The following is a 72,089-nucleotide window of genomic DNA, read 5'->3' on the forward strand; positions in this document are numbered from 1 at the left end:
CTTCAACACCTCATCAGGGGTAGCTAGCTCTATATAAATGCAAACCTTTCCCTCTTCTATCCTTCCACTCTCCTTCTCAATCCAAATAAAAGACTAGCATGTCCACCACTCAAATTAATTTAAAATTTCCCAAGACTAATTCATCACTAATCCTGTTTGGGTTCTGGAGTAGCGTGCTCCCCCTCCAAAAAGCGCTTTTAACACCTCATCAGGGGTAGCTAGCTCTATATAAATGCAAACCTTTCCCTCTTCTATCCCTGCACTATCCTTCTCAATCCAAATAACAGACGAACATATCCACCGCTCAAATTGAGTTCATATTTCACTATGCTAATTCAGCACTAATCCTGTTTGGGTTCCGGAGTAGCGTGCTACCCGCCAAAAACCACTTTAACACCTCATCAGGGGTAGCTAGCTCTATATAAATGCAAACCTTTCCCTCTTCTATCCCTGCACTATCCTTCCCAATCCAAATAACAGACTAACATATCCACTGCTTAAATTAATTTCATATTTCACTATGCTAATTCACCACTAATCCTTTTGGGCTCCGGAGTAAGTGCTACTCGTCAAAAAAGCACTTCTACCCCTTGTCAGGGGTAGTAAGCGCTATATAAATGCAATTACAATGCAATACAATTGCCCCTGCTGCAAACCTTCATCTGTACCTTCAGCAATGTTAGGTTTTTAAGGGGAGTTTTGCTGTTAACAACAGTATAGTAGAGTGACTAAGCACGACCTTACTTTCTTTTTTATTTTATTATTCCTTCTTACTTTCCGAGGGTTCTGGGCACTTTCTCTGGCCTCACCGATTATCAGAGAGAACTTTTATTTGCAAAACCAGTAACCATCATTTCCAAAATGGCCTTAACCCATCGATGAAACTGAACAAAATTGGAGCAGGCAAAACTACACTGCAAATTAGGATGACCCTTTCTTAGCAGCAGGTACAGACATTGTGTTTATAAAGTGTAAATTACATTATAATTTCACACAGGCTGGATCATAACTTTTTTGTCCTTATTTTACATGCGGGGTTTACGAAGAAGGGAGTTCCTGGAAGCCTTTCTATGTAACTGAAAGAGATTTGGTGCCCTCAAGTGGGCATTTTTAGGAAGTGCTCATGTTGTCATGGTGTCTCGGTTGCTGAATGTGCGTGCTGTCGCTTCCGGATCCCTGTGCCAATCTCTGCTTCAGTCCTCGAAATGTGTGATTCTGGGCAAATCACACTGTATCACTAGTCAGACGAGCTTCGAAAGAGATAAAACTAGTACCAGTCAGTACTTTCACCGACACCGGCTCCATAGGTGCCGAGGGATAACATTTCGGGGGAGACCCTATCCCAGGAATTTTATCACTCTAGAAAAGATGAAAGGCTAAGTGGACATGTTAGTATTAAAATCTACTATTTACAGGTTGCATAAGGCCATCAACTGTATGCGCATGTTTTCCCCATTGATTTTTATTGAAATGGGGCAATTTCAGGAAGAAGAAAGCTAAATTGTCAGTCACCACTGTGTAATTATAGGTAAGGACCATGTTTACATAGGAGATGCCTTTTTTGTGTTGCTAATAAGTTTGTCACCGTTTGACAAATCTTCATGAAGCTTTCCAAAAACTGCTACTTTTTGTCTAGTTTGTGCATGGAAAGTTTCGGGTGATCTGGCAAGCACTGGCCTAGAAAAAGGGGGTTGGGGGGCGTCCTCAAAACGTATTTCCCCACTTAATTTTTCCATAGGAATTTCAGACACAGCTATAGCCCAAACGCCTGAATGGATTTACACCAAATTTGGCAGAAAGCTAGATCTTGGTCCAGAAGGAGTGCCTTTTGTGATTTGGTGTATATTCGTTCAGAAGTTTCTGTGCAATTAGGGCTCAAAAACGTTGTATATATCATGCCGCTGAGACTCCGCGGACCTGGCACATCTCATGCTTAGATCTAAGTGGCTGCCACCACATCAACAAGGATGTGGTGGTAGCCATTTTAGGACTTGCGATTCAGTCCAGAGTCCTAGAAACAGAGCAAAAAAAACATAAGGGGACAGGGTAGGATTATCCTGACTCCCTAGGACAAATTAAACATTTATGCTGATAATTCACAGAGGATCAGCAAATCCGTAGCAATAAAAACAAAAAGCACAGGCTTTCACGCTATTAATGAAATAAAACTCTGAGGTGGCCCTGGGGGTGGTGCAAACATCACAGATGAGGAGGGGGGTATGTCCCCCCTCCCTTAACCTAGGGTAGACCCAAGGATCCCACCCCCCATCGCTGTTATTTAAAATAAGGGAAGGGGATGAGGGGCCCCCTCCCAGTGCCTTAATAGGCCCTTGGACCCATTAAGAATAATGGGGTGACCCAGTATCCCTGAGAACCTGGGAAAACTAGTGGTATGCAACAACAATTGGTTCTGTCGGTGAAGTAATATTTCTTTTACAAAACATTATTTAATCCCAAAAGTTCTTCTAGATTTGGCAAATAAATTGTGAATCAGTAGGAACACAATAATGCCACCAAAGAGGAGATTTGAAGACACGGTATATGGGGACCTCGTACCCTGGACATGTACTGAACAGAACTGAAAAAGGGAGAGGGCCACGTCTGTAAAAGTCCTTGGGACCCCATCCTTGGAGGCCAGCTCAATTACTATGTTCCAGGGAGCCCACTCACATTACTGCAGGCAGGGTAACATATGTGTGCTTCCACCAGGCGGGAGCATTTTTAAAACTCCCGTCGGGAAAGAGCAAACATACCTTCCCTTGGTACAGGAGTGAGCAGGAGAGGCATATCTGCTCTCACTTGGTGGGAGCTTTAAAAATGCTCCCACTAGGCAGGAGCAGACTTCTGGTTCCCTGCCCACGATCCTGCAGACAGGAAAACACACTTTACTCGCGCCCGTCAGGAACAAAAAATAAATAAATAGCTGCTCCCTCCGGGCGGGAGTATTACCGGCTCCCACAGCATGCCGGGGGCTGGATTGGGCCATTGGGCCTCTGAGGCTATCCCGCAGTCTCTACCTTATTGTTTGGTGGCTGCTCTGGGTGGGCCCTATGGCACCTACCCAAAAAGTGCAAAAGCTCAACCGGGAAGAGGTACTCGGGGCCTGTTGAGGTTCAGGAAGGTCGACAGCATGGCCCACTCCCCTTTTTTAAGGCATTTGGCCCCAAATGATGGGGTCTCCAGGGCCTAATAGTGGCTTAGGAAAGGTCCCCTCCCTTTTTAAAAATAAAGGGCTCAGGATGGTTTCCCGAGTCCTGAAGTGGCTTTGGGAGGTGAGCTGTGCAATGGGCTCGTTGCAGGAGCTGCGTCCATCCCTTATGCTACACATGGCCACAGGCTGTGCGCAGCATAGAGTTGGCTGCCCTTTGGAGTTGGATGCAGGGCCTGGCTGCAACACTGCGCAGTGAGGGGTTGGCTTTAAGTATGGTAATAAAATATTACTTGATGTTAAAATAAAAACTAGATATTCCCTGAAAAAAACTAAACTTAAAGTATTGTTATAGTTAGGTGAAAGTTTCAATGACAACGTAATGATTTAAACGTACAAAACCACTGAAATTCACCAGTTATAATAACTATAACTCGTGCCTTAAGCTAAGTATAACTCGCGAAAAGATGCAAACAAAAACAGGACGATTGAGAGAAACCAAGTGAGGGAATTAGAGTCCAGTTGGGGGAATAGGATGGCCCTGGTTCTGGTATACTTCACTCATTTTCATGCTGACATTGGGCCTTTGGGTCAGCGTTCATTTAGACCTTTCTATAAAAAAGCAGTACTGCTGTCTAATGTACTTAGTCAAATGCCATTTCAAATTGCACAGATCCAACACTCTTAAGAAAACTTGACTAAAACATTGTGTCTTTGCCTCTCTTTGTTGAGCATGTGACCCTTTCTTAGCTGCCAAAGCTGCATTTAGGTTATGGCAGAGCTGCATGGGGGTTACAGCCAGTCTGTCCCCAGCGAAGAACCACAGGGTACATCCACTTACTGTACTTATTGTTTGATGGGTGTTGGAAGAAACTGAATTATTCTTTGGGGTGGTGACGGCCCACCTCAAGGAGTAATCACAGACCTTGTCCAGGTGAACCCTGAAAGTCACTTAATTATCTTGAGTTCAACCTCCTGGTAGCCATGGCGCAGAGCAGACAGGCGTAACTTAGAGGCAATGCATAAAGAAATTATGTAATATCAAAGCAGTAATAAAGCCAAAATGCCAAACAAAAAAAATGTCAACTCAAATTAGAAAAATAGAGTAAAATGTAATAAGTAAAATGACAAAAATGTGAAAAATTGAAAAGGGGACCAGAGATATGAATTTTTAAAGTAGAAATAGCAGCACAAAGCGCCAATGATGGCCAATGGTCGTGGCAGACCGGGAGCTAGGTGCAATTTGAGACTGACTGCAATGCAGCGCAGGACAGAATCCGGTTCATCCTGGTCAAAGATTTTATCTTCTGACTTAGTTCCAACCCACCGCAGGAGTACACTTCTAAAGGCCCCACAGAACTTCAGAGAATGCAATTAGAGACTCACAGGGTGTCAGGCAGAAGCAAACAGAAGGTCCAGTCCAAGTGCAGCCGCCACAGGTCAGCTTGGCACTTCAGGAAAAGGCATTTTGCAGCTCGTCTCCCTGTAGCTAGACAGAAGTTCAGCCAACTGGCCCGTGGAGTCTACTTCTTTGCCCTGTGTATAACAGGGAGCAGGTCTGGTCCTTCAGGGGTCCTCTTGGGTCACAGGCACCAGGTTCAGTCCTCTTTTGATCTTCTGTAGGTCCAGAAAGTGTTCTGAAGTGGATACAAGGAGGTGCCACATAAATGCCTTGTCTGAGCCACGTGTAATCCGACTACGTAAGCTCAACCACGCTTGCCTTAACCACACATATGCCATTACCATGCATATACGTGGTTAAGGAAGTTCACGGTCTAGCTGCTGGATTAAGGAAACAGGAAGATGCTGCGGCGCGGTAAGTGCGGCTGGGGGTTATTTTTAGGGCTGGGAGGGGGTCAGGGTCTTTTTAGGGGTGGGAGGGGGTCGGGATAGGTTATAGGGCAGTGAAGTGGGTTGTGGTAGTTTAAGGGACATCAAAGGGAGTGCAGGGTATTGTAACTTATGGGACAGGGGTTTTAGACCTTAGGGCAGTGGGAGGGTACATTGTGTGCCCAATACTGTGGGCTTACAGGTAAGTTAAATGTGCCAATTAGGAGTATCCCAATGTTACCATGTTGATAGGAGGAGTACGAGCACTTTGCTTCTGCTTAGTAGGGGTAAAGTTCAGAGAGTTCTATAGCCAGCAGGAATAGGATTCAGCAAAACAATTCACAGAAACATGTAAAAAGAAAAATAGCTCCCTGACGTCAGCAGTGAGTAGGTACAACTCATGCTGTGGCAAGACCTCAACACAAGTTATCATCAGAATACTTCCTTTATGTTAGCAGTTTGTGAAAGACTTTATCGTTCTGTTGAAAAAGCAAGAGAGTTTCAGTTGTTTCCCTGACCCTGAATTCTCATTACCCGATCTATTGGAATCTAAGGACCACTCATAATTAAGATCTTAAGAGTTTAGCGCTTCCAGCAGAAAGAAATGTGCCGAATTCTGTCTAAGGGCGACTCCTCTACTATCGTGCAGGAGCATCGCCCCACTGTTATTTGAGCAGGAAAAATAGCACGATAATAACATATTTATTATCATTTTATTTTTTGCGGTTCGGGGCTGGGTTAGGGTGGGGTGGGGCTGGAGGCACTGGGAGAGAAGTGTCTTGCACACTCCAAGTGGGCATCACTGCTTGGCCGGCCGTCTTGGCCTGGCCAAACAGTCATGCGCACTTTGCATGTTCCAGGCCACCCGTCCCCATCTGAGCCCCGATCCACGGCACTCAGACCAATAACAATGCTGCTCTGCAGTGTTGTGTTTGGCTTAGGGGCGCAATCACAACTCTGCATTGCAGCATTGTGATTGGCTATGGGGAGCCTGGGCGCTTCCTGGTTCCGGGACTCACCAGAGAAGAGGAGGAGATATGCAGCCGGCAGAAATGGTAAGTTGTATTTTCATTTTTAATATTGTCCCCGCCACCACCCCACCTCCACCCTGCCCCTCCACCCCCACTCCGCCCCTCCACCCTCATTCCTTGTCAGCCGCTACTGATTCTGTCTCACATGGCCGTGGCTTAATTAGACTGCAAATACTGTGGTGCAATTTAACATTGACATTTGGACCGATCAAGTGGTGCAAAATGCCCTTTTTTTGCAGTGCTCAGTCAGTGCTGGCTTGTGAAAGTGCCACAATCCCCTACTAATAGTAGAAAGCGCTATGCAAATGTCAGTAGGAAAGAATAATGAATTATTCATTTAACTTTTCTCTGCCTTATTTTATTGGAAGAAAGAAGGGGCTACTAAGGATACCGTTTAACCAGTGGGGGATTCGTACTAGGCCTGGGCGAAGCACTACGCTACGCTCGCGTAGTTTGCGAAGTTCGCGCTACTTCGCGCTACGCGAACTGCACGTAGCACAGTGCGAACACGCGTAGCGTAGTGTTGCGTAGTGCTGCGGTCATTTTTTGCTTGCTCGCGGTCCTCAACGTCAAGTTGGCGACCGCGAGCAAGCAAAATGACATCCTGGCGAGACTTTTTCCTTGTTCGCGATCGCGAGCATGGAAAATAAACCTCCCGGCGACATTCCCAACGCGAGAAGGTCAGGTTTCTCATTGCGAGGGGTCGCGTATGCTCGCGACCGCTCGCGATGAGAAACTACCAGTTCGCGTTGAGAAAGCTGCAGCTCGAGGAAAAATCTACTCGAGCAGCAGAAAACTACAGCTCGCACTGTGCAAGATGCCATTTTCAATGATTGCACAGTGCCGGTTGCTTGTCCGCACTGTGCAATCATTGAAAACAACATCTTGCACAGTGTGAACATGTTACTTCGCAGTTCGCGAAGTGCTACGCGTAGCTCGCGTAGTGCGAACTTCACTTTGCGTAGCTTCGCGAAGTGCTACTTCGCGAACTACGCCCACCCTTAATTCGTACATGCAGGCAAGCCATGATTGAATGCTTCAAACCATCAGAACCATCCCTGAATTGGATATTTACAACATTCTTGAAGATTGTGGTAAGAACATTGGACTCATAAACATCTTGGCTTGAATTCACAGCTATGACTGAACTGCTCTTATTTTCAAACACAGATTAGAATTACAAATCTATTCTTTTAAGGAACAATCGTGTAGTGTTGCTGGTTTAACCTCTTCAGCGCTGCGCGGATTTCCGCGCAGTGCTGAAGGTTCTGAGCGCGGGCGGGGCCATGACGGAACGGTTCCGTCATAAGCACAGCCCAACCGACGTGCATGACGGAACCGTTCCGTCATAAGCGTCGAAGGGGTTAAGTAACCTAAATGTAGGAGGTGCTACTTAATAAATATTCCTGGTAAATGTTCAGTTGCACATTTGTTTGACAACATTTAATGTCTATCTTATCCAATAAGATGAACCCTTTGCCATCATATATATATATGACAATTACTTCTCTTGGGGTCTTGATAGTTGCATATATTTTACAATCTTTAAAAGTTTTTTTTTGACTCTGGAATCTTTTTACTCAATTATAGTTTTGACTGTATAATATGATTGTTGTTTTTATGACCTTATATTGTAAGATTTTAATTCATCAACAATAAACTTATCACTACTACTAAAGAAAATGAATGTTACTTTATTTTGTATGTCGGGGGGGGGGATGTCTCTGTAAAAGTGATCTGCTGCCAGTTCAGTCTAGATAGTGTAAAATTGCACCAGTTTAACCTATGCAGTCAGGAAATGTCATGCAACATTGCACCAGTTCAACCTATGCAATCAGGAAATGTCATGCAACATTGCACCCGTTCAACCTATGCAATCAGGAAATGTCATGCAACATTCACTCGTTCAACCTATGCAGTCAGGAAATGTCATGCAACATTGCACCAGTTCAACCTATGCAATCAGGAAATGTCATGCGACATTGCACCCGTTCAACCTATGCAATCAGGAAATGTCATGCGACACTGCACCCGTTCAACCTATGCAATCAGGAAATGTCATGCAAAATTCACCCGTTCAACCTATGCAATCAGGAAATGTCATGCAAAATTCACCCGTTCAACCTATGGAATCAGGAAATGTCATGCCATCTATGTAAACTGACCTGGCGCCAAGCGTTCTTAAAATAATGCACACAAGTGAAATGTTTTGGTTTCCAAGTGAACACTATCACCACAAAACTTGGCTCAGATTTTCATTTAATGAATATAAAGTAATATGTATTTTTCTTCCCCTTCACCTTGAATATGCAAGTAATCACTCCTAGAGGCTCATTCAAAGCTAAAACGTTTGAATGGGGTTGAGATGTCAGAGCTTCTTTCGATCTGTTCGTTTCCTCTGCTGCCGTTGTTGAAGAAGAACTTTTTTCTGAAATTCTCTACCTCCCCAGGGCCAGACTGGCCGTTGCGGGCACCGGACGTTTTCCCGGTGGGTCGGAAGGGTGGGGGATGCTTTTGGCCCGGTGGGGGGCACTTTGGGTAGAGAGGGCCGGTTTTGCAGCAGTGCTACAATATCAGCCCCCTGTACCAAACGCAGCTGCAGTGTTTTCCACATGCATCCCCCACCCCCGAGGCCGGTCTGATTCAATTGCCAGAGCCGGTTTGCACTCCTAGTCCGGCCCAGAACTCCCCTCTTCCTTTAGGGGATCACTGTCCTGAGAGGATGTGAGGACTGAAGCTGCCCTAATAGCTAAATCTGAAGAGAGCTCTCAGGTAACTTTAAGATGGACCTGAGGGAAGGAGTGAGCCCACCTCCCAGGCGGCCTCTCCTCTTTTCCTGGATCAAAGCATGAGCAGCTTAAAACCCCCCTTTAGTTTCGAGGCCCCTCCCCTATTCCCTTTTCCTCTTGATTTCTGAGGCAAAGGGGCTGATTCCGATCCAGGTCGGAAAGCACTCCGACCCAGTCGGATCCGGAGTGTTTTCCGACCGAGCCAGACCCCTACAGTCCGACTGAGTGAGTACGATGCGCACGTATGCTGTCGGACTCAGTTCGGTCGGATTCCCATAGAAGTCAATGGGAGCCAGTTGTACGATGCATACATGCGCTCCCATTGACTGAATGGGTACGTCTCAAACAAGTGCGCCCCCTACAACGGGTACGCGTCGGTGCCATCTGCACCGTACATGCCTGTGTTGGGGAGACCCATAGGTCTCCCCCTGTGTCCGAGTCGTAGGGCTGCGGGTGTCAGGGGGTCCGACGCTGATCCCCGAAGTCCGACTCCGGGAGCTTTTGCGAGCCGGACACTCTGGCTCGCACAGGCTGTCCGACGCGTGCATCGCACTGGCTCGGTTGTAGATCGCATCCCTTGCACGCCACGGTTAGCTTCTGACCAAGACGTACGGAGCGGTTCGGACCCGGAAACGACTCGGTCAGTGAATCTCATGTAGCTCGCATCGTACTTGCTTGCTCGTACAGCTGTACGAGTCAGCCGGAAAACACGCGTACGGCTCGTAGTTTTTCCGGCCGGATCGCGTTCAGTGCCCTTCCGACCCGGATCGAAATCGGCCCCATAGTAGTAAATCCAGCACTACAAATGGCCAACCACTGGTACTGATTCAGCCTTCCATAGAAAATAATGGAGGCATGGGCTTAAAAGAAAACCCCATAGGAAATATTAAGTTAAATTAAATATTTAAAATTGTTTAAAATATAAATACGTATTAATTAATGTTAGAAAAAATATAAAAACAGTTCATATTTATATTTTTTCCTTAATTATGAAATACTTTAAGTATATTTTGTATAAAAGTAAATATTAACAATATTTTATGTTAACTATTAATCTAAACTCATTTTATATACATACTTTAAATGTAGAACAAAATTTAAAAAATGCCACAGCATTACTAACTTAATTCTGAATTAAAACTTTAATTAATGAAAATATATGAAATTAAATAAAAAAAACAATTCAGAGGTTTAAATTAAAAAATAAAATCGCACCTCAAGAAACTAAAGAAAAAAAATATTTTATGGTGTGCATTAATAATTCTTAAAAGTGATGCATTGAATTACTTTCTAAACATCTTCTGCAAAAAGCATTAACCTCTGCTAAAGGGAAAAAAAAGCATAAGCAAAGGCAGTAGCTCACCACTCATTTTTAGCACGACCGATTGGCTTTGTCAATGCTTGTTAAATTCTTTTTGTCCCTGTTCCTCCTGCTGAAAGGCAGTTTTATTCAATTTCAAACTCTTTCTATGAAGACGTATATTACTTCCGAGTCTTCCCTGCGTCCTCCATACTTGGACTGCTTTATCGTGATCCCTCTGTCTAGTGCCTCATCTGAAAATGAAATAAAAAAATAGTAAATGCCATTCTTGATTTCCTTAATTGAGAAACTGTGTATAAGCTACAAGACATGTTTCAGTCCAAGCAGAGCTGATTCATACTTTTGTCCCTCTAAATGCGATAACATTATTTCAATGTGCTTGATTTAGGAGGAAGACTATTATTTAGCAGCAAAATCCAGTTATATTTGTGAAGTGTACATTTGTGAGATCTGTAAGGAAATGCCTGACATATAAATATATAAAATTCCATAAATTAGCATTACCCACATAATTGTGAGATATAACATAACACTAGTGTGTCTGAAGCTTTGTCAAATGGTTGCACTCATCAAACGCTGACTATAGCTTGATTATATCATTATAGCCCGCTGCAGAGGTGTAAGTGGATGTTAAAGATCCTCTTCACAAGTCTTAGGCCCGAGACACAGGCAAGGGCCTGTAACTAGGGAAAGGGCCTTTAACAACAGGTATATTCCTGAGGCAGAAGGACTATAATACTATTTGACCATTGCACCTACTGAGGGTACCAGGTTCAAGGGTAGAATGTTCTAAAATAAAAAGGTAGAAACAGAAAGACTAGTATTGGAATGTTGGAAAAGAAGGTCCTTACCGACTGTTAATGCCCTGAGCAATTTCATTGTCTTCAGTGGAGCTCTTAACATTCCAGTGTTCGATGTTATTATTACTGATGAAGAGATATCACCTACCTCTAGACCACACACTGATTAGAAAAGTTGTTTTCTGTGTTTCAACAACTAAATGACAAAAGATACCTTGGGCCTGATTCACAAAAGTAAACTTAGACCAAAAGTCTAAGTTTAGACCTGAAGTCTAAGTTCAGACCTAAAGTCTAACTTTACTACTACTAAAGTTAGACTTTTGGTCTAAGTTAGACGTTTGGCCTTAACTTGGACCGAAAGTCTAATTTTAGTAGCAGTAAAGTTAGACTTTAGGTCTAGACTTAGACTTTTGGTCCAAGTTTACCTTTGTGAATCAGGCCCATTGATTTCATGCGAACACAGCGAGGAACCAGCCGCAGAGACAGAGACATCAGCTCTCGGACACGTCTGTGGAGCTCGATGAAGATAGGCATGCGGACTGGGCGCTGAGCGACCCGACATTGGTGGCGAAACCCGAGACACAGACGTGTACAAACCCTGGAGGACGTGTGGGAACCTGTGCTGGCTCCCGCTGTGTGGATGCGCTGCAGAGCCGCAAGTTAAAGCGGAGGGAGCGGGCGGTCGCACGTACCTGTGAGGCCGCTCTGTGTAACAGCGAGTGCGGTGGTGTTGGGACTGCTTGCTCAGAGTGGCGCCGAAGGACTTGCACACAGCCACGCGCACAGCGGTGAGTGAGTGATAACTCGGGTAGACCGCGAGGGAGAAGGCACAACGCAGCACCGGGCCGTCTGGGTGAAAAGAGACTGTCTCACCCTTTCAGAGGCAATTAGGTTTTCCATTTTCTGAAAAGCGGTGGTTACGCAGCGTGCATATTTTGGACATAGCATTTAGACGCATGGGCTGCTTTCAGATTTTAATAACTATATTATAGGGTTTGTTTTAAAGTTAAAAAGTTTTAAAGTTTATTTCATGTCAACAAACATCTCTGCACTGACCTACAAACTATGGTATATTTGGACCAACCGATGGAGGGTAATCATTTCTAGGCGCTCTGTTACAATCCAGTGCATTCTGGGAGGAATAGTCCAAAGGCATTGCGGTTAATACAACTGACCTAAGGCACAGGAAAATATGATTTATGAAAGAACATAGTTCTCAGTTTAATTATGTGCCGATCGCAGTGGTCGGACTTCATTATCATCCGCAGGCGCGGACTTTACCTGGTTGCTGCTGTGGAGCTTTCCATCGTCGGAGGGACATCGGGGACATCGGGACCCTTGTGACTTTTACCCAGAGAAGGCTGACTCCCGCGGCTGGGACTGCGAGGCCCAGGGTGCTCTTGGTCATCGCACCTGGCGCCTCTTCCCGGCTCCTCCCCCTGATTATCTCCCCTTGATAACGCCTCACGGCCCCCGCTTCGCGGGAGCCGTTCGCAGGCGCGGACTTTACCTGGTTGCTGCTGTGGAGCTTTCCATCGTCGGAGGGACATCGGGGACATCGGGACCCTTGTGACTTTTACCAAGAGAAGGCTGACTCCCGCGGCTGGGACTGCGAGGCCCAGGGTGCTCTTGGTCATCGCACCTGGCGCCTCTTCCCGGCTCCTCCCCCTGATTATCTCCCCTTGATAACGCCTCACGGCCCCCGCTTCGCGGGTGCCGTTCGCAGGCGCGGACTTTACCTGGTTGCTGCTGTGGAGCTTTCCATCGTCGGAGGGACATCGGGGACATCGGGACCCTTGTGACTTTTACCCAGAGAAGGCTGACTCCCGCGGCTGGGACTGCGAGGCCCAGGGTGCTCTTGGTCATCGCACCTGGCGCCTCTTCCCGGCTCCTCCCCTCTCTTCAATTTAAGTCACGCCTACTACCGCGATAGCGGGACGCGTGCGGGTCGTAGTCCGGGGCTAAGACCGGGCAAAGAGCGGGCCGTTTGAGGCCGTTCGAGAACGGGCGAGCCAGGCCCAGGGCCCCATTACTGTTATTGATTGTTTTTACTAAGGGGCCTCCAAGGCTCTTTGCCTGACCTGACCGCACCCATGTCTGCCAGGGAAACTAGAAGCAAATCTGCCCTCGCTGCCGGAGCTGCCTCTGGCACTTTAGATATGTACTTCGCCAAGGCGGGCTCTCTGCTCATCGATGAGATTAATGTCCTGGAAAGACGCATCTCCCAGGAGATTGACTGGGTAAGAAGATCCTCATTGGGTCCCCTTGCTCAGGCTCTATCTCCACCTCATGCGCAGGATTCTAATGTAGCTTCTGTTGCTCCAGATTCTGGCATCCCTGAGCCAGTTATCTCACCTATTTTTGACATCGACTCTGACATTTCAGCTTCAACTGAACTTAGTCTCCCCTCCCTTCCACCACCAAGGCCCCCTCTAACCCTAGAACAGACTAACACTCACTGTAGCAATCCCCCAATTAAACCATCCGGTCAGGGAGAGCGAGAGGGCGCAATCTCGAAGAGGAAAAGAAATGTACAAAATAATAAAGGGCAAAAGTCCAAGATCTCTAAGCCCAACATGAGGATCGCACCCAATCAATCAAGTTTAACCAAAACAGGGTCAGATCCCATAGATATATCCGCCCCTATATCTCAGGGACATAATCCTATCTCGTGTGGGGCTGGCCATTTCACTTCTGATCTTAGTTCTCTCCTGAAGAACCTACTTTTGCCACTGATGGATCGCTTTGCTTTAGTGGAAGCTTCTTTAGTGAATCTTCAGAAGGGAATTCAATCACTCTTAGAAATACCCAGACTAGCGAAGCACCATGTAAGCAATCCCCAAATTCCATGTGAGAAGGAAATCTGTTCTCCGCCCAAGTCCGTTCAGCTAGGCGTCCAAATTGCATCCACCCCGCACATACCTGAACTTTTGCCCACACCTTGTCCTCCTGATTCCAACTCTCGAGGGCCGACATTTGATCCTACACTAGGGACACGAGGTACTGACACTGGCTGTGGCCCAATTCATCTGCCCCCGGAGGCTGCTCCATATATTGTTGTTTTAACTGGTATTCCGGAACTCCGCCCTTTTGCCAAGGAGCCAGTGGATGCCCTGAAAAACAAGGTCATCCACTGGCTCTCTCAAAACAGACCTCTACCCCAGGGTATTCATAGCGAGGTTCTAATGGTGAGGAGGGTGCCATGGTTGGGGACTACCACCAAACTTACTAAGGGAGACTGTGTACTGATCAACTTCCGTGATCCACGGACGGTGGCACATATTTGTAACTGGCCCCACAACACCCAGGGATCCCTGATCCAACCCCAGCCTCTTACATTTTTCTATCCGAATATACTGTTGGCCCAGGAGCAAGAACGATGGACACTGGTTGGCAGGGGAGGGAAGCGGGGCAGCTCAGGGTTTAGTAGGGACTTCTCTTCTGTCGTACCCCCATGTTACGACTACCCACGTACATACAACAGGTTTAGCCCTCTAGACATGGTGGATTGACCACCCACTCGGGGGGGTGGTGCAGCCTCGCATCAGATTTTTCCCATCTCCCCCCTGCCTTTTGATATTTTAATCGCACAGGAGCACCATTTTAATCTCCAAAATGCAGATGGTCGAGAGGGGACTACCTATTCTCCGCCCACCTTGGTTATGGGTAGCAATGCTCAAATCCCTAGTTTGTCTTCTGATCTGCATCTGGAGCCATGTCCAGACCAGCCATGCAGCCCAGAATGTCAAAACGTGACGGCTGCTCTGTTTCCCCTAAAGATTCTATCCTGGAATGTTGCGGGGCTAGCCAACAAATGGTCCAACCCGGCCTGGAACTCCTTTATAGGGGGCAAAGATATCTGCCTCCTCCAGGAGACCTGGGCAAGAGAAGAGGTCCCACAATCCGGCTTCGCCACATTCTCAGTACATGCGACCTGGGGAGGGAGGGGCCGCCCGTCCGGCGGTCTAGCCATTTGGGTGGCTATAGATCTGGGCTGTAAGGCCACTATTTTTCCAACCGATTCAGAAGACATTCTAGCTGTATTGCTGGAATGGCCTAACTCCCATAATCTGCTCCTGGTCAATATTTATGCACGGCCAGTGAGCATCGCACAGGAATCGCCCACTATTGCAAAATTAGCGACGGTCTTGGAAACAATTCCCAAGGACATCCACTTTATCATTGGTGGCGATTTAAATTGTCATTACGAGCCACTTCCAGGCATATTAGAGGGGCTGTCCTCGAAAGAAGATCTCCTGTGGTCCATGCCCCCTACGCAGGCTCCGGCCGTAAGAGCTTGCTCCCCTTTAGTTTTACAAATTACTTCTCTGTCCCTGAAATTTGGCCTTAGAGCTTGTAATGGTAGGCTAAAGTCGGATATCCCTTCTAGTTGTACATTTAACCGAAAGGGCTGCGAATCTCGCATAGACTATGTCATGGTCCCCCTCTCTTCATGGACACGCGCAAGGGACTTTAGTGTTCTATCTAGACAGGATAGTGATCATAACGCCCTCGAACTAGTCTATGACCATCCAGGACTGGACTCGAGAGGTACTCTGGGGACTGCAGAGGAGAACCTCTTGGCTCTCGCCAATAACAGGCGTAGAGTTTAATGGGAACATCTAGTCTCACACCAAGAGAAGGTCCCTCTACTTTACGCACAGGTCATTCCTATTTTTGAAAAGCTTGAGGCACTTAGAATTGAAGGAGTTCCCCAGACCATTTTTATGCAACTTGGGCAGATCCATGAAGATCTGGTTAAACATCTTTCAGAGTGCCTAACCCAAAAAATAAACAGTCATGGTAGGAAAAGCCCCCTCCCCTTGTGGTACAATAAAGCTTGCCGAAAGGCAAAAACCGACCTCTTACTTTCCATTAAAATGGGCAAGGACAAAGAGGATATTAGGGCAAGAAGAGTAGCTTATAAAACCCTAATTACTAATGCCAAAGGGGAATGGGAGCATGATAAGTGGGAAAGATTGACTACCTTCTTAGCCAGAGCTGACTCGCGCAAATTTTGGTGCTGTGTCAACTCTGGCCTAGAGGAACTGGCCCCGGCCACACTTTCCAATATTTCACCAAAAGTCTGGCAAGACCATTATCAGTCCCTTTACCAATCGCCACAGGATGCCCTAAATAGTACCATCTCCATTTTAGATCAAGAAGGGCTGGTGGTCCCTCTTAAAGTCGATGAGGTGCGTGTGGCTGTAGCTGCCCTGGCATCCGGGAAGGCACCTGGGTTGGATGGCATCCCAGGTGACCTATTTAAACAGGAGCCGGATGTTTGGGCGCCCTATCTTACGATCCTTTTTAATTCCATCCTCGAAGGCATGGCTATCCCTGGTACTTGGCTGGGCGCAGAGATTGTCCCAATCTTTAAGAAGGGTTCGCCTCTGCTCCCGGCCAACTACAGACCTATTCGCTTAATCGACGTCTCCCAGAAGATCTTTGGTAGACTCATTCTGAATCGCCTTCAGGACTGGATCGAAGCTAACGAGATTATGAGCCCATACCAGGCAGGGTTCCAAAGGGGGATCTCGACAACTGACCAAATTTTCCGTTTGCACCTTATTTACTGGGAAACGGTCCTTCTTGAGGGTGGCAGTTTATTCACGATTTTCGTGGATTTACGGGCCGCCTTTGATTTGGTCCCAAGGGACAAGCTGTGGGCAGTCCTAATGGACCTAGGGGTCCCGGCTGACATATTATCAATTTTGAAGAGACTCCACCATGGAAATTTTGCCAGGGTCAGGTGTGGTAGGGACGGCTCCCTGTCTGATGCTTTCCCCGTTGACAGGGGGGTCCGTCAGGGGTGCGTTCTCGCACCCACTCTCTTTTGCCTCTTTGTCAACGGGGTCATTAGTTTCCTCAACCAGCTGAGTAACACCGACGCTCCCAAGCTTGATGGCAGCAGGGTTCCCGCAATTATGTTTGCGGATGATACCCTGCTGCTCTCTAAATCTCCCATGGGTCTCCAGAGAGTCCTGGATGGGTTTGTGCGTTTTTGTACAGACCGTGGATTGGAGATCAATGCCACAAAAACGAAATATATGATCTTCAATCCACCCTCCAGAACTCGAGCACCGCCCTCTATTGGAACAGTCAGGCTAGAACGGGTATTAACTTTTGAATACCTAGGGGTGGTCCTAAGCCAGTCCATGTCGTGGGACCCCCACTTGTCCAAGATGAATATGAAGCTTGTCCAGCTTGTGGGGGGCATTGCAAGGATGGCGAGGGGTTTGACGTATAGGCCGTTTGCGCCCCGCTTGCAGATCTATAAAACCCAAGCAAGAGCATCGGTGATATATGGAGCTGAATTATGGGGTCACACCTTGGGGCAGAAACTCCAGACAACGGAGAATGATTTTCTCAGACGGTTGACCGCATTACCAACTAGTACTCCACTTATGCCGCTCAGACTGGACCTGGGCCTGAGACCGATTTCAGAGGTCCTCGGTCTCAAACCCCTGACCTTTTGGCGTAAAATCTGGTCGTCTCAGGAACTCTGGAAATATAGAGCCGAACTGGTGGAGATTCTCCGTCTGTGCAAAAGTACTTCAATACCATGGTTCACTTACATCAAACGTACCTGCGAAGCACTTGGTAGACCAGAACTGTGGTCATATCCAGCACAGGCGTGCCCAAAGATTTCACGAGAGTCTCTTTCCAAGGCCTACTATGAGTATCACCTGAGTCTCTCCATTTCAAGCGCCCGCGAGGGCTCCCAAACAGCATACTTCCTGGGTTTTAAAGATACATTCTATCTAGAGCTTATTTATGATGATATGGGTCCCCCCCTAACGAGGAAACTATTTATGCAATGGCGATACAACACACTGCCATTAAGGGCCTATACAGCACGCTGGGCACATACAAATCATTCTGCTCAATGCCCCATATGTTTACTCCCTGAGGAAACGGATCTCCACATCATATTTTTCTGCCCGACCTACCGCAGAGCAAGGAACTATTGGCTTCGGCCCCTTCTTAAAAACATGGGTTTCAGCCAATGTGCTCCTGCTTTTAGAATATTGAAAACGGACCTCTCCCCTCCAGTAGTTTTTGCAGTGGCAAAATTTGTAACATCTATGTGGTTTACCCGCATGCGATACATCAAGTCTTTATAGACGAGTTTAATGCTGATGATTTTAAAATTGTATCAATGTAAATGTTATTGTTTATATTGTTTTGTAATGATGTACAGTGTTTCTTTTATGGCCCTGGCGGCCGAAATAAAGATTTGATGATGATGATTTCATGCCTCGTTCCTTCAGAAACATGCACTCCCTGCCTGTTTACCTCACTCTTTTGGGTTCTTTCAACTCCTGCTTTCTGCCTTTGTCACTATTTTTTCAGTCTTTCTCTTCCCGCTTCTTTTCTCTTTTGCTTCCTTTCTCTCTCGTCGTGGGTCAAAGCCTGATGATTAAAAGTAAGTCCCGGTCCCCAAAAAAGGCGTGTCGGTGGGCCCCATCTGCAAATTAAGCATTGCTCAGTCCTTGCAGGAGGGGGAGTTCTCCTGGCATGGAAAAAGACACAGTTATTTTCTTCTTTTAAAAAACCCTAAAGTAGACCTAACTCAGGTGTCAAATGTTTGCATAATTGGGTAAACCTCACAGAACTTTGCCTATTGGATGAAAATTACTACAAATTGTTTTTCGTGCTAAAATATTTTACAAGACAAAACACCAGTTTAAGAAGTTAGAAAGTCTGAAAAAAGTCTGAAGGTCTAAAAAAAACTACTTTTAGGGCATGTTTTGTACTCCTCTTTGTAACTTCACTGCGATTGTAAAGTTAAAAACGAAACTTCACATGTTTGCAGAGGAAAGGAAAAACGCAACGATGCACACCCTTAATCAACACGCATTGCCTTTCTAAAGAAGTTGAACATGCTCAGTGACCTTGTTGGTTAGCTGGTTGGATTGGCAATGCAAGCAGATTTCTGCATTGTTGTTTTTTTTGCTTCTGCTTGTTTCAGGTGCTGAATAGACATATGTGTGGTGTGTAAACAGCTTTAAGCTATACCATGTATGTGGGAGCCTCGCTCTACTGAGCTGTGGTTCACTCAGATATTGATTGTACTTCCGGGTCCCTTCGTTCGAGTGAGTGATGATAGTGAAGGTGTCAGAAGTCTCTGTGGGCAGGAAGTATTCTATCGTCTTCTAGGAACCCTGAGAGAAAATGCAGCAAAGGTGTGTGTGCTTGTGTCACTAGCACAATAAAAGGACTGTAGAACTACTGATGTGCAAAACCATCAAGATGACTTTACTACACGTAAAAGGTGCATGTTGGAGACTGCTGCAGACTAAACCTGCACCACTGTGAACTGTGCCCGTCAGTGCCCACTCCTCACTGACCACTAATGCCAACTTCTCACACTGACTTCAGTGACAGCTTCTCTTATGGTCATCACTACCAGCCTCTGACTGCTCACCATTGCCACTAATTACACTGCCACTAGTCCAACCTCCATACACTGCCCACCAATGTGACAAGGGCATGAGTGAGGGTGCTTCTGGTGTTGCCTGGGAGGCATTTAAAGATCTTCCTCGGCAGCTTCAGGGCGTGGAAGCAGGATGCATTGATGGCGTTGACTTGTGCGGTCATGTAGTTTGTTGCTGATGATTATTTCTGGTTCCTGGTGTGGGTGCTGGGTGTGGATGTGGGTGTGGGTCCAAGTTTAGCCTGCGCCAGTTGGACCCCCATGAGGAGGTGTTCTTGCCGAAGGTCACTACATCTGTTTTGTTGGTGTTGAGCTTGAGACAGTTGGCTTTCACTCGGTTAGCAACTTTGTTCATGCAGGCTTGTTGTTGGGGGTCTTAGTTTGAGTTGCGTGCTGTCCACATATGAAAGGATGTTGATGTTGTGTACGCAGATGAGGTCGGCCAGAGGGATCATGTATGCGTTGAAGAGGGTGGGGCTGAGCGATGAAACCTGAGGCATTCCACAGATCATTTGGGGGGCTACCAAGAAGTAAGACGCCAGGTTGACAGCTTGTGTTTTATCCGTTAAGAAGATCCAGTGGAGAGTGGGTCTTTCAATGCCAATCTCGTGCAGGTGCCTGATGAGGATGGAGTGGGAGACCTTGTCAAATTCTGCCGAGAGGTCCACGAGCATGAGGGCTGCAGTGTCTCCTCTGTCAAGGATCATGTGAATGTCGTCTGTGTCCAACGATCAGTGCTATTTCTGCACTGTGGTTGGGCCTGAATCGGACTGCATGGCATTAAGGAGATGGTGGTTCCTGAGATGGCTGAGAAGGCGTCATTAGATTAGTTTCTCTTAGACCTTTGCTGGGTATGGTAGGCGGGAGATGGGTCTGTAGTTGATAAGCTTGGCCGGTTCAGCCCATGAGCAGGGGCATTACGGGAATGTGGCTGAGTCGATGGAGGCATTGAGGATCTGTTAGTGCTTCGCTGCTTGGTAGCGAAGGCGTGGTAGGGGTAATGGTGAGAGGGGGCCCAAGTGGATGTTCTTTATGTTATCAGCGATTTTGATGTTGGTGGTGGCGGGATATGAGGTCAGGGTTCTTTCTTCGGCCGTGATGGGAAGTTGAGTTGCAGCAGTAACAAGGTCTTGTTGATGGTCAAATATGCTGTATATGGAAGTGGTTTTGTGACAGGAGAATTCTGAAAGCTTGCTGCAAAAGTCTTGGCGACCCCTAGAGCTGGCTCCTCACCCTGACCACTATGGTCAGCTCATCACACTATTCCCAAGTGCAAGCTTTTCACCTCACTGGTCACCAGTGCCAGCTCTTTCCACTTCTCATTAGTACCAACTTGTACTACTATGCACCAGTACCAGCCCCTGGCCCTACCCGCTAGTTTTGGTTTCTGCCACTAGTATCCACCATTGCCGGCTCCTCAAGCGGCCCAGCAGTGCCAGGTGCTCGCACTGCTCACCAGTGCTATCTCCTCACTGTCCTCGTTGTGCACCACACAGGCTCTGGCTATTGATGGGGGCTTTAGACATCCCGAGACACCCCTTGACCTCTCCTCTGGCAGGCTGTGTGCTGATTATGAATTTTATAACTTAAAACTCACCTGCGTTCATGTTCTCTCTTTATCTCCCTATCAGCTCTCTTTTACAGAACATTATCCATCTTGCTTGGACCCGCCTGCTCTCACTTTTCTTTCTCTCTCCCTCTCGTTTCTCAACATTCCCAACTCTAGTCATGCTTTCTATCTATTTTTCTCCTGCACTCTCTCCCTCTGTCTTCCCTACTTTACTCCACCTGTGACTCCTGCTTTCTTCCTCTCTCTAGTGTTCTTCCTGTATCATTCACTTCCATCCAGGGAAGAGGTGTGGTGCAGTGGCCAGGGCAACTGACTCCGGAACCCGGGGGCTCACAGTTTGATCCCCGGCGCCGGTGGCAGATCAGCCCAGCACCATGTGACTCTGGGCAATAGCTCGCTTAATCTTCCCGACGGCCCCCAGCGCCTTGACACCCTTGGGTAATTGTTTGCGCTTTACAAATACTGGACAATTACATCTTCTCTCCCACTCTTATATTTCATTTGTCTCCACATTCTCTTTATCTCCCTCCTCTATCCGGTTCCCACTATCTGCCAGACCAGGGGTTACATTTCTCTCTTGTTCCCAGTCAGAGACGTCCAGTGCTCGGCAGCAGCACTTAATTGTCGGTAACAGCACTTAATCGTCAGCACATTAAATTATTACTTCAATACACATTAAAAATGACTATTAGCTGCCGCCCACGCCACTTAAACCAAGTCCATGTACCTACCTGTGCAGGAGAAACGGAAAGCTGAAAAACAGCACATGGCACCGACAGAGATGTCGGATTACAGTACGGCAGCGGGCATAAGGCATGGAAGAAGAACTTCATTAACAACACTCATCAGCATAGAAAAGTCACTTTGATGAGGCACTGAGGTCCAAAGACTGGTATTTGTGGCAATAACACAGGGGAAATGAGAAGCAAATTTGGCACGCAGGCGCAGTGGCATTTGTGTAACTTAATTTGCTCATGAATAAGAGCACATTATCAAACCTGCCTGGATGCCACATGGAGGCTCGTGACCGGTCATATGACCTTGGACAGCCACCAACCTATAGCTGACCGGCTGCACCTAGCATCAATGCACGTGCGCACACACACACACACACACACCCTTCCCCCAATCACGCTGGCATTTAATGTTAAAATATATTATACAACTAGTAAGGCATGTGAGAGGGGTCTAAGGGGCAGTGGAAAGGGAGAGGAATGCGGATTGGGAAGGGCACTAAGTAAGGAAAAGCACAATATTTTGTAAACTAAATTAATTTTTGAAGACTGTCAAAACAGAGAGAGGGAGCGTGTGTGCGCGTTGTTGCCTCTGTTTATGTAAACATGTTGAGTGAAATCGTACAAACACCTTACCAGACCCGACTGAAACCACCTGTACCCAAGTAGTTACCCAAAAATACATGTATTAGTGGGGATGTAGCACCCCAAACACCAATCGCCCCCACACACACCCCCAGAAGCAACAGCCATATATATATATGTATATATATATATTCATTTCATTTTCATTAGTCTTTATTCGATTAAAAATCATAAAAGACACAGTATCAACAGTATACAAAGCCCACATCAATAAATTACATAAAAAAAATATTAAATATACCAAGACTAATATAATGACAATGAATCAATACAAAGCAATAATCCAGAGAGAGAGAGAGAGAGAGAGAGAGAGAGAGAGAGAGAGTAACCTATTGTTTTAGCCAGTGTCTGTTTAATATTTTTAGGTCTTGCCTGAGCCAGCGCATGCACTGCTCTGCGAGACATTTAGTAAGTGGGTTTTGAAAGTGCTACTACAGGCTTTTGCTGGGCTCAAGCTTGCAGTTACGCGCGCGTGAACGCGCGCACCCGCCATCTGTCTTTCCTCCATCATGGGTCATTAAGTGCATCGCGCTCGTGATCACTTTCACGGCCGCGCGGCCAATGCTTGTTTTATCATTAGACTTGGGCATGGTTTGCTAAATCCTCCAGACCAAAAATCTTGGCCTCATACATCTAGAAATCTTCATGCTCCCAGAAGCCCTTGCAGCTCTCACAGGTTAATGATGCAGCATTACTGGCAGGTGTCCCCTCCATTTCAAGACCCCTGCACAGCTGCTTCTTCCACAAGCAAATCTCGCCGCCATGCCCGCGGGTCCCTGCGTCGTTAAACATTGGCTGCTCAGCGGGAAGGGAGACTTTGTGTACAACCGGCCACATTAGCTCCATCCGGAGGGTGAAGCCACCCCTGGCGCCACGTGCTGCAAAGTGCTCGGCGTGCGAGGGGCAACCTGCAAGGCCGCAATCCTAACGCAATTATCTTCATGAAATGAGCCGCTCGGGGGTTTGAAGTACCAGGGAAAACAAACCGGCCAGAGCTCCCTTTGCGATTACCAGATAATATCCACGTTCTCTCAGTGGCCACAGTTCACGAGAAGCGAGCGCGCGCCTGTGAGAGGAAGCAAAATCTGCCGTTTTCATTTATTCTTGATGTCGAGTTCAGGTCTTGGCGTGGGCTCAGACCGCCCGTCGGGCGACTTGGGATGAATAATACTGAGAGGCTTGGTCATCATACAGCTGCCCTGCACTGCCTCTCACGGTTCACGGTTAGCACAGGGTACATCGGTTATTATATAGCATTTCCCACTGCCCTTTTGCCATTTCTAAGCACTATTATCGATATTATATAACCCACTATAAAGCACATGGACATGGTACAATGGCATCGGAGTCATGTTGCAAGTTGCTACTCCGTTCCTGGTGAGAAGATGTAGTAATTGCCCGATCCTTTTGATCACCCTCACCTTTATAGTCAGTGTGCTAAATACGTGTTGCTTCTGCATGGCACCCAGATCTTCCTAATCAAAGGAGGACCGAGATATCACTGCTTCTCATAATAGCACTACGAAAGCCTGGATCATATCTGATGCCGCGGGTTGGAACAGTGAAATCCCCATGAAATTGATGTACTGTGTCATGTTGATGCTGTCAGAGGATATGGAATAAACTGTTCCAGTGCAGCCGCATCTGGCAGCGAGTCATTTTCCATCGAGTTAGATCATCTTGTGTTTGGCGCTGCAGACGTGTCCTCTTCCGTGATAACACGCGCAGACTGCCTGTGCGTGCATGGCGGTGTTCCCGTGCAGATGACACCCATATGCTCCCTGCTTCTACAAATGACATGGATCCGCGCACCATCATGCCACAGATACTAACTCAAGGACTCTTTTGGAACGGTGCTTTAAAGGACAGAGGGTTGGGGCGAGTGAGCGATGATGGCGATACATTTGACAGGTTTTAGTCTATGAGTGAAATATGTAATCTATTACTGTCAAGGATAGCTCATAGTGTTTCTAACATGTTTTCCTAATTTTCAAGAATGGAATTAAGTGTGGAAGTTTACAAGCCAGATATTAATGATGCGCTTTATTGCACCACGCTTGCTTTATTGGTGCATAAAACAATAAAATTCCACTTATCGATTGCGATCTTTATTGACAAGATGCCTTGGAAAGCTTCATAGGAAAATCTAGTGCCTTTTATTTTAGCCTTGCATCAAACAAGCAGATGTTGTCTTTGCGTCTTGCAATAGTAATGGACTCTTGGGCAGTCACATTATTTCTCATTTGAGGGTACGACACCACTGCATGCCAGTCTGAAAGCAGCACACCGTGTGTGCCTTTGAGCCTTCAAAACCTGCTTCTTGCAGTTGTCCGTCCAGGTACCTTGTGACACAGTAACCACCACAATACAGGTTAAAGCCTGGTGGCTTTTTATTCTTTAGGAAGGCACTGCAACTATATTTGTTATACGCAAGTCACACAGTTCAAACAAGGAAGACAAAACAAACCACAAGGGGGAAGATATACTCGAACATGTTGAAGCACCACCAAATTTGGCAGCGCCACACTCCGACATTTTCAACAAGCATTGGCATAGCCAATAGGTCTCGCCTTTGGGACCTTATAAGTGTTTAGCCATGCAGCAGTTGATGGTGTTTGTAGGAGAGTAGGGTCTGCTATCCTATGGTCACCCCAAATTTTTGCTTTTTGCTTCACTGGTTTTTGACATATTGAGGCTGTGGGCCTGCCAATCAGACCCCCAGCCTGCTGTTCTCTCTACTAAATTAAAACTATGCACCCTAGGTGCATAACCAATTGGAAGTGGATCACCCTGTCAGCCCCTGTACCAGTGTACACTAGGTACCCAGGGCATTGGTGTACCCAAGGCCTGCCAGGGGCTGCAGCATGTATTATGCCACCCCAGGCTTGGCCTAACAATCTGACACAACTGGCTGATCACTCAGCTGGGGTAAGTTGGTGTAATCACCTCTTACTTAGGTGTAGTATACCTATACCTAACCTTAAATGGGACACCTGGTAACCTATAAGTCACTCCTATGGCAGGCCTTAACAATCCTGAAGGCAGAGTGCTTGGTTCCATGTGAGATGGTGCTCTGGCATGAGCTGAGCCTGTCTGCAGTGGTCGGAACAACTTCCTTCTACTGTTTCCAGATATCGTCATACCATATACTCTTAAGTGCATTATGAACCTCGCGGTTAAATGCTATCTTTGGTTTGGCTTTATCAAAACATGTCGAGTAAGGTGTCATACGAATTGGAATACTAACCCCTCGCCAATTCTGGCGACGGGGTTAGCATTCCACCCTCCTAGAGGGACACGACATGTACAGTACCTGAAACCCGGGTAAAATCAGACATAGCCTCAGCTCCACAAAATGGATGCTGCCACCACAGACACAAGTCTGCCCTCCTGCTGCTGGGAGTCCTTCCAGCTTGGGAGGTGTGGACAAAGGGTTTCCTGCCAGGGGAGGTGCGTGCACCACCCCAGACAGGATTTTGTGTATTGGTCAGGTAGGGCTTGAAAGAAACCAGACATGCCTGTGGCTCACAAGGAGCCTCGGTGCATATGCCAGTTCAAACCGGTCCTGGGGCACACCAGTCCCGGGCCTGGGGCGAGCTGGACAAAGGATTGGGGGTGTAACCACCCCCCTTCCTGGTCCCACCCATAGGGAGGGACCTAGCAGGTAGTCCGGCCCCTAGAATCCGAATAAAGGTAGGAGCTGTGTCCTAAGACTTCAGACATCCTGGAATCAACTTGAAACTAAGAAGAAGACGGGAACTTCGACATTCTGCTGCACAGAAGACTGAAGAAAATCTCCCCTGTGGTCAGGGAGTGACCACCTTGCTAACGCAAGCACCATCCAGCGAATCACCGTCTGCTTTGCCGCCGCCTCCCGCCGGAGCCCGAGCCCAGAGACTGACAAGACCTGGACCTCCAGACCTCTCACCGCCCGATCCACAGTCCCTGAAAAGAGGAGACCCGTGGAGGCACCGAGACACGTGGAGCCAGCCATCTTGAAACGACTACGACAAGCTGACCAGTGCAACAACCGAGGCTCCCTCCAAGTTGTGCTTTGGGTCCTGAGAAGCCCAACCCTCGAGCAGCATCTGCACCAAAGGTGAGCCCTCCAGCATCTCCACGATCTGCGTGGGGCCCTTCTGCATTTTGCCACTCGACGCGCCTAACCGGTTGCTGGCCCGCTGGCTAGTGGCCATCTTGGCGACGAAATCTACGACAAACACCGCTGGTCTGGTTGCTCCAGACTGGCCCTTGCTCCCCTCCAAAGGAGCAATCCCTCTGACCTTGCTGGTCAGAACCAACAGCTGATTTCCGAATCCTCCTGCAATTGCTTTTGCCAAGGCTTGTTTGCTTCGATCAAGTCGCCGACACCGCCGACAGCGAGAGCCTGCGTGGGACAGCTCGTGAGCCGACTCCTGGACGTCGTCGACCTTCAGGGACCACGTGGCTGCGGAGACAAGCTACCCCTCATCACCTGTTTGCACCCGACATCGCCTGGTACCCACCTGGTGCCACGCTGGTCACTGGCTAGTGACTGTGAACACTGTCCCCTCTGCTTACAGGTCTTCAACATCTCCGATCCACTCTTGGATCCACTGCATCTCTTCCCGACCGACCGCCTGCAGCATCTTTGTCCCAGGCTCAACGGAACAGATAGAAGAAACCCGACGCACTTTGAGGCCTATGCACCCGCTTCCTGTGGGTGAGGTAAAGCTGGTACTCCGGTGCCCATGTGTAGTAATACATCTCTAGTGCCTGTGTTCCAAATCTTAAGTTCCTAGGTCATCCGGAAGATTCCTTTTGCAGTAACTTTGTACTTTTTACGCACCCATTGAAACCTATGGGAGCCCGCGTGTGACTATTTGCTCTGCACACGCCACCCGTGGACCTCCTGGTCACTAACTGACGTTAGCTCCTTGTAGGCCCAGCGATTCTAGAGGCCCTAGGCCTTTTCCCTTTTCTGTTCGTGGTACTTATACCACTATTTTAGTATATGGTTTGAGTGGCCACCAGGGCCTATCCATATAAAGTGCAACTTCTGTGTATTCTACTGTAATCTTGTTTGACGATTTGTGCTCCTGTGCTCATAAAGAGACTAGGGGTTACTTTGAGAAATAAATACATATATATTTTGAATATATATCTGTGTGGTGTCCTTTCATTGGTATAAAAGGGGGTTGCTATTGGTAAAACAGCTTGCTTAACACGCTTCACGAGTTTAGCCTCAAAGACTGCTTAGCCTACGCTACCACTAGGGCAGCTAGTCCAAAAAGGTTGACTTACAACCACACCATAAGGGTTGCTTGGCATGGTACAAGGTGGTCACTAGAACTAGTGAACAGCATATACCAGGCCAACTTCTCACATTGGTGAGCAGCGGTTGGATTTGAGCTTGCTGTGTTTTACCATTGTAATCTCTTGGTTACCAATTGAAAGATCACATAGGTACCTGTAGGTACATATAAAACAAGATTAGATATACATAAGTTCTACTGGACTTAGTTGTTGTAGAGCAAAGGGAGTAGCACACCCTGACTACAACTACTAGATAGGTTTAGTAGGTAAACCCAAGTGTAGGTAGATTGCAACACATCCACCCACACTTAAGAGCAATGGCCGGGGCAGAGGGGTCCACTGTACCCATCTCTGTTGAGAGTGACCCCCAGAGGGCACCATCCAGCTTTGCTACCCTTAATCAGAATGAGCTCAGGCATTTGGCAACTCTTAGAGGCCTTAAACAGCCCAAGAACCCAAACTCTGCTGAGCTCAGAGAGCTCTTACAGAATGATGAGAATCAGAGAGCACTCAAGAAAGCTTCCCAGTTAGCCCCCTTAGGGTCAGGAACAGGAGGCCCCCCTTCTGAAGATACTACAGAGGTACCCAGTTCCAATAGTCACCCCTTAGATGGGATGCCTACCACAGAGGATGAGAGTGAAAAGGATACTGACAGTAGTAAGGATGAAGGGAGAACTAGCCCAGTGCCAAGTATTATACTTGGCCCAGCTAAACCAAGGCTATTGGGGACTGACAGTGGGTTCAACCCACTGGATCTCCCCAGTGGACTTAACACAGGGCTTGGAAGGCAAAGGAATCGCTCAGGTGACTCCCATGCTTCCCATGGCTCTAGAGGCTCTCAAGGTCACTCCAGGAGAAGGATGACCACCCCTCAGAGGAGGGAACATGAGGCCAAGATGCAAGAGGCTCAGCTGAGGATCAGGAAGCAGGAGCTAGAAGTAGCCCTGATGGAAGAGAAACTTAGCAAGGCTAGACAGCATAAAGAGAGTGGGTCTATACCCACTGGTGGCAGCATTGTCCCTAAGGACAAAGATAGGGTCTTTGACAATAGGAACCTGTCTAAGGTTGTGCCCCCCTACAAAAGTGGGGATGACATCCACAAATGGATAACTGCTCTTGAGAGAGCCTGCAAAGTACAGCAGGTTCCTGAAGACCAGTGGGCAGCAATCCTCTGGCTCTCCTTTGAAGGAAGAGGCAGAGACAGACTCCTCACTGTTAGAGAAGAGGATGTCAGAAACTACAGAGTCCTGAAGAGTGTTCTGGTAGATGGGTTAGGCTTAACCACTGAGCAGTACAGGTTAATGTTCAGAGACACCCAAAAGACACAGACTCAGGACTGGTCTGAATACATTGAATGTGCCACTAAGGCTTTGGAGGGTTGGTTGCTGGGAAGTAAGGTATCTGATTTTACAGGATTGTATAATTTGATGATGAGAGAACAGATTTTAAATAACTGTCAAAACCAGCAACTGCATCAACACTTGGTTGACTCTGATCTGACCTCTCCCCAAGAATTGGGAAAGAAGGCAGACAAATGGGTCAGAACCAGGGTTAAGCAAAAGAACCAGAACCAGGGCCAAGGGGGTGATCAGAAGAAAACAGACCAAAAGGGTGGAGATCAGAAACCTAAAGACCAGAAGTCTTCAACAGGGCCCCAAACTACTGCTAAGGAGGGTGGGTCCCAACAGTCCAAGAAGAAGAAAGAAGGTCAGAAGAAACCCTGGTGCAATCATTGTAAAAATACAACTCACTGGACTAGTGATTGCAAAAAGGGTGGAGCCCCCAACACTGTTGCCCCTAAGGCACCTGCTCCCAGTACTACTGTTAGCAGTGTTGGTCCCCAGACAAAGGGTGTAGTGGGAATCACTATGGGAACTGAAGGAGATTCTGACTTAGACAGAACCCTTACACAGGCAGTCTTGATCTGTGATGGGGACATTGATTTGTCCCTGACTGTGAGCCCCAGTAACCTGGGCAAGTACAGACAGACTCCTTTAATTAATGACAAAGTGGCTCAAGCCTACAGGGACACATGTGCCAGTGTCACTATGGTGACACCAGGCTTTGTGGACCCTGGACAGTACATACCAGGTGAGAACTACCTGGTGACCAATGCCAGCAATGCCACTACTTCACATAGTGTGGCAGTTGTTAACTTCTCATGGGGAGGGGTAACTGGCCTCAAAAGGGTTGTGGTTAGTGCAGACCTCCCAGTAGAATGTTTGTTGGGCAATGACCTAGAGAGTTCTCTATGGTCAGAAGTGGAGTACAGGACTCATGCAGAGATGTTAGGTATATCATCACATGTCCTTGCTGTGACCAGGTCACAGGCCAAAAAGTGCCTCACTGAACCTCAGGTCTTGGATCCTGGAACAATGGACCAAGCACCTACCAAGAAGAAGAACAGGAGGGTCAAGGCTGTGCCTTCCCCCCTGCCTCAGAGTGATGATCAGCCTTCCCAGGAAGCTGATCTAGAGGACCCTGAAGGAACTGTCCCTGAAGAGCTTGAACCTGATCAGGTTGAGTTTCTGGGGGCAGGGGGACCTTCAAGGGCTGACTTGAGGCAGGCTCAGTTATCCTGTCCCTCTCTTGAACCCCTCAGACAGCTGGCTGCTGCTGAGGCTGCTGGGAATGCTCAAGGTACCCATAAAGTGTATTGGGATGAAGGGCTCCTTTATTCAGAGGCTAGAGACCCCAAGCCTGGTGCAACCAGGAGGTTGGTTATACCTCTGCAATTTAGGGGCTTCCTTCTTACCTTGGCCCATGATATTCCTTTAGCAGGACACTTAGGCCAGAACAAGACTTGGGACAGGCTTGTCCCTCACTTTCACTGGCCCCATATGAATGAAGATACAAAGGAGTTTTGTCGCTCCTGTGTTACCTGCCAAGCCAGTGGCAAATCAGGTGGCACAACAAAGGCCCCCCTGATACCACTACCTGTGGTGGGGGTTCCCTTTGAAAGAGTGGGAATAGACATAGTGGGTCCCATGGATCCTCCCACTGCATCTGGGCACAGATTTATACTGGTGGTAGTGGATCATGCCACCAGGTATCCAGAGGCAATTCCCCTTAGGACCACTACAGCTCCTGTTGTGGCCAGGGCCCTGCTGGGAGTATTCTCCAGAGTGGGGTTTCCTAAGGAGGTAGTATCTGACAGAGGTACCAACTTTATGTCAGGATACTTAACAGCTATGTGGAAGGAATGTGGTGTCAACTACAAGTTCACCACCCCTTATCACCCACAATGCAATGGGCTTGTTGAGAGATTCAACAAGACCCTAAAGGGTATGATCAAAGGATTACCTGAAAAGCTCAGGCGAAGATGGGATATCCTTCTACCCTGCCTTCTGTTTGCTTACAGAGAGGTCCCACAAAAAGGAGTTGGCTACAGCCCCTTTGAATTGTTGTTTGGGCACCCTGTGAGAGGCCCACTGTGTTTGGTGAAGGAAGGATGGGAGTTACCTCTCAAAAAGCCTAAACTAGACATAGTGGACTATGTACTTGGTCTCCGCTCCAGGATGGCTGAGTATATGGAGAAGGCATCTAAAAACCTTGAGGCAAGCCAGGCCTTACAGAAGGCTTGGCATGACCAAAAGGCTGTCTTGGTTGAGTATCAGCCAGGACAGAAGGTATGGGTGTTGGAGCCGGTGGCCCCAGCAGCACTCCAAGACAAATGGTCTGGACCCCATACAATCCTGGAAAAGAAGGGAGAGGTCACCTACTTGGTGGACCTAGGAACTCCCAGGAGTCCCCACAGGGTACTCCATGTTAACAGGCTTAAAGCATATGTTGACAGGGCAGACATGGGCTTGCTCATGGCTACAGATGAGGGACAGGAGGAAGAGAGTGACCCTCTCCCAGACCTGTTGTCTCAGAACCCTGAAGATGGCTCAGTTGAAGGAGTGACCCTTGGAGGCAACCTCACTGCCCATCAGCAGACTGAATGTAGACAGGTTCTACAATCATTTTCACATATGTTTTCCTTGATACCTAGTCAAACTGACTGGTGTACCCATGTTGTGGACACTGGTGACAGTCTGCCTGTAAAGAACAAACTTTACAGACAACCTGACCACGTCAGGGACTGTATAAAGGCTGAGGTACATAAAATGCTGGAATTAGGTGTCATTGAACCCTCAGAGAGCCCCTGGGCTAGCCCAGTGGTTCTGGTCCCCAAACCTCACACCAAAGATGGCAAGAGAGAGATGAGGTTCTGTGTGGATTACAGAGGACTCAATGCTGTCACCAGGACAGATGCACACCCTATTCCAAGGGCAGATGAGCTCATAGACAAACTAGCTTCTGCAAAGTTTTTGAGCACATTTGACTTGACAGCTGGCTATTGGCAAATCAGGTTAGCTGAGGAGTCTAAGGCCAAAACAGCATTCTCAACCCCAGGTGGGCATTATCAGTTTGTGGTGATGCCCTTTGGTCTGAAGAATGCACCTGCCACCTTCCAAAGGCTGGTGAACCAAGTCCTTACTGGGTTGGATGACTTTTGCGCAGCATATCTTGATGACATTGCTGTCTTTAGTTCCACCTGGGAGGATCACCTGATCCACCTGAAGAAGGCTCTTGAGGCTCTGCAAAGGGCAGGCCTCACTATCAAGGCTACTAAGTGCCAGATAGGGCAGAGTAAGGTTGTGTATTTGGGCCACCTTGTAGGTGGGGGCCAAGTTCAACCACTGGAGAGTAAGATACAGTCCATCAAGGATTGGTCCCCTCCAACCACCCAGACTCAAGTTCGAGCTTTCTTGGGCTTGACTGGGTATTACAGGAAGTTTGTTAAGAACTATGGGTCCATTGTGACTCCTCTTAATGATCTGACATCCAAGAAGATGCCCAAAAAGGTTCAGTGGACAGTAAGCTGTCAAAAGGCATTTGATGACCTGAAGGAGGCCATGTGCTCTGCACCTATCCTGAAAAGTCCTGACTACTCCAAAGAGTTTATTGTCCAAACAGATGCTTCTGAGTTGGGTGTGGGAGCTGTGCTGTCACAACTTAATGTAGATGGTCAAGACCAACCCATTGCTTTTATTAGCAGAAGGTTGACCCCCAGAGAGAAGAATTGGTCAGCTATTGAGAGGGAGGCCTTTGCTGTGGTGTGGGCCCTGAAGAAGCTGAGGCCATACTTGTTTGGCACTCACTTCAAGATTCAGACCGACCATAAGCCCCTCTTGTGGCTAAATCAGATGAAGGGTGAAAACCCCAAACTGCTTAGGTGGTCCATTTCCCTACAGGGGATGGACTTTACAGTGGAGCACCGGCCAGGTACTGACCATGGGAATGCAGATGGTCTCTCCAGGTACTTCCACTTAGGACATGAAGACGAGACTGGTCAAGGCTAGTTTAATGTCCCAGCGTTTGGGGGGGGGTTGTGTAGGAGAGTAGGGTCTGCTATCCTATGGTCACCCCAAATTTTTGCTTTTTGCTTCACTGGTTTTTGACATATTGAGGCTGTGGGCCTGCCAATCAGACCCCCAGCCTGCTGTTCTCTCTACTAAATTAAAACTATGCACCCTAGGTGCATAACCAATTGGAAGTGGATCACCCTGTCAGCCCCTGTACCAGTGTACACTAGGTACCCAGGGCATTGGTGTACCCAAGGCCTGCCAGGGGCTGCAGCATGTATTATGCCACCCCAGGCTTGGCCTAACAATCTGACACAACTGGCTGATCACTCAGCTGGGGTAAGTTGGTGTAATCACCTCTTACTTAGGTGTAGTATACCTATACCTAACCTTAAATGGGACACCTGGTAACCTATAAGTCACTCCTATGGCAGGCCTTAACAATCCTGAAGGCAGAGTGCTTGGTTCCATGTGAGATGGTGCTCTGGCATGAGCTGAGCCTGTCTGCAGTGGTCGGAACAACTTCCTTCTACTGTTTCCAGATATCGTCATACCATATACTCTTAAGTGCATTATGAACCTCGCGGTTAAATGCTATCTTTGGTTTGGCTTTATCAAAACATGTCGAGTAAGGTGTCATACGAATTGGAATACTAACCCCTCGCCAATTCTGGCGACGGGGTTAGCATTCCACCCTCCTAGAGGGACACGACATGTACAGTACCTGAAACCCGGGTAAAATCAGACATAGCCTCAGCTCCACAAAATGGATGCTGCCACCACAGACACAAGTCTGCCCTCCTGCTGCTGGGAGTCCTTCCAGCTTGGGAGGTGTGGACAAAGGGTTTCCTGCCAGGGGAGGTGCGTGCACCACCCCAGACAGGATTTTGTGTATTGGTCAGGTAGGGCTTGAAAGAAACCAGACATGCCTGTGGCTCACAAGGAGCCTCGGTGCATATGCCAGTTCAAACCGGTCCTGGGGCACACCAGTCCCGGGCCTGGGGCGAGCTGGACAAAGGATTGGGGGTGTAACCACCCCCCTTCCTGGTCCCACCCATAGGGAGGGACCTAGCAGGTAGTCCGGCCCCTAGAATCCGAATAAAGGTAGGAGCTGTGTCCTAAGACTTCAGACATCCTGGAATCAACTTGAAACTAAGAAGAAGACGGGAACTTCGACATTCTGCTGCACAGAAGACTGAAGAAAATCTCCCCTGTGGTCAGGGAGTGACCACCTTGCTAACGCAAGCACCATCCAGCGAATCACCGTCTGCTTTGCCGCCGCCTCCCGCCGGAGCCCGAGCCCAGAGACTGACAAGACCTGGACCTCCAGACCTCTCACCGCCCGATCCACAGTCCCTGAAAAGAGGAGACCCGTGGAGGCACCGAGACACGTGGAGCCAGCCATCTTGAAACGACTACGACAAGCTGACCAGTGCAACAACCGAGGCTCCCTCCAAGTTGTGCTTTGGGTCCTGAGAAGCCCAACCCTCGAGCAGCATCTGCACCAAAGGTGAGCCCTCCAGCATCTCCACGATCTGCGTGGGGCCCTTCTGCATTTTGCCACTCGACGCGCCTAACCGGTTGCTGGCCCGCTGGCTAGTGGCCATCTTGGCGACGAAATCTACGACAAACACCGCTGGTCTGGTTGCTCCAGACTGGCCCTTGCTCCCCTCCAAAGGAGCAATCCCTCTGACCTTGCTGGTCAGAACCAACAGCTGATTTCCGAATCCTCCTGCAATTGCTTTTGCCAAGGCTTGTTTGCTTCGATCAAGTCGCCGACACCGCCGACAGCGAGAGCCTGCGTGGGACAGCTCGTGAGCCGACTCCTGGACGTCGTCGACCTTCAGGGACCACGTGGCTGCGGAGACAAGCTACCCCTCATCACCTGTTTGCACCCGACATCGCCTGGTACCCACCTGGTGCCACGCTGGTCACTGGCTAGTGACTGTGAACACTGTCCCCTCTGCTTACAGGTCTTCAACATCTCCGATCCACTCTTGGATCCACTGCATCTCTTCCCGACCGACCGCCTGCAGCATCTTTGTCCCAGGCTCAACGGAACAGATAGAAGAAACCCGACGCACTTTGAGGCCTATGCACCCGCTTCCTGTGGGTGAGGTAAAGCTGGTACTCCGGTGCCCATGTGTAGTAATACATCTCTAGTGCCTGTGTTCCAAATCTTAAGTTCCTAGGTCATCCGGAAGATTCCTTTTGCAGTAACTTTGTACTTTTTACGCACCCATTGAAACCTATGGGAGCCCGCGTGTGACTATTTGCTCTGCACACGCCACCCGTGGACCTCCTGGTCACTAACTGACGTTAGCTCCTTGTAGGCCCAGCGATTCTAGAGGCCCTAGGCCTTTTCCCTTTTCTGTTCGTGGTACTTATACCACTATTTTAGTATATGGTTTGAGTGGCCACCAGGGCCTATCCATATAAAGTGCAACTTCTGTGTATTCTACTGTAATCTTGTTTGACGATTTGTGCTCCTGTGCTCATAAAGAGACTAGGGGTTACTTTGAGAAATAAATACATATATATTTTGAATATATATCTGTGTGGTGTCCTTTCATTGGTATAAAAGGGGGTTGCTATTGGTAAAACAGCTTGCTTAACACGCTTCACGAGTTTAGCCTCAAAGACTGCTTAGCCTACGCTACCACTAGGGCAGCTAGTCCAAAAAGGTTGACTTACAACCACACCATAAGGGTTGCTTGGCATGGTACAAGGTGGTCACTAGAACTAGTGAACAGCATATACCAGGCCAACTTCTCACAGTGTTGCACCAAGGATATTGTGCTGCATACCTGAACACTTATGAGGTCCCAACAGCGAGACCTATTGGCTATGCCAATGCTTGTTTTTCTACCTTTCAGACATCCTCCTCACTCCCGCCCACCGCACCTCACACCTGCCGTGGTAATGATTTGTTTGACAGTCTGCCTCCTCTCGGGTTTAAGACAGTGCCACGCCAGGTCTGACCCAGCACGCCGGAGGTGGGCTGGGGGGGACGGGGGGGGAAGTTATGAGAGAGGCGGGGCAAGGAGGGCTGTCAGTTTACCAGCATGGCGGGTGGGAAGTGAACAGGGTGCCCTCAGCACATTCCTGGGAGGGTTTGCAGTCTGCAAGCGGTGACAAGTCATGTGAAAATGTTACAAAAAAATTACAAAAAAGACACTGAAGAGAAAAAGTGAAGGAGGGCCTGTGAAAGCAGCCCGAGGGGGCGCCCCACCTCACAACCGACCTTTCTCCAAGCCTGACGCTCCCACCCACCCCCTTTCCGTCTCAGTTGAGGAATCTGCCCCGGGCACCACCTCAGTGAGGTGGAGGGGCGTGTGGAGGGGGCGGGGTGGAGAAACTCGCTCTCCTGCACCACGCGCTGCGGTTTATTCCTTCACTGGGACTCCCTCCTGGCCGCTCTCCCGCCATTCTCGCTTGTTCTCTTTCCATCGCTCTCTCTCCATCTTTCTTCCTCTTCGCTTCGCTTCGCTCTCTCTCTCTCTCTCTCTATCGCCTCTCTCTGTCTCTAACCACCCCAGTCTCTCCTCTCTGTCTCTTCCACCAAAACCTCACTTTCCTTCTCCACCTCCCCATTCTCTTGCTATCCTCTTACTCCCGCCCCCTTTCTCTCCGTCTCTTCCCCACTCTCCTCTTTCCCCACCCGTCTCAATCTGTCGGTCTCTCTATATGCTCCCCGTCTCTCCTCTCCCCTCCCTCCTCGATCCCAGTGCAGGAGGCAGATCACACGTGGCCGGTAAGATATCTCAGACGGCAGACTCCTCTGTTGTGGATGCACAGACATGATCTCCGGTGGGTCTGACTCGGCCTCTCGCTTTCCTAAAGTGAGTTAATGACGACCCCTGGGTTAAGTGACAGTACAACCAGGGCACAAGTCCTAAAAAAAGAAGTGGGGGGACGCTGTCACCGGAAGTGACGTCACAACAGGAATCGCATGAAAAGAAGTGGGGGGACGCTGTCACCGGAAGTGACGTCACAACAGGAATCTCATGAGTATTCATATGCCTTTAGATGACGGGGCATTTCACAGCACTGCTACCCCTGGTCTGTTCCTCGATGTCCTTTGCAACCCCCCCTCCCCCCCACTCCCCCGAGGGGGTGCCCCAGTTGCACAACGAAGTGCTAAAAAGTGCACAAGATACAGAAGGACACACATTTCAAGCGTTAACCGCCAACGCCTGCTCGCTCCGCCTCCCAATCACTCCAGCCTGCACAAACCACCGGTGCCTCTTAAAGTCTCCAATTACAAATATTAGGATATCTTTGGTAATTTACGGGAAACTTCCCTCCGACCCGGGCTCTCTGCTCACACAATGCTGTCCAGCTTTTGGGCAGGGGGGACGGCGTCCACCCGGAAAAACCTGGTAAAATAAGTGGGGGGACGCCGTCCACCCGCGTGGTACCCCGACTCGAGCCCTGAGTACAACCCGCTATTAGCTGCTTCCAGGCAACACACCCCGCGGCACACATGCAGTCTGTTTCTTTTTCTTAACCGAATAACTTCTATAAACCGCTCTGTCAGATGGAGTTAGAGACCCTTTAAACTCATCCTCGCATCAAGCCCTCAGTGCCCTCCTGAGAGTACCTCAGTGAATGTCCTCGGCCCACAGGGGTGATGGGCTCTCTTCGGTGCCACCGTCCAGGGTTGGGTCCCTGCCCTCCAAGAGTGATCATGTTCTGTCACTGTTGTCCTCACTCAAAATATGATGCAGTATGTTTCCTCAGTCCCAGAGTCCCTCCTTCCAGGGCTGCCATCGGCCTCAGCGTTCCAATCCGTGACCTTCCTCATCATCAGTGTACCTCTCACGAATGCTCCTCAGCCATAGTGTACTACACAGGAGTCTTCATCAGTCTATGAGTACCTATGAATGAATGGCCTTCTTCATCTTCAGTGTACCTCTCACGAATGCTCCTCAGCCATAGTGTACTACACAGGAGTCTTCATCAGTCTATGAGTACCTATGAATGAATGGCCTTCTTCATCATCCGTGTACCTCTCACAAATGCTCATCAGCCATAGTGTACTACACAGGAGTCTTCATCAGTCTATGAGTACCTATGAATGAATGGCCTTCTTCATCATCCGTGTACCTCTCACAAATGCTCATCAGCCATAGTGTACTACACAGGAGTCTTCATCAGTCTATGAGTACCTATGAATGAATGGCCTTCTTCATCATCAGTGTACCTCTCACGAATGCTCCTCAGCCATAGTGTACTACGCAGGGGTGTACCACACAGGGGCGTTCTCAGTCCCAGAGTACCTATGAATGGCCTTCTTCATCATCCGTGTACCTCTCACGAATGCTCCTCAGCCATAGTATACCACACCGAGGTGTTCCTCAGTCTTTGAGTAACTATGAATGACTTTCCTCATCATCTGTGTACCTCTCAAAGATAATCCTTAGACACTGTGTACTACACAAGGGTGTCCCTCAGTCTCAGAGTACCTATGAATGGCTTTCTTCATCATCAGTGTACCTCTCACAAATGCTCATCAGCCATAGGTACCACTCAGGAGTGTCACTCATTCTCAGAATACCTATGAATGGCTTTCTTCATCATCAGTGTACCTCTTACGGATACTCCTCAGCCATAGTGTACTACGCAGGGGTGTACAACAGAGGGGCGTTCTCAGTCCCAGAGTACCTATGAATGGCTTTCTTCATCATTAGTGTACCTCTTACGGATACTCCTCAGCCATAGTGTACTACGCAGGGGTGTACCACACAGGGGCGTTCTCAGTCCCAGAGTACCTATGAATGGCTTTCTTCATCATCAGTGTACCTCTTACGGATACTCCTTAGCCATAGTGTACTACGCAGGGGTGTACCACACAGGGGCGTTCTTAGTCCCAGAGTACCTATGAATGGCTTTCTTCAACATCAGTGTACCTCTTACGGATACTCCTTAGCCATAGTGTACTACGCAGGGGTGTACCACACAGGGGCGTTCTTAGTCCCAGAGTACCTATGAATGGCTTTCTTCAACATCAGTGTACCTCTTACGGATACTCCTTAGCCATAGTGTACTACACAGGGGTGTACCACACAGTGTGACCTCAGTCCCAGAGTAGCTATGAATGGCTTTCTTCATCATCAGTATACCTCTTACGGATACTCCTTAGCCATAGTGTACTACGCAGGGGTGTACCACACAGGGGCGTTCTCAGTCCCAGAGTACCTATGAATGGCTTTCTTCATCATCAGTGTACCTCTTATGGATACTCCTTAGCCATAGTGTACTACACAGGAGTGTACCACACAGTGTGACCTCAGTCCCAGAGTAGCTATGAATGGCTTTCTTCATCGTCAGTGTACCTCTCACAAATGCTCATCAGCCATAGGTACCACTCAGGTGTGTCACTCATTCTCAGAATACCTATGAATGGCTTTCTTCATCATCAGTGTACCTCTTACGGATACTCCTCAGCCATAGTGTACTACGCAGGGGTGTACCACACAGGGGCGTTCTCAGTCCCAGAGTACCTATGAATGGCCTTCTTCATCATCAATGTACCTCTCACGAATGCTCCTCAGCCATAGTGTACTACACAGGAGTCTTCATCAGTCTATGAGTACCTATGAATGGCCTTCTTCATCATCAGTGTACCTCTCACGAATGCTCCTCAGCCATAGTGTACTACACAGGAGTCTTCATCAGTCTATGAGTACCTATGAATGAATGGCCGTCTTCATCTTCAGTGTACCTCTCACGGATGCTCCCCAGCCATAGTGTACTACACAGGAGTCTTCATCAGTCTATGAGTACCTATGAATGAATGGCCGTCTTCATCTTCAGTGTACCTCTCACGAATGCTCCTCAGCCATAGTGTACTACACAGGAGTCTTCATCAGTCTATGAGTACCTATGAATGGCCTTCTTCATCTTCAGTGTACCTCTCCTGGATGCTCCCCAGCCATAGTATACCACACAGAGGTGTTCCTCAGTCTTTGACTAACTATGAATGACTTTCCTCATCATCTGTGTACCTCTCAAAGATAATCCTTAGACACAGTGTACTACACAAGGGTGTCCCTCAGTCTCAGAGTACCTATGAATGGCTTTCTTCATCATCAGTGTACCTCTCACAAATGCTCATCAGCCATAGGTACCACTCAGGAGTGTCACTCATTCTCAGAATACCTATGAATGGCTTTCTTCATCATCAGTGTACCTCTTACGGATACTCCTCAGCCATAGTGTACTACGCAGGGGTGTACCACACAGGGGCGTTCTCAGTCCCAGAGTACCTATGAATGGCTTTCTTCATCATCAGTGTACCTCTTACAGATACTCCTCAGCCATAGTGTACTACGCAGGGGTGTACAACAGAGGAGCGTTCTCAGTCCCAGAGTACCTATGAATGGCTTTCTTCATCATCAGTGTACCTCTTACGGATACTCCTCAGCCATAGTGTACTACGCAGGGGTGTACCACACAGGGGCGTTCTCAGTCCCAGAGTACCTATGAATGGCTTTCTTCATCATCAGTGTACCTCTTACGGATACTCCTCAGCCATAGTGTACTACGCAGGGGTGTACCACACAGGGGCGTTCTCAGTCCCAGAGTACCTATGAATGGCTTTCTTCATAATCAGTGTACCTCTTACGGATACTCCTCAGCCATAGTGTACTACGCAGGGGTGTACCACACAGGGGCGTTCTCAGTCCCAGAGTACCTATGAATGGCTTTCTTCATCATCAGTGTACCTCTTATGGATACTCCTTAGCCATAGTGTACTACACAGGGGTGTACCACACAGTGTGACTTCAGTCCCAGAGTAGCTATGAATGGCTTTCTTCATCATCAGTGTACCTCTTACGGATACTCCTTAGCCATAGTGTACTACACAGGGGTGTACCACACAGTGTGACCTCAGTCCCAGAGTAGCTATGAATGTCTTTCTTCATCATCAGTGTACCTCTTACGGATACTCCTTAGCCATAGTGTACTACGCAGGGGTGTACCACACAGGGGCGTTCTCAGTCCCAGAGTACCTATGAATGGCTTTCTTCATCATCAGTGTACCTCTTATGGATACTCCTTAGCCATAGTGTACTACACAGGGGTGTACCACACAGTGTGACCTCAGTCCCAGAGTAGCTATGAATGGCTTTCTTCATCATCAGTGTACCTCTTACGGATACTCCTCAGCCATAGTGTACTACGCAGGGGTGTACCACACAGGGGCGTTCTCAGTCCCAGAGTACCTATGAATGGCTTTCTCCATCATCAGTGTACCTCTCATGGATGCTCATCAGTCACAGGTACCACTCAGGAGTTTTACTCATTGTCAGAATAGCTATGAATGGCCTTCCTCCTCATGGACCTTGCAACCCTTGAGTCCATGGCTCGGAAAGTTAAATCCGGTTCCCCTGACGATCCAGCCCCGCCAGACATCATAATGTCAGCATCCCAGATCACGCTGCCAACCATTAGGGATGTCCTGAACGCATCCATCACCTCCGGCATTGTCCCTCCTGTCTGGAAACGGGCCAAAGTCCGAGCACTGTTAAAAAAACCCAATCTGGACCCCTTAGATTTCAGCAACTACCGGCCCATCTCCCTGCTCCCCTGGATGAGTAAAATTCTGGAAAAATACATCAATCTCCAACTGGTGAACTTCCTTGAAGACCACCAACTGTTAGACCCCACTCAAACGGGCTTCAGACCCAAACACGGAACCGAGTCCGCCCTCCTTATGGTCAACGAGGAATCTAGAAAAATCCTGGATCAGGGAGGATCAGTGGCAGTGATCCTCCTTGATCTCAGCGCAGCATTCGACACGGTCAGCCATGACACCTTGCTGAACCGTCTGTCTGGTGTCGGCATCAAGGACCAAGCTTGGCTTTGGTTCAAATCCTTCTTGGAGGACAGATCCTTCCGAGTATTCGATGGCGAGTCTGTATCCAATAGTAGACCACTGAGGTGTGGAGTCCCTCAGGGATCCTCTTTAAGCCCCGCACTTTTCAACATCTATATGAGGCCACTGGCTGAGGTTGTCCGTCCATTTGGGGTCAAGATTATCTCTTATGCAGACGACACCCAGCTGGTGGTCTCATTGGCGCAGGAGGCCAACACGCCAATATCAGGCGGACTTGGAAAGTGTCTAGAGGAAGTAAAGAACTGGATGTCCTCATCATCTCTCAAACTAAACGGGGACAAAACGGAGCTGATGCTCCTGGGTCCCCCCAACCCCAGCCTCTTCAACTCCTTATGGCCCCCCTGTCTAGGCACCCCTCCAGTACCCAAGGACAACATCAAGAGCCTTGGGGTGTGGCTTGACGGTACTCTCTCTTTCAACACTCAGGCCACAAAACTTTCAGCCACCTGTTTTGGCCTCCTTAGAATGCTAACAAAAATCTTCCCCCTTCTACCCATGGAGGCGAAGCAGGTAGCTATTCAGGGTCTAATACAGTCTCGCCTAGACTTTAACAACGTACTCTACCTTGGCGCCCCAGATTACACCTTACGCAGACTCCAGACAGTGCAGAACTGCGCGGCTCGCTCGCTGCTTGAACTTCCTCGCAGGCAATCAGTAAGAGCCGGTCTGGTCAGCCTTCACTGGCTACCAGTGCGTCAAAGAATCCTCTTCAAGGCCATGTGCATTGCCCATCAGGCCTTCTGGGACACAGGTCCTTTGATTACTCGTGACTTAGTCACCCATTACCAACCCAACAGAAACCTGCGCTCAAGCCAGACTTTTATGGCTAAAGCACCTAGAATAAAAAAGACAAGGACTGGCGGTAGGACGTTCTCCTACAATGCCTCCAATACCTGGAACACTCTTCCCATACATCTTAGATCCAACCCCAACCTCTCTTCTTTTCGCAAGCAGTTAAAGACTTTCTTATTCAACTCTCCCCATTAAATATCTGCTAATCACTCTACGAGGTTTCCTCTGTTATTTTCCAGCGCTTGGACGCCCCCGGGCAGCAATTCGCGCTTTACAAATTTACTTTCAATTCAATTCAATTCAATTCCTCTTCTTCAGAGTGCCTCTCAAAGATGCTCATAAGCCTTACTATACTTTTTATTGTGCAATTCTCAGGGGTGTTCCTCAGCTTCAATGTATGCCTCATGGCTGTTACACTGTGTGGTCCTCAACAGTGTTTCTCAGACTCGATGAATCTCTAAGGGGTGTCCCTCAGTCTCAGTGTACCCCCATCAAGGTTCCTCGGCCTTAGTGTACCTTGCAGAGGTGTTCTTCAGCTTCAGTATATCTATCATCCTCATCCTCTGTGCACCTCTCACAGGTGTCCCTCAGACTAAGTGTACTTTGATGAGTTCTTTGCAGCCTCAATGTACCTTCTGCACCTCTCAGGGGTACACCTCAGCCCCAGTGTACCCCCTACAGTGTCCATTAATCTTGGCATACTTGTAGGGGTGTTCTTCAACCTCTCTGCTAGTTTCAGGGGTGTTCCTCACCCTCTGTGCTAGTTTCAGGGGTGTTCCTCACCCTCTGTGCTAGTCTCAGGGGTGTTCCTCACCCTCTGTGCTAGTCTCAGGGGTGTCCCTCACCCTCTCTGCTAGTTTCAGGGGTGTTCCTCACCCTCTGTGCTAGTTTCAGGGGTGTTCCTCACCCTCTGTGCTAGTCTCAGAGGTGTTCCTCACCCTCTGTGCTAGTCTCAGGGGGGTTCCTCACCCTCTGTGCTAGTCTCAGGGGGGTTCCTCACCCTCTGTGCTGGTCTCAGGGGTGTTCCTCACCCTCTGTGCTAGTCTCAGGGGTCTTCCTCACCCTCTGTGCTAGTTTCAGGGGTGTTCCTCACCCTCTGTGCTAGTTTCAGGGGTGTTCCTCACCCTCTGTGCTAGTCTCAGGGGTCTTCCTCAACCTCTGTGCTAGTTTCAGGGGTGTTCCTCACCCTCTGTGCTAGTTTCAGGGGTGTTCCTCACCCTCTGTGCTAGTCTCAGGGGTGTTCCTCGCCCTCTGTGCTAGTATCAGGGGTGTCCCTCACCATCTGTACTAGTCTCAGGGGGGTTCCTCACCCTCTGTGCTAGTCTCAGGGGGGTTCCTCACCCTCTGTGCTGGTCTCAGGGGTGTTCCTCACCCTCTGTGCTAGTCTCAGGGGTGTTCCTCACCCTCTGTGCTAGTCTCAGGGGTGTTATACAATTAAAGCATTTCTCATACGGATCAGCACATCAGCTTTGTAAGTGCCCACCTAGTTGTGCCAAGGTGGTGCAAGGCTCCGACACCTGTACCTCACACGTAAAGTCCAAATACTTTGCGAATGCGCTCTTTTGAAATACACCTTCCTATTCGGAATAAAAGACTATTTAAGAGAATGCATGTAGATGGCCCTTGTTTGTAATTCTGTAGCAAGTACTGTGAGGGCAGACCCATGGAGGGTGGATCAGACGTCACAGCGGTGGCATTGGACACGATGCCCAGATGTTGGGCGGCGAATGTATGAAGGGAGGGGAGGGGAGGTCAAGAATGTAGGTGCTATGAAGAGCAAAGAAGGAGAGACAGATTCATCCAAAGGAAAAATAAATAAGACATTCCAATGAATGGAACTTTGGTGAACATTATTAGATATTCTTGGTGACAAGGTGCAGTAGATAATGTTAGTTGTATGCACATGGGCAAGCACTGACAAGGCTTAAGGTAAGTTCGATTCTTGTAAATGGCCTGAAGAATATGAAGAAGAGACACACAATCACGCTATGCTGAAAGAATACATCCCTCTATAATTGCCCTTTAGAATGCCCACTTCACACATACAAACTTGAAAATATTAAGTTGCAACTAGATTTTTTCTCCTCAACTTTGGCTTCACATAGTGTGTTTGCAATACTGATCAGGGATAATCACCGGGAGGAAATGATTCCCTCAGTTTGGAAGTAAGAAGTTGGCTGGGTATATGTGACATGTAAGCGGCGAGACAAGTCAATACTTATAGTCACTTTTCTATAGAGTACTAGAGGACAATCCAAAACCTAGGTATGAGTTAATAATAGAACCAGCAGCTTCCAGATCAGAAATAATTATAGGAGGCACTTTTAACTTCATTCAAATGCCCTCCTTCAATACCAGATAAGACTGTTGTTAGATTTCTAAATTACTTCCACAGGGCAGCACAATTTAACTTCTCTCAACCTTTTCAGATGATTCTGCGGCAGTTGGAGTCTAAATCAAAGATTTGCCAGACTAGATGGAGTGTAAATGAGAGATTTGCCAGACTAGATGGAGTGTAAATGAAAGATTTGCCAGACTAGATGGAGTGTAAATCAAAGGTTTGCCAGACTAGATGGAGTGTAAATGAAAGATTTGCCAGACTAGATGGAGTGTAAATCAGAGGTTTGCCAAACCAGATAAAGTGTAAATCAAAGGTTTGCCAGACTAAATGGAGTGTAAATCAAAGGTTTGCCAGACTAGAAGGAGTGTCAATCAAAGATTTGCCAGACTAGATGGAATGTAAATCAAAGATTTGCTAGACTAGAAGGAGTGTCAATCAAAGATTTGCCAGGCTAGATGGAGTGTAAATCAAATATTTGCCAGATTAGATGGAGTGTAAACCAAAGATTTGCCAGACTAGAAGGAGTGTCAATCAAAGATTTGCCAGACTAGATGGAGTGTAAATCAAATATTTGCCAGATTAGATGGAGTGTAAACCAAAGATTTGCCAGACTAGAACGAGTGTCAAAGATTTGCCAGACTAGATGGCTATTCGATAGAAAGCTCTTGAAAGAGGAGTCGTTTCTTCAAGAAATTCCAAATTCAAACTGCAATTCTTTTGGACAGAGGCAACACTGTGGGTAAACCAATAGTATGGGAAGCATTTATTATCTGCTTTGAGAGTGGTTATTATTTCAAATTACATTCCAAATAAGAAACATTTGAAGCATCATTTAGAATTGTCAAAGGAAGCAATTGATGAATGAGAGGATCAGATGCTTAGAGCATGGCTGCGAGAAGTTTATTAAACATGGGTCAAGCCAAAGAAAAGCTTGAGGGTTAATTCCTGCACCATTGTTTGGTAAATAATATAAGAGGACAAAGGGCTTATGAAGAAGCCAAATGAATCTGTTGAAAGCTAGCCTGGTAAGTAAAGGAAATAATAAGAATACAAAACTCATTACTAAATTAAAAAATCCGCCAGGGATACCCAATATCTTCAGGTTTTTTGCCATCCTCATGGAGCCCTTAGCAACCGCAATTAGAAGAATAAACTTCAATATTTCACTGAATTAACATATCATTTTAAAATTATATGCAGATGACATTTCCCTTTTCTTAAAAGCTGCACAAGGGAATATAGAACATGCTTTGAAAATATTCAGTGAATTTCCTAAATTAGGTCTGTGTAAAAGCACCACAAATAAGAAAGAGATATTGTTAATATCGACCTCTATCATGGAGATTCCTCAGTTTCGTCATGGAGGCTAATGCCATAATCCTAAAAGTTATCCTGGTATTTGGGTGACAGAGAAGCTTGAAGAACTTTGAGATTTCAAGTATTGCCCACTATTGGTAAAGATTGGAGATCCTGTTGACAGCTGAAAAGAATCTGCCGATCTCAATCATGGGATTGGCAGCAATAATTAAAATATCAATGCTTCCACTATTTTAATTTTTATTTATGACACATCCATGTCATCTACAGTCAATTTGTTCTTCAAACTTTGAAAGAATGATTTTGAATGTTATCCCGTCAGGTTAAAAACCTAGGCTTAGCCTTCCCTCGATCAGCTCAGTTTTACTCCAGAATTTGGAGGACTGGTGAGTCAAATGAACAAATTGACTATATCTTTCCTTAAACTATAAGACCCTTTACAGTTTGATTGATACAGACTTTTGCTTTGATGATACAATACTAGCAAGAATGTTAGAGATTGAGTTTCAAGGTAATCCTTAAGCACTTATTTAATCCCTAAAATCACCAAACTCGTCAGATACCAGGTTTTAGTGGAAACCATTAAATATACAACTTGTTTATACACGATTCTGAAAATCCCAATGATCCATGCCAACTTGAGATCATCCAAATGCTACAGTCAACATAGTTTGTATTAAAGATGTTGTTTCCTGAGTTCAGATGGTCTTGTGGGAGAACATTGGTTCAGGATTTGACAAAGCAGGTATATAGTACCCCCAGTCTGAATCTTTATGATGACTGATTGATTAGTCACATCTTAATCAATCAGAACATTTGTAAGGCGCACTACTCACCTGTGGGGGTCTCAAGGCGCGGATGGGGGGTGCTGCTACTGCTCGAAAAGCCAGGTCTTGAGTAGTCTCCTGAAGGTTGGCAGGTCCTGGGCCTGCCGTAGGAGGATGGGGAGGGTGTTCCAGGTCTTGGCGGCGAGGTGGGAGAACGATCTGCCGCCGGAGGTCGCTCTTTGGATGCGGGGGACGGAGGCGAGGGCGAGATCGGCGGAGCTGGCGGTTCTTACTGTTCCATTTGTTTGTACAACCCCAGTCCAAGCCTTTGAAGAGAAGGCAACCCTACATATTGTTGCATATTGCCGATACACTAAGGATCACAAGAGCTAAAGATTTGTCACCCAAATATGTGTCTCTTGGATACATCAGATATATGGTTAAGGAAGGAAAAGGTCTTTTGTAACTCAGAGATGCTTAGTCTTCCATTTAACTTTTTCACATGCGAAATGAAACTATGAAGGTTGCTACCCATGCCTATTCTAGATGAGTTGCACTGTTAGAAGAATACATTTATCCCCTTTATGTTATCACGACTTGAATGACACATTTCTTATCTTTTTCATGAACATCAACGTCCCTAATTTCTGGGCCCGCAGGTGCAATGGAGAGAATCTGTGGGGATGAAGGCAGTCTGAAATGACCGAAATGGAAAATGTCTTCACAGACTCAAGGTGTCCATCAGCCGTGGTCTATGAGAAACCAGTAGAAAGAGAGGAAGATATTTTCCTACCTTCCCACCAACTAACGCTCAAGAATTTTGCTTGCTCTTAAAAAGAGTAAGAATTTTGAGATCTTGCCGAACAATTCCATTTTTAGAGTTTCAAGGCGGAGGCACGGTGTGATCTTAAAGCGGTTTGGTACACATGCTTTCAGACAGTGGACATGGGAGGCACAAATGGATTTCTCAGTCCACATGGAGTCATCGGTGGATCCTGAAATGTAGGTGATGGCACTCCTTAATCCTTCGAGGGACACCTGGAATCCTGAGGAATTGTGGAGCCTGGCAGGATTAGCCGTGACCTGTCAGAAGCTGTGAATTAAGCTAAAGTTAGAGCTCTTTACATGTAATGAGCGTTAAATCAAATTGCTGGAAAGGTGAGAGCCCTTTAAATTTGGCGGAAAATAAAAAAATTGAAGGGTGAATATCGGTTACTAGTTGCACAGCTCATGTTTGCTCCGAACGATTGACACTGTTTTTACTGAAACTCACTTCAAATACCTTAATGGCCGGTAAATTCACCAACCTGTCTAGTCAATAAACTTACAAAAAATACTTCCCATAAAAAAATGTATCCATGTGTAGTCAATGAACGTGCAAAAATGTTTCCATTAAAAAAAGTGTGTTTGTGCCAGTAATTAAAGCCGCCGCTGTATAAAGCGATTATTATTGTCTGCATTCTCACAATACTGGGTGTGGCGATATGTCTGTGCTTTCCAGGGAGGTTCAAAGGAAAGAAGTAGACTGGCGGGGTGCAGGCATAATGAAGGAAGAGCTGTGACGGTGATCCAGAAGGCCGACACTCAAAGGCTACAAGAAGCAGGAGTGCCTATCCTCAGAAAAGGCAAACTCAAGGAGATTCCGCAAGGGCAGACTCAATAATCGAGTTCTAGAGCGAAAATATACATTTTAAGGCTTTATTACAAAAATGTAAAAGGTATGGTACAGAGATCATGAACGCAAATGAATAAAGTCAATTGCCAGATAGGGTCTCAGTAAATAGGATAATTGAGAAGTCCTAAGGGGCATATTTACAAGGCGGCGACAGAAAATTATCACCGCTTTTGCGGCCGTTTTCGGCCGAAAAGCGGCGATAATTTTATCGCCTAATTAGCAAGGTCACGCTAACGCGTGAAACCTTGCATTAGCATACGAATTCTTAACGCCCAGCTTTGCATCTCTAATGAGATGCAAAGTGGGCGTTCCTGATCTGACATGACTGGAGAAATGTCGCTAAGCGACATTTCTCCTATCATCAAGCCCCACGCTATGAAGCATAGCGGCAAGAAAAGTAGCGATAACCCCTATTATTGCTACTTTCCTTACGCCTGCTTCAGGACTGACTTATGGAAGGTGGATATCATGGGTAAGTTTGTGAGGCCCTATCAGCAAGCTAACGTCACACTACGTGAGATTATCGCTGGGTTTCCAGCGATAATCTCACGTTAGGCAGTTAGCGCTAGGATTTTTATCGCTTTTGAGATAAGCGTTGCTAATAGCACGCTATCTCAGCGATAAAAATCCACGCTGGCCGGCGATAATTATCCTAGCGCTAAGTGCGCTTAGCGGTAATTATCGCCGGTTGTTGCTGATATGCCCGTAAGTGAGCAGCAAAATCAATAAGAAAATGGACATCACCCCAAGTAGCATCAGAAAGTATTGTGGCTCACCCTAAAATCAAGGGCTTATGTACAGTTTCCTTACATAGAAAATCATCAAATTCTGAAAACAAAGCACGGTGTGAGCAAAATAATTATACTCTCAGCAAATAATATCAAGGTTTTATGAGCCGTCCTATTGCCTTAGCATCTAAGCACTATCCCAAGACATGAAGATATTGATTCTGCCCACCCTATGCTAAGGTCACCCAGAGATGGCAGGACAAACTGGTTCCAAGAGCAGCAGCTTGCTATTGCGAATGAACGAGGTACAGGCAGCGGGCGGACGCGCCTTGCGAAGGGCAGCAATCATAGGGTTGTATTGAAAAGAACAGCGTGAATGAAAAGAAACAGACATGGCTGTGCTTGACTGTGTGCTGCAGAAACCATGAACAGTGAACATACACGAGGAGACATCCATGAGGAACAAGATGGCGGTTCATTTGAGGCCCAGCTGACATATGACAGGAAAACACATGTCCGTAAGTCACAGGACATGTGTTTCAAGTGCAACAGCATCATGTTCGTGTGAGCAAATCCATGCTCTCTGCATGTTGTCACTAAAGCAGAGAAATATAAAATGCACAAAAAGACGAACACTGGTCCTGTCTACAGAGCAAAAGAGATGGGATATTTTAGACCCAACCAGTAAAACAGAGAACCCACCCAATAGTAAGAATACTGTGGGCAGTATACGTCACACTGACCTTGTTGCCAAAACAATACTAGAAAAAGAAGCTGGACGATAAGAAAATATAGAAATGCAATTGAGTCCAAGGTAAATCAGGCGGTAAATGAAAAGCAGCTCCATGGCAGCATCTCGAAAGGGAAGGGGCGGATCAAAGAAACACATCTATGCAAATGAATGAAAGATACAATCCTCCCATAGGAGCGTACAGAGCAGCCTGTGATCTCTCTCCAAGGTTCAGGGTGATTGCTTCACCTCATTGGCAGGTGGATGGTGCACAATTATGTCTCAAGCAGAAGACATGAACTTCCTCTTTAGAGACACAGCTGTCTGAGCCAGTTTCACCGCTCCCTGCCATGTGCCTGGAGTGATTTGTGCCCCTCGCTATTGTTTGTTACCCTGGTAGCCGATCCATCCAAGTGTTATCACATCTGTGTATCAAATATGTAAATCCTTATCACCGGAAAGACGAGATGTGTAAAGAAAACTGTACATCTATTTGTACTGCACGCTCTGTCAAACACTTGAATATAAAAGTATAAACTTTGCTATTGCTGTGCCCACACTGGGAGGGCGAGACAGAGAGCAGAGAGAGACAGAGGGAGAGAGACAGAGAGCAGAGGGGGAGATCGAGAGAGACAGACAGACAGAGAGCAGAGGGAGAGAGTGAGTGAGAGAGAGAGCGCAGAGGGAGAGAGGAAGAAAGTGAGAGAGCAGAGGGGGAGAGCGAGAGATAGAGAGAGAGAGGGAGAGAGAGAGATAGAGAGATAAAGAGAGAGAGAGCAAGCAAGCAAGAGAGTGAGAGAGCAGAGGGAGAGAGAGAGAGAGAGAGAAAGAGAGAGGGAGAGAGAGAGAGCAAAGGGAGAGAGAGAGAGAGCAGATGCAAGAGAGAGAGAGAGAGAGAGCTCAGCGGGAGAGAGCAAGAGAGAGAGAGAGCAAGAAAGAGAGCAGAGGGAGAGAGCGAGAGAGAGGGGGGAGGGTGAGAGAGAGAGCAAGTGTGAGAGAGAAAGAGCGAGAGAGACAGAGAGCAGAGGGAGAGAGCGAGAGTGAGAGAGAGAGCAAGAAAGAGAGAGAGCAGGGGATAGAGAGAGGGGGAGAGCGAGTGCGAGAGAGAGAAAGAGACAGAGGAGGAGAGAGAGAGAGGGAGAGAGAGCTGAGAGAGAGCAGAGGGAGAGAGCAAGAGAGAGAGCGGTGGAGAGAGAGAAAGAGAGAGAGATAGAGAGGGAGAGAGAGAGTGAGAGAGAGAGAGCAGGGAGAGAGAGGCAGAGAGGGAGAGAGAGAGTGAGGGAGAGAGAGAGAGAGAAAGAGCAAGAGAGAGAGAGAGGGGGAGAAAGAGAGCAACAGGAGAGAAAGAACAAAGGGAGAGAGCAAGCGAGAGAGATAGAGAGAGAGAGTGCAGAGGGAACGAGTGAGAGAGATAGAGACTGAGAGAGAGAGAGAGTGTGTGTGTGTGTGTGCGTGTAGTGTTTACATTGTGTGTGTATACATGTGAGGAGGTGTGTGCTCATGTATGTGCGCTCCCATGTGTGACTGGCAGGCTGCCTAGTCATGCCAATTCAGTTCCTTCTCCTGTGTGCCTTGTGAAGCTTTAGAAATCCCTTTTCCTTCCCTAAAAGCAACACAATTGCCTCTGGCGCCACCTGTAGGAATGTAGGGCCAGATGTACAGAGCATTTTACCAGTCGCAAACTGCCCATCGGGTTGTTTGCGACCAGTAAAATGCATTTTGCCATGTACAGAAGGCAAAATGCGACTCGGTAACTTGTTAGTAAATCGCATTTTGCTTTTGCGATTCGGTATTAGGAAGCGGCGTGTTTAGGGCGTCCCTTCCAAACAGCGAATCCTAACGGTACCATGAATATTTTGTTACCGTGAATGTAGTCGCAAAACATTCGCAGTTACCACCAACTTCATTCCCGTTTCCTTTAAAGAAAATGGGCGGCATTACAATAAAAAATAATGCTTTATTCGAAAAGCAATCACAGACATGGTGTTCTGCTGACCCCAGCCGGTCACCACCCCGGCGACTGTAGCCATTCACAACGGGTCGCAAATTGCGATCTGCCTCATAAATATTAATGATGCAGGTCCATTTGCGGCCCACTGCGAATCACTAACAGTGTCATCCACACTGCTGTACATCACAGTTTGCGATTTCTAATAGCGATTTGGTAAAATCTGCTATTAGGAAATCGCAAACACGATTTTGTACATCTGGTCCATACACAGCCTATTGGTTATTTGAGGTCGCAAAGCCTCAGACCTGTAAAATCAGAGAGTTTGCGATCACAAAATACTTTGTTACTATTTACAAAAGCTCTTTTATTGTCAGAGCTGTAAAAGGTCTCTTTTTACCCTTTCTGAATCACAAATCAGAGGGGGCGTACCTCTCCTGGATGCAGTGCAGAGAGGAATCAATTGTTTGAGACTGCAGTTGCGTTGGTAAACCATGGACCAGACACAGACGCCTCAAAGGGGGTGGTGTCTGATTTGTAAAGGGAAAATGATCTCTGTAGACATCTTCTACTTTGTTAATCGTGACGGTGGCCTAGGGGGAGAAGGCAGTGGTCCCCTTGATCAAAAACCGGTTTATTTTAAAAGCTGCCCCGGTTCGGTTATAGGTTACAGGCTGATTTTATTTAAAAAATGTTTCCTGTTTGGGAATGCAATTGCAGGGATAAAGGGGCATTTATGTCACTTTCTGGGGACACTGCTCTTTAGGAGTAGGTACACCTGTTCTAGTGTATTTACTTCGAAGAGATATGAAAATGGCTCAGCCATGAGCCTTCATGTGGAGTGATTTGAGGACAAAGCAAGACAGTAAGGCACAACTTACGACACCGCCCAGTATAGTCACTCCTAAGTCATAAATTATATACTGTGCACCTCAAACGACCAGCTGCCACATGGCGATAAATTAAATACAAGTATAACAGAAAGATGAGAGTTCAAATTTCAATGCTATTCAATCCACTGTTTTCATTGTGACCAGGATTATTATTTTTTTCATTTTCTTCACAATCATGTGGGCACAGCCAATGCGTTTCGCCCTACAAGGGCTTCTTCAGGTCACTTTGTGTGGATCACAATAGGAAATGTCAGATCTTTGCCATAATTCTCCAATTCGTTTTACTAGTCCAAGTCCTTTCCTCCTCAGACAATTCAGTTTTTCTTACGTAAGTTATTAGCACTCATTCAGTAGAAACGGTCCAACGTATGTGAGGGAACAGCCATGCTTCAAAAGTTCATATTCCTATGTCAGAGGTATCGGTATCGGGTTTCTCCCAACTCGTAAAAGTCATCTATGACTGAGGACGAAAGGACTAGGACTCCTAAGAGGAATTGAAGAATTGCAGGTACTGCGATGGTCCAAGCAAAGACAGCAGTCCGACTGCAGGTGTTGCAAAACTGCTCGATAAAACAGCACTCTGACTACAGGCGCTTCAATAAGCAGAGCACTGCCAGCAGTCAGACTTCAGGTACTGCAGTACTCCAAGCAAAAACAGCAGTCGGGCTATGGGTACAGAAGGAGTCCAAGCAAAAACAGCAGTCTGCCTGCAGGTAATGCAATGGTCCATGACAGCAGTTCGACTGCTGGTTCTGCACATGTCCAAACAAAGATAGCAGTCAGCCTGCAGATCCTGTGAGGATCCAAGCCATGACAGCAGTTCGACTGCTGGTTCTGCAATAGTCTAAGGCAAGACTGCAGTCAGACTGCACGTGCTGCAACAGTACAAAGCAAGAAAGCATGCTGATTGCATGTACTGCAGCAGCCCAAGCCAAGGCAGCAACCCGACTGCAGGTACTGGGATGGTCCAAGCCAAGACAGGAGCCTGAATGCGGGTGCTGTAAAAGTCCAAGCAAAACGCAGAAACAGGCTGCTGCAGCAAAGGTATCGTGGCTAGTTCTAGGTCCGACTGTCAAAGGTTTTTGCTCAGCAAAGCAATCTCAGCTGAGCAAATACAAGCATTTATGAAATGCCAATGCCTGGACTTTGCCAATGTGCATTGGATTTGCTTATACAGAGGGAGGGAGGCTCTCTGAGGTTTAACATGTCTAAATTGTTTGCCATCACTCCCTCGCGTGTGCTCCGCCTCTCCCTCTGAATGTAAGTATACAGCACAGCAGCTCTCTCAGGTGACGTATCACCTCAATGGTGACCTGGAAAAGGCACGTTGGGAGGTACTGGAATGACACCTATGGAATGATGAGACCGGTCACAGGTTTCATACGGACGTCAGAAGTTCACGAGAAGACAGACGACTCAAATAAAAATTGCAAAGATATGAACAAATCCAAGCATGAGTCGCTGGATCAGAATGGTTTTCTGCATCTCAGTGCTCCCACAATGAACAATGTTCTATTTCTTGCAGGGGTGGCAGCTGTTTCCTTGGCCTAACTAGTCCTTTAAAGGAGTACTAACCATCAAACAGATTCCATCAGACAGATCCCTGAAATCTTTTGAGGCGCTTAAAGTGTAACTAAAAATTGGACAAAACCAATATTGGAAATACATATAGCTTTGACACTGAGTGATAAACTTGCAAAACGTCATTTGAGCTGCCTGAATCCTTTTAACATGCTTACCTGATACTATGGGGGGGGGGGGGGAGTACAAAATCTGGAATCAGGTCTGGATGAAGCAATGATCGGAGAAGTGTGCTCCAAAACCTTAGAACAACTTCTTAAGGCTAGTTAAGACCACCTATAGAAGACGTCTGGCGAGAGCTGCCCGGGACGCATGACAGAGGAATAGGGGCTAAAATACATTTTTGCAAGATTTTACCAGATTGGCATTGGTCTGCTTAAACACTCTTCACCGGAAACCTATCTCCAATGGCTCGTTGCGGAAGGTGCGGTCCACGAGGTGAAGACAAGCCCGGCATCCTCTTCTCCTGGACCACTTGATACTCTTTCGGACACTCCACGTGGAGTGCGCTGGAGGATACATTGTGGGCCCTTTTCACGCTGCCTGTTAGAACTCCTGAAACCACCTGGGTTCTCGTAATATTTTCTCTTAGAGACTCTGGGGTGTTGGCAAACATGCTATTCCTGTGATCTCTTACATGGTTTGTGCATGCTCCTTCACCGCCAGAAGATTGATGCTACCCTGGGGGGATCTAGTGACTCCATGAAAACCGTCTCATGCTTGGTTTCTGCCTCTACTGCCATGTGTGTCTCTCCAGACCACAGCGCCCAGATCCATGGCAGCATTCCATGTCACATGGGTCCTCAGTATACATACGATTGTCGTGTGCGCTGAGGCCAAACATTTGAATATCCATATACTCGCTGCAGGAACTCGGGGCAGGGTGCACACTGCCCGAACCACGCAGAGCGATTTCCACATCCCGACAGCATCTTTCTTCGTCACTTCATTTTTGATCCTGACCCTTCCACGTCGACTATGGGACTCTGCTTGGACGTTGCAGGAGGGAAAGAGTTAAATGTGTATAGATCTCACAATCCCAGGCCACAGGCAGCAGGCAGCAGGCAGCAGGCAGCAGGCAGCAGGCAGCAGGGTTTGACAAATCACACAGGCTCATTCAAGGATGCTGCTGCTCAGTCACAGATACTTACAGGATCAGAGATAGGTTCATCTTCCATACAGAGGCCACAGACAGCAGCAGGAGTCAGAGAACAGTCATAGCAGGAATTGTCAGCAAGCAACCAAAAGCAGCAGTGACCCTCCCAACCCATGCACGTGCCCCTTTCCCGCGCCCATCTTCTCCGCCTCCCCTGCTTCATGAGATAGTCCTTCTCATAGGCTGTCCCCCTTGCCAGCCCTCACTGTACCCTTGCTGAATGTCATGTACCCCGCGATCTCAGTCTGTCTCCCCAGTTCTTGTTGCCGGTCCCCACTGATCTCCGTGAAGTCATTCTCTTTGGTCTCTGTGCTCCACCCCTCGGGGTCCCCCGCAATGTCCTTTAAACCCCACAGACTGTCATGCTCTTCATGCCTGCCGTCTTCTCTTGCTGTAGTCAGTGCCTCTTGGTCTTAGCATATTCCGTCTCTTCTGGTTATTTCCCCCAAAGACTGGCCTTCTGCATGAGGCAAAAACCAAAGGAAATGATGGACGGAGTGTTGAACATTGCAAGCACTCACCCCCAGTCAACAGATCTGGGTTTGATCCATCGCCGTTCTTTAGCCCACTCTGCCACCCCAGTTCAGACATGGCCATATGCAAATCAGTCTGACCCTGTGCCTCATGGGAACAGTCTAGCCCGAACTGCCAAGCCATGTCTTCCCTGGACCGGAAACAAGCTTCCTAGGACCGGTTTCTGGCATGTCAGCCGTCTTCAACCAGGCTTGCTTGAATCCAGTGGCAAAGTGAGCAAGGGACCCACATCTGGGCATACCCTGCCAACTTATGGCGAACAAAGCAAAAACCAAAGGAAATGATGGACGGAGTGTTGAACATTGCAAGCACTCACCCCCAGTCAACTGATCTGGGTTTAATCCATCACCGTTCTTTAGCCCACTCTGCCACCCCAGTTCAGACATGGCCATATGCAAATCAGTCTGACCCTGTGCGTCATGGGAACAGTCCAGCCCGAACTGCCAAGCCATGTCTTCCCTGGACCGGAAACAAGCTTCCTAGGACCGGTTTCTGGCATTTCAGCCGTCTTCAGCCAGGCTTGCTTGAATCCAGTGGCAAAGTGAGCAAGGGACTCACGTCTGAGCATACCCTGCCAACTTATGGCGAACAAAGCAAAACCAAAGGAAATGATGGACGGAGTGTTGAACATTGCAAGCACTCACCCCCAGTCAACTGATCTGGGTTTAATCCATCACCGTTCTTTAGCCCACTCTGCCACCCCAGTTCAGACTTCTGCATGAGGCCCATCCTCTTCATCAATCATGTACCTCATGATCTCAGCGTACTCACTCCCCACGCTTTCTGATCCTCTCTCCCCAGCAGTCAATAAATGCCTCCTTGGGTCTCGCCGTGCCTCCCCCACATGGTCTCTCCTTCATGCTGTACCTCCACGGTGAACCTACTGTACCTTCGTGGTGCACCTACTGAGCTCAGGGTGTGTCTGAAAACTCCTACCTCCCTAGTTGTTGACTCTTCTCATCCCCCGCCCCATAAAGGGGTGAGGTACCACAATGGTCACACTCCCTCACATCCGCAAGCTACACACAGCACACGCGTGACACTGATGAACTCAGCCCTGACTTTCACTAGGCGGCTGTCTTGGTACACTCGACTCTTTGGCAACAGCGGCTTCCAAGTGTCCTGTGAGGACAGCCTGACCCAGGGAGGGGCCTGCGTAGCCTGGGAGGAGGTCAGCACCGTCCAGCCTTTGGGCCTCTGCAGTGCTTAATTTGTAACTAAGTATGTGCCAAGGCCATCGTCAGGAGGCCACTACAGCTTGCACCACACATGCCCCTGCCATGCTGCTAATGTTAGTAACAACAATACTTCTAGCCATCCCACTCCTACAAGTGTGACAACAACTCAGACTATTCCAGGCCTCTAAAGCTGTAAGAATGGCTTAGGCAGCAGGTAACCTTTATTTTAGATCTAGCTTGAATTAATAAGCAACTGTTGTTATGTTTATCTCTAAATTAGACAGACAGCGCCACCATGTGCCAGACTGTCACAAGCACCAGTGTTGACAATTAAGTGTTGGTGCATAGCACCGGAAACCACCTGCTCAAATTAAGCACTGGGCCCCTAATACTAGGAACCCATGCCCGCTCTGCAACGCGGCTCATGTTGCCTGACCCGGGCTCCCGCTGACTGGTGTAGCGTTGAGTTCTCTGCCAGTGCAGCTCACATGTCAGGTGACTTCATCTCATTACCTGTAGATTGACTGAGAGCGGCTCCAACTGAGTGACGCCTCTTCGTGTTCGCGACTGACCCAGGCTAGCAGTTGCCAACGGGTGTAGATTTCTCATCTGTGCTGATCTGACTGACACTCCAACTTTAACTAACACCCACTGGTAGGTTTAATTCCAAAACCTTCACCAGCCTGGCGCTCGTGTTGTGCCTGGCCTGTCACTCTGCCCATGGGAGGTCGCCTGCAAAAGGCCCTGGTGTCAAACATGTGTCCGTGCGAGTTACATGCAACTTCCAGCACAAAGTAAGCTCTGACGTCTAATAAGGTTGTGAACAACCACAAACTTTTACAAGTAGCTTCCCACCATAAAAGGACTTGACAAAGGTATGAGTAAATCTGTTTTTAGAGTGGGGATTAGGAGTGCACACCCATTATGTGGGTGGAGTCGAGAGAAAGAGCTATTTCTAGGAGGAAAATGTCTTCCCTGAGGAGGAAAAATACAAAAGTAACAAAGTGCAAATGCAGAAATGTACACTATACACTTCCATGTGCGCTATACACTTCCATGTGCACTATACACTTCCATGTGCGCTATACACTTCCATGTGCGCTATACACTTCCATGTGCGCTATACACTTCCCTGTGCGCAGCATACACGTAGGTACTCCCTGCAGCAGTCACAGATTCCCAGAAGAGCTCCTGGAAGTCTGACAGAACTCGTAGGAAGCTCAGAAAGTTACTCTAAACATAGGTATAACCCCACATAGGTACAATTCCTATTTGTAAAGGGGACAACGTGTAGTCCTTTCTCTGTGTCAGTGTCCTCATTCTTTTGATAGGTCGCATATTGCATATCGGTGCTGCTTGAGCCATATGACTTTACAGAATTGTGTGCATGCTTGCAAAGGCTTGTTTTCAATGTCTGATTCCAAGAAACGAGGGCGGCGCGCTTGTCTTTGCTTAGGAGGTGTGCGTGATTGCTGTGTACTCGAAGGGTCAACAATATGTGCACTTTATATGGAAGTGTCACTGATCAAACATCCGACCGATTGTAAGTGTGGGATCAGTAAATCCCCACTGTGCTAACAGCCTACTTGGAAGGCTTCCGACGAGCACGGAGACAATGGGCCATCTGTGCCCCTGGTGACCGCTGCCTAAATATGGGCACATACGTTATGTTAATACATTTATTAAGCGCACGAATACCCGAAGGGGTCTTGGTGCTGAAGGATGGAGTAAGCAGATTCCTCTAAGGCACGGGCCTCTATTTCTAAGACAGCCAAGCTCTCAAGGTCCATACCCACCCTGCAGGGTGACATGGGGCCTTGGTGCCAAACCTCAGGTTTAGGTGAGCAGGGCACGCGCACAGGGTTTGCTCTGGTAGGGCAACAGCTAAGTTAATTTTCTCATCTAAGTGCATCCGGCATAGCCTCACCCAGCAGTTCCTTATTCCCTGCTCAAAGTTACCGCATTATGGCTGGGGCGGGGCCCTGCCCTCCCATCTCTCTCCCCATCTCTCTCTCCATCTCTCTCTCTCTCTCTCCATCTCTATCTCCATCTCTCTCTCTCTCTCTCTCTCTCTCCTCTCTCTCTCCCTCTCTCTCCATCTCTCTCTCTCTCTCTCTCTCTCTCTCTCTATATATATATATACTTTGCTGACTGTAGTACATTTGTCCTACTGATTCCACATGGACTAACCCTTCTTGTCATTCATGCAACTTTACCTTAATAAGTCAGCATTACTCAGGGAAACTGGAATTAAGTGGCAGGAGAGGGACACATTATGAGGCAGGGTTGCACATATTATGCCACAAGCAAAAGGCAAATTATGCAGCAGAAAGCGCTACATTATATACTAGTATTACTTCATTATTTCGTCATTTTTAAACTTGATACCACTGTCTGGGCTTTGGTTGTACCTCATTAGTACCATTTGAACACCCAAATTTAGCAATAAGCAATAGAAAGGTGACCAGTCCAGCTTTGCAATGGGCCTTCCACTGCGTGTCAACACGTGTCGCTGCATTTTTAGTACCTTTTGAACTTTCTGAGAAACAGCATTTCTTTTGTAAAATCAGCAGATTATGTGGCAGATGATGGATTATGTGGCAAATGAATGACTATGCAAAAATCGCTGCTGCCGCACAATACCATAATTCCAGTAGCCCTGGCATTAGTTCAAGTATTCAGTGCCTAACCTTTTTGCCTTATTGCCTAGGTGGTGGTGTATTCCTTCCACCGTCTTCCCTCCTCTCTCTCTTTTGACTAGCTTAGGACCAGTATTGCCTTTTGCCAGTCCTTGTCTCTTCCTTCAGATTTGACTTTCCCCTACTGAGTTAAGATTGGAACAATTTTCCCCACTCTTTGTCATCTTCCCATTTAAATGTTCTGCACTACATTAGGTACGCTCTACTCCACTTCTTCTTAGTTTCTTATCTCTCCATGTTTGACTTTTCCCCTGTATGTTAGGGTTGCTTTTGCCTCTATTTGATTTCACTTCCTCGGCTAGGCTAGGCTGGTACAGTTTTCCCTCTCAAAATCTATCTTTCACACACCTGTCCCACATACTCCTTCAACCTCCTTCCATTAAAGAGAAGATAGTAGAGTCTCCTTCTATCTTTTCTGATTAACGACACCACATAAAGTGACTGCTGGTGCAATCTTTGCTGTGGCATACTATCACACACAATTGTGACTTTTCCCTTTAAGGCTAACATTGGTTCAAAATTCCTCAATTTTCGTCCCATTTACTCTCATTAAAATGGCATGCTTTATCTTAGGTTTTATATAGTCATTCCCACACCTGCACCTCCTGCTTGTTCGACCTTCCTCATAATGTTTAGTCTGGTTCATTTACCCATTGTCCTTACTCTCTGTTTTCCATTAAACATATTTGCATATTTCAATTAATTGATATTTATTTGAGGTTACAAATGATTTTCTTTCTTTATGTAGCTGTAGGGGCTTTGCTTTCATTTCACTGTTAATCGTCGCAGACGGATAGTATTTTTCTTCTTCTATACTTCTTCTGTGACCACTTTGTGTACCTTGGTTACCACTGGGCACCAAGACCTCTGGCCTAGAGCTGTCCTAACAGTCTTGAAAGGTCTGCATTGCCTGCACCCTGACCACTGCACAGTCCCTTGGCCTTCAGACTTTGACAAAGTACTCAGCAGGACGCCCAACTGCAGAACATTTTTCTAGGCACAGGGTCAAAAGTCATCAAAAGTCACCAACACACCGATGCCACCAAGCTGGTAAACAACCTTTACAACGCAACTTTTACAACGCACTACCATTACAACAAAACTTTTACAACGCAAGTGGATTTACAACGCATGCCATTACAACGCAAGTCTTTACATCAACTTGTGCTAGATGGCGTGCTAACATTACAAATGGTGTAGTTTACTATCCCAACACCTTCCCTACTGTTAAGTGGACTGGAGTTGGAATATTAAATTACGCTTTTCTAATGTTAGTACGCCATCTAGCGCAAGTCGATGTAAAGACTTGCGTTGTAATGGCATAGCGTAGTAACATCGCAGTCGTTGTAACGACCGCGATGTAACTGCACGCGTTGCAATGACTCGCGTTGTTACGTCATACATCCCACAAAGCTCTAGTTGGAAGTCTCCTCCATTCCAGACTTCCAGTGCCTCAAACACTGCGTCCACCTCATCCAGACCTCAATGTCCAGCGCCTACCGAAATCTAATTCACGTCAAGACAGCTTACCCTCTGTCAGACCCTGGTCGGGAAGTTGCGGCACATTCAGGTGCAACAGGGCTTCAGGTGTGAGGACTACAGTGGTTTGCCTCTGTAGTCCCGGGGTCCCACATGTGGCGGCTCTGCAAAACCTGGCCATGTTCAACCCCTTTTGCACCTGACTCTCAAGGGAAGCAATGGTGAGCAGTCAACATCTTCTGTGGGAGGTAGCGGGGGGAGTTTAAACCCAGAACTCAACAGTCACACAGCAGCACAATAACTGACTGTCCCACCCAGCAAACAAAAGTACTTTAATATACACACTTAAAACACTGCTCCCCACAAACCAGGCCACAGAAGTAATTAGCACACTAGTGTATGGGCCACTGTGTCTTGGATTCTGCCCTCCTCCTTTGGCCCTAGTCCTGGGTGACCCCCTCTTTGGTAACTGTAGCAAGGTTTGCAGGGCATATATAACGCTCATGAGCAGATTGTCGCTGAGTTAATGAACAAGTCTCTTTTTCAACACAGTCTCAACCAGTGACTGCTGGTGACATTTAAAAGTGATGAGGTGTAAAAGCAAAACGATAGAGTCCAATGGAAAAATGTGGGGTTTGGGGGCTGGAGCCCCCCCACCCCCAACAAAATAAAATAAGATTTGCAAATGGTGCATTTTAAAGCTAATTTTACTAAAGAATTTAGTGAAAAATTAAGAGAGTTTATAAAGCAATTGTTAACGTGTAGTCCTGAAACATTTAAACACATTACAAACTGCCCCATAGCTTAGTTACTTGTGAGACTGTGAATTACATTTTTCCGAGGCCTCTGGAAGTAGTATTGGCCTTCAGTTATGTGCACTTTATGTTAGACATGTGCGCCGTTTTCTCTCCACAGCTCGTCCATCTGCATATATCTTAAACCTCATCTATCTTCTCTTCAGAGCCTCTTTTCACTTTCTCCTGAATGTACTTCCTCCTATCACTTTCAGTTCACAACAGCAAAACATAAACTGCACTCATTCACATATAGGCACTTTCTTTTCTTTTATATTTGCTTTGTCAATATTTTGACATCTGTGTACCCCTTCACATAAATTTACACAGAATTTCAATTGCAACTGGAATACGTGACTATAGCTCTGTTTGCTCTGTAGAGCGGCCAACCCGCTGACAGGCACTGAAAAGAAACTCACACTGCCTTCACCCCCAGCGCCAGAGCTCTCAATCACAGCCCATCATAAACACCTGGCATGACTCAAAGTATGCATAATACAAGAGTAATGGGATGCACAAAGAAAATACAGAAACACAGCATGATGGAAATAGGTAATACTCTTAAGAAATGCAAGATTAAGTAAAGCACATGAAATAGAAACAGGAACTAAATCGCTGACATGCATTACCTTAACTTCTTTAAAATGTATTGTTTGGAAATCAATCAGTGGTTTTGCCATTAATGTTCGGAGCATGAATGTAGGGTCCGACAGGGGCCCGTTTCAATTTCTGTTTGATTGATATATATGGCAGACCATAATAAGCACCAAGTACGTGTGCCATATTCTAGGCACTCACACTTATAGCATTTCATATTTTGGGCAATTTTTCTCATATTCCACAAATCAGGACAATATAAGCACATATTTCTCTTTGCACTTGAATCAGATATTTAGATCGACTTTGTCAGGTAGAAAAAACCCTGCACGTCCTTTCGATCAACTGGGAAACACATGCAGCAACACCTCCAAAGGGGCCAGCAACCTACAGCTAGGGTCTGGGGTGTCACTGTGGGGTAGGGGTGAGGTCAGTGTGACTAGGTGATTCAGCACAATATACATAACACAAGATTAGCATTAACACTTACCATCACCGAGGACAAGGTGCAGAATCTTATCCTGCTCGCATCCAATCCTACCCTATGACGAATGGGAAAGGGTGGGATCTGTGCCTGTGAATGACGGAGGTGTGACCTCATGCAGGGATGCAGCCTGCAATGCCGGAAACTGTGACGCCAGGAGCATCACTGGCCTACAGGGAATACCACCATAGACTCCCATGGCACTGAAGGGCTTTAGAAAGGCACGCTCTGTGTCATACATCGCATTGCAGAAAGTTGATTTACTGCCTGGCTTCCTGCTCCTTGTTCAGAGCGAGGAAGGGCAGCAGCCTGGGATAGGCTGCCCAGATTGAAATACATCGATTTATTTAGAGACACCATCATATCTCTAACTAAATCGATGTATTTAATATTTTTTTGGGCAGTAAGAATGTAGGAATTTAGCATGTTTCTTTGTGGCAGTGACAAAGTGCACCCTGGACACAATTCTTGCTTACAGACGTGATGACTGCTGTCCATGGTTCACGCCTGGCACCGTCTATCACGGAGAGACTACACCCAAGCTCCTCAGGGCACGCAGATCACTCCCAACAGTCTTCCTTTTTCTGGCAGACCCACACACCACACTGAGGCTGAGCTGCGTCTAGCGCTCACAGGACCGTCATGCCTCCTGCCATCAAGGCAAGACATACGGTGATGTACCCCGCCTCTGGGAAGCTGACTGTCAGTCAGACACCAGCTCTGGTTGCTCTGCAGTTCTCTAAGTCTTCTGTGGAACACTCTGTTCCTTGGTCAAAGCAAACTTGGAACAGCAGCAACAAGTGGATCCATGGTCCACACATGTATACAGTAAAAGAAGAAAGCACATGGGGATTCTCTGCACATTCAGAACTGGTTTGGGGTGGTTCTTCTTTCAAGAGTCCTCTCCTGGTTGTTTTCCAAACAAATCCTAAATTTAGAGTGTTGCTTCTCACAGCAGGGTAGTCTCCAGACTGGAGAACATACAACAGAGACACAAAGAGGTGTGAGTGTTCTGCACCTGGCTATCAGCAGCCACTCTGAGCAGTGATCAGGAAAGGACAAAAGGTTGAACTCACCTAGAGGGGTCCTTTTCACTTTAGCATTAGAGGCAGCAGTCTCACCCTTCACCCCCCACTCCTACCAAACGGCAGTGCCAAAGGGAGACTTATCAGAACTCCTCTCAGCAAAAGACCCGATTGAGTTTCAAAAGGAGTCTTGTCTCCTCCATCCCCACTGAAGTGCCTTAGTCTCCCGGTTCCAGGATCATATATGTCAGCAATAAACTTCCACCTTTTGGGAAAACAACCTCATCTCTAGCTTGTGCACAAGAACACGCCAGGGGCTGCCAAACTAGTACCCATAGACCTCCATTACTCAAGCTCACTCATGCACACAAGCAAGCACAAGATGCACATGAGATGTTGACACTAGAATCTGGTTTAGCTTGTAGTAGTGGAACTTGACATGAGATGGACAGGTCAAACTATTGACAAGGCAAATGTTAAAGAAAATAAAGTGTTTACATGTGAGTCAGTGCAGGGCCTCCAAACCAGTAGCAAAGTTTAAAAGGTCTGGTCCCAACTATGGTTTAACAAAAGGCTGTATGCTGTCACCAAAATTCTATATGCTAAACTCATGAGTCAGTATCTGAGGGCAGGCTAGGTGTACTGGTTAGGATACAGGACTTGTCCAGGACCTCACTTGTGTCAATGCACATACATGCATGCACACTAGATTGGTGTGAGGCTAGGGGTAAAATCGAAAACAAGAACATCAGATGCTTGAAGTCTCACACCAATGGCATAGGAACACAGCTAAGCTCCACACAGGGGGCATTCTCGTCCCAACACCCAATGAGCAAAGCAAACACAAGGAGAGGATGGATGGAGCGCTGAAACTTTTCAGACACTCACTCCCAGTCACAGTTCTGGGTTGAATCCATCATCGTTCTTTAGCTCACTTCACCGCTCCAGTTCTGACCTAGCCATGTGCAAATCAGTTTTGACCCTGTTCCTCATGGGAACAGCCCAGCCCGTACTGCCAAGCCAGGTCTTCCCTGGACCGGAAACATGCATCCTGGGACCGGTTTCAGTGTAACACCCCACATCAGCCAGGCTAGCTTGAATCCAGTGGCAAAGTGATCAAAGGACCCACATCTGGGCATACCCTGCCAACTTAGAGAGAACAAAGCAAACACAAGGAGATGATGGATGGAGCGCTGAAAAATTTCAGACACTCACCCCCAGTCACAGTTCTGGGATGAATCCATCATCGTTTTTTAGCTCACTTCACTAGCTCAGTTCAGACCCAGCCATATGCAAATAAGTATTGACCCTGTGCCTCATGGGAACAGTCCAGCCCGAACTGCCAAGCCAGGTCTTCTCTGGACTGGAAACAAGCATACTGGGACCAACTTTGGGGTAAAACCCCTCATCAGCCAGTCTAGCTTGAATCCAGTGGCAAAGTGAGCAAAGGACCCACATCTGAGCATACCCTGCCAAATTAGGGCGAACAAAGCAAACACAATTCAACATGAACAGCAAGAAACAACTAGTCTGAATTTAGCTCAGCAACATGAACCTGGACAGATTCAAACCCAAAGTTACACTGAATGCCAAGTCACTCCGATGCAGCCAACCTCATCCTCATGGAATGCATCACCAAGAAAACCGAAGCATCCTGATTTCAGTTCTCTCTCTGAGAGAACCTCAAACCATTTCTCACAAGTTCTGGTCAAGCTCTAATACTTTTTCGCCTATCACTCTTGATTAGACCAGGTCACCGCAGCCAGTGGCTCTCGGTAAAGATAAGGTTGTCCAAAAACCAAGAAGGCAATAGGCCTAAATATATGCACCTAGGATCTGGAACAGCATCTTTGTATCTATCAGGACTCCCACAATCCTGCTCCAATTCGGGAAATAACCGAAGACGCAAAACTTTGAAGAACACTACATCACAGCACAGTAAAGTAACAGTTCACCGCACTCTCAGAACCCAGCTTCACTTTCAAATGTGGCTACAGTTCAGAATATTCTAGTAATTAACTCCAAGGGTGCATTAAATGACCAAACTTTATTTAATGGCAACTTCCAGCCAATAACTGCAGATTTTCAAGAAGAACTAGCTATCAGGAAAGTGCTGAAAAGCTAGTTATCACTTTCAATGTTTAACCACCTTTCTTCATTCTGCTCTGTGATGGGCTTTCTGCAGTGTCTGCCTCGCCTGGCAGGAGGCACAGTGATGTCACTACTGAACTGTGATGACTTATTATAGAAGAGTAGTGATGCCAATTACAGGTTAGCAGTGAAGTCACAACTACACTTTAATAATAAAATTACAGACAGGCTTTATACAGTTTTTTCAGACTTCTATGTTATAAGCTAATAAATTGAAACAAAAGGAGGGAAGTACAGGCGATTTTTTATCCAGGTCCAGCATACATGCCTGTTGGTGAAACTCTACAATGGTGGTATGCAGTTCCTAAATATTAAAACAGGAGGTTGTGTATGTTCATGGGCTCCAAATGGTGGTGTAGAGTCAAAGAAGAATGGAGAAGAGTTGTCTCCTTTTTCGAAAAAGACCCTCACACACCCAGCCAGCTAGGTGCCTTGCTTCATCATCGGGTCTGCTCCTTATCGGGTCGGCGCTGCAATTCCTGATCGGCACCCGAGATGGGGCCTTCCTGGCGGAGATCTTTATTCCTAATGCCGATGGGTGAAGTGCGTGTGAGGGCCGTAGGTCAGTGTAGGTGATAGTGGTGTGTAGGAAAGTGGGTTAAAATAGGGGAGGTGGTCCACTCAAGATAATTTTAATGAAACATGGCCCCTACCCTAATTAAAAGTGAAAGGGCGCGTATTTTCACTCTAAAGATGTGAAATGTATGCGCTTGTCAAAAAGGTCAACATGTTTCTTGCCCCTCAATCTATTAGATGGCAATTCATTATGACTAGTTAGGATCTACCTACACTTATTGGTAGTGGTCAACAATTGTGTGAAGTGAGAAATTGGCCACCATTACAGCACCCAAATAAGTGGTACCTGTAGATCTAAAAACACAACCTGTAATTGAAAACAGAATAACAACATTAATAATTCATGTCACGATATTAAGATAATGATAGAAGCACGCACCACAAAGTATTCATGGTGCAGTTCAAGCATGCTACACATAGGTGGGTAGTGGCATGTGTGGTGTGGGCACTCGATGGTGTCTAGCAATAATAAAAACGAATCAAGAAAACTACGTGGCAGAGGAGAGAACTGAATGAAAAAACTCACCCCATTAGGGTCAAGAATGCACGGCATCAGTACCGGCTTGTGTAGACACTAATGTATAGTGTCCTAGTTGATAAAAAAAGAGAAGAGATAAAGGGAGAGAGCGTGAGAAAAAGGAATCCTCGGTGCATTGGCCAGCAGGATCGGAGGGCAAACCGAGTAGAAAGGCCGCCAACAAGACTGCCCAGTGCGTACCTCTCCAAACAGCCATGCCAGAACTCCAAATGATACCAAAATCTTTTCTGATATGTGCTTGTGGGAGGCTGTGCACTGGTGGTCAATTTCTCACTTCACACAATTGTTGACCACTACCAATAAGTGTAGGTAGATCCTAACTAGTCATGATGAATTGCCATCTAATAGATTGAGGGGCAAGAAACATGTTGACCTTTTTGACAAGCGCATACATTTCACATCTTTAGAGTGAAAATACGCGCCCTTTCACTTTTAATTAGGGTAGGGGCCACGTTTCATTAAAATTATCTCGAGTGGACCACCTCCCCTATTTTAACCCACTTTCCTACACACCACTATCACCTACACTGACCTAGGGCCCTCCACGCACTTCACCCATCGGCATTAGGAATAAAGATCTCTGCCAGGAAGGCCCCATCTCGGGTGCCGATCGGGTATTGCAGCGCCGACCCGATAAGGAGCAGACCCGATGATGAAGCAAGGCACCAAGCTGGCTGGGTGTGTGAGGGTCTTTTTCCAAAAAGGAGACAACTCTTCTCCATTCTTCTTTGACTCTAAACCACCATGTGGAGCCCATGAACATACACAACCTCCTGTTTTAATATTTAGGAACTGCATACCGCCATTGTAGAATAGGCTAATAAATCACTACCACATCTGCCCTTTACTACAATAACCTTATCCCATTCTGCACCCCCTCTCTGACATACGACCCCCTCCAGCCCCACACTGCCCCCAGGTGATGCTCACTATTATTCAACAGCAGCTGCACTTCGTGTTTGTTCGATTGCTGCTCTCTGGAAATGGGATCCAGGCAAAATAATGCTGATATTGACTTTATTATTAGTAATAATGACAATAAAAATGTGATAACTTCCATCAGAACAGATTATTATCTAATGTGCTGGAAACCCCCACAGGGCATTCACTGGTTTCCTAGTTGTTCAGCCAAACATGTACATTTGCTTCTCTGCTGCCATGCCAAGACTCCCAGTTATCACCTGCTTCACACAATATGTGATAATGAGTCTGTATCAGATTTCACACCTGCTCACCTCACATCTGACAGGGCATGCAGGCAGCAGTGAACTGTTGAGCTGTGTCTAAGGTGCAAGGAGGGATCCCTGTCACCTCTAAGCCTCGAGGTGAGAGCAGCCTTTGCCAGCTCAGAGCTCCCTCTTCCAACCCCACAGACCTCACCTGTGTCTTTGTGTCCATGCAGTAAACTCAATTCTAACCTTAAAGTTCACAACACTAAGTTTTGTTTCTATGGGCCATATGTAGGTAACATACTATTTACCGATTCATAAATACCGAATTTTACCGATTCGGTATTTAAGAATCGGTAAATAGTATGTAGATAAAAAATCGGTAAATTTTACCGAATCGGAAAAATTCGGTATTTATGAATCGGTATTTACCGATTCGGTAATAAGGCATACCTTCCCATTGATTCCTATGGGCCTGGAGGCCCATAGGAATCAATGGGAAGCCATTCCCCATTACCGATTCGGTAAATACCGATTCGGTAAGGGGGGGAGCATATTCAAGGGTGGCAGGGTGTCACATTGACACCCTGTTGCACCCCTAATTCGTGCATGTGTGCACATGTGGTGCACATACATGCCCTAAGGGCATGTATGTCTGCCACATGGCACTGTCAAAACAGGAAAAAATAGATTTCTGAAAGGTATTCGGTATTTATCACCAACCTGTATTTGGTGGTGAATACCGAATCCTGACTACAAACAATCACTCACTTGAGTGCTCCCTACATATGATTTCAGGATTCGGTAATTTACCGAATCAGTATTTTACCGATTCGGTATTTTACCGATCCATTACCGATTCGGTAAATTACCGAATCCTTAAATCATGCCTCCTACATCTGAAATGCCTAAATACCGGTCGGTAACGGGATATTTACCGAATTTCGTCCGTTACCGACCGGTATTTAGCTACCTACATGAGGCCCTAAATCTTTCATTTATTGTGGAGAGTGGCGTGTTTGTGCATTCTTCAAAACCTGACAGATAAACACACAGCAATGACTTCCACAAGATCAGACAATTTGGTCAGTGGAAGAAGTCATGAAAAGACTTCCAAGGATGCCTTCATGAGGTCTCATCTCGTATAATTGTTCACAAGTACCTATTTATGCATATTTATATAGCGTTGCCATTACCCAAAGATGCTAGAGTCCTTCACAAGGGAACTATTTAGTTACATGGAAGTCCCAGATGGATTAAGATGAACAAATACTAATACAAATAAAAACAAAGGTTGAGAATACAACATGGTGGGCCATTACATAAAATAGAAGGTGCAAGAGGTCTATACAGCAGCAAAAGGGTGAGGTAGCCTAGGTGTCTGTGCCAAGAGTTGATTGCAGTGACTTAGCTAAAGTATCATTGGAGGAGAAGGGCTTTCAGGGCATTTTGAAAGTTGCCAGGGAGGTGGTTGTGAGTCGATTTGAAGGTAATGCGTTCCAGATTCTGATTGCGCTACCCGAGAAGGATTGTGCCATCAGTGATGCCTTTTTATAGGACGGGAGGTTTCTTGCAGCATTGCTTTGGTGTTTCTCAGTGGTCTGGAGCCGCCAGATAGCTTGAGTTTGTCCGCCAGGTAATGGGGACTGGATGTGTGAAGAGGTCTATGGGTGATGGAGGGAGTCTTGTGAATAGTCCTGGCTTCAATTGGCAATCCCTGAAGAGTGATCAGCATGGGGTTAAGGTGGTCATTTCTTTGGGCCTTGTAGATGAACAGTGCTGGTTAGTGTAGAATCAAATCCAGGGGGTGAGTTGGGTTTTAGGGAGACCAGTCGAGAGAGAGTTACAATTAACCCTGGGCAGAGCAGGCGTAGTGCCTCTACGCGAAGTTCCACGGAGTTGGAAAATAACTCAGTGGAACGCATGCACACTCGCAAGACGTACAATGTAGGGCTTATCAGTGAAGAAGGATGGCTTGTTATTGACTTTATAATCACTTTGGGAGGGTGGAGGGGCCGGCTAACTGTGCTCTACCGCGGAGTCGTAGTTTTGCCGAAAATCTGCATTTGCAATGGAAGGCGGAGTAAGCAACACTACGTCAACTACACTGGCGGAGAATAGTTACCTGCCCAGGCTTAGTTACAATAGTCTATTCTGGAGAGCATCAGTGTATGAGCAAGAGATTTTACATCTTGCTCTGGAATGTAGCAGCGGATTCTCCACTGAAGAGTAGTTGATAGTGCGCGTATTTGGTCATGGTGCTGATCTGAGAATGTAGGTTGAGCCTTTTGTCCAGGATGCCCCCTAGAGATTTGGCACTATTAACAAGGATGGGTTTCCTATTAGGGATGCCGTGTGTGTCCTACCAGGATATGTCAGCCAAGAAACATCTGGGACCTGGTGGTGTGGACATAGAACCGGACAGTGTCTTCATGCCATGAAATGGACCCCTCTTGGAACGTAGCCAAGGGGTATTACTGTTTTCAGTTTTGCCGATATTAACTTTTTGATAAACATTTGTCTCTAAGGGTGTGAAACTAAAATGAAAATCTATACTCATTCATAACTCATTTCAGTGCTAAGGATTGTATTACTGAACATCGACCTCCAGAATATCGTGGTACAAGAACATCGCAGACAAAATATCAAGGGACAATATATCGAAAGATAAGTGCACGTGGAGGAAATATAGATTGACTATTCCTGACTCCACATCTACGCACCTAGAAGATCTCGATATCATCAAGGTGCATCCGGCGTAGCTGTGCCGTGTGCTGGTCCTGGAAGCTATTCATGGAGAGCACAGAGTCCTATCCTTTGACGTTTCGGCGTGGTAGGGAGCTGCCCTGGGGTGGGTACTGGTGTGGTATTTCACTTCTATGCTCAGCACCAGTTAGGCAGGATGGAGGTATTCCTACAATATTAGGATGAAAGGCAACAATAAGCAGGGAAGCCCAATGTCCTCTCTCTTGATCTTAATTCAACCACAAGCCCTCAAGAAATACCAATCATGCAGAGACATGCGGCTGGAAAGCCTCAGGTATTTAGTGTCCTACATCGCAGGTCACATTCTGTTGT

The sequence above is a fragment of the Triturus cristatus genome, chromosome 5_2 (genome assembly GCF_964204655.1).
Source record: "Triturus cristatus chromosome 5_2, aTriCri1.1, whole genome shotgun sequence".
Lineage (NCBI taxonomy): Eukaryota > Metazoa > Chordata > Amphibia > Caudata > Salamandridae > Triturus > Triturus cristatus.